This window comes from Dipodomys merriami, unplaced genomic scaffold, assembly GCF_024711535.1.
Source record: "Dipodomys merriami isolate MVZ:Mamm:240054 unplaced genomic scaffold, mDipMer1.0.p SCAF_14, whole genome shotgun sequence".
Lineage (NCBI taxonomy): Eukaryota > Metazoa > Chordata > Mammalia > Rodentia > Heteromyidae > Dipodomys > Dipodomys merriami.
The window spans coordinates 18167310-18238760 of NW_027202715.1; the positions used below are offsets into that span (position 1 = coordinate 18167310).

Sequence of the window (71451 nt, forward strand, 5' to 3'; positions counted from 1 at the left end):
TTCAAAGTTCTCTTTGAATGAAGAGGGCCAAGGCACTAAGAGCTAGCATGGTCCCAGATTTCTCAGCATCCCAGGATCAAGATAGAAGCTCTATAGTGAGGACCTGGGTTCAGTTCCTGTTATTGGATTCTGCCTCAATAAGAGATGCTTAAATGAATCCATATTACTGAGGGGTCCTAGATCAGTTTGGAGAATTTAGGGTCTTCTTGGTATTGGAAGTATTTAGAGGATATTAACCCTTGTGCATGGAGTTTGAAGCTACCAATTCCTTCCCTGCCTACTGGTTAAAGGTGAACAACTATCTCTTAGACTTCTACTTAAGTGCTAGAGAAAATGGTCACCTCAACATTGAGGAAAGTACAGAATCAGCCAAGAGAAGCTCAATTGCAGAACCTGCTAGAGCCACTAGCTTGAGAAAGAGTAAGCTGGCAATAATCATTAAATCTGAAAAGTAGCTAGAAAGCCAATGGCTGTACATTCTAGCGTTTACTCCTGTGAACACTGAGTATTGGAGGGAGCTTATCTCAGGCAATGTGGAGGAGAATGTCATCTTGAACTATGCTTAGCAGCCTCCCTAACAAGGGTCTGTCTTTGAAGATCTCATTGCTAGATCCCTTGTCCTGCATAAAAACAACTAGATGGCTTCAACCTACTCTGGCCCTCTTGTCTTCAGTGATGGGAACAGAAAGGCTAAGATATGCTTCAGGCACTAAAAGCCTGAGATCCAATCATAAGGCTTCACAAGCTTTCTCAGAGAAAGTGAGAATAATAGACTGCTAAATAGAAGCTCCAGGACAATGGTACTGAGAGTTCTTAGGGAAACCCAGAGAAAGGCCACCAGAGCATCTGTCCCTTGCAGCTACCACTGCATGTAACACATTCCTAGCCAAAGGAGCATACATCTTCTCACAAAACTCCAACTCCACAATTCAAACAACATCCATTCTTACTCTAACTGGTGATGTCTAACTTTCTCCAAAAATTGCTAGTGAATGCCAGAAGCAGGATCATTCCAAAGAGAATTACTAAGCATCATAATCAGATGTCAGATCCTCAGAGTCAGACAGAATATAAAAGAGAAGACATATGTGTAAATTTCTAGGACTTAGATATCATGAGAACGAATGGTTGATATAAGGTAAAAGGTGGAATTTTGAAAACAACTCCATGTCTTAATAACAGTGGACCAAAATAATTGAGCTTGAAACTATGTTAATAGACTAGTCCCATAGGAGGACGGCACAGCTGTTCAGGACATCTGACTACAGGATTCAGCATCATAACACTCAGATATAATCATTCCCAGAGTGAAGAAGAGGTGCCTGGACCACCTTGAGGTAGGTTTTCCCTCCCAGAGGCATCCCCAAATTCTGAATGTGGCCAAAAGGCAGAGATCTAGAGCATTCCCATTTTCTACACACCCCTACCTTTTGTGCTGCACTTTTGTTTTCCTGCTGAAACTTTGCCATTCAACTTGGGTCAGAGTTGTCTTTTAGGCTGGCCATTGTTTGATGTCTGATAGGAAAATTAAGAGTTTGGATACCTGGCCAATGAACTGCGCAGAACAATATTTCTTGGCAGTACTGGTGTTTGAACTCAGGGCCTCTTGCTTGCTAGGTGCGTAGTCAGTCAGTTCAGCTATGTTTCTAGCCCCTTCAATAGTAATTTTGGTAGATAAGAAAGTAGTCTCCCACTATCCTCGAGATACTTTCAGATTTCGAGCATGTCCTGGTACCCCCAAGTTCCTGACATCCTGGAGTATTAGCTCTTAGGCAGACATTAGCTATTAGGACATCAGAGCAATTAATATATATGTACATATAATATATTTAATATATTAGCATATTCCAAGAGAATGGCCCCTATACCATTCCCTAGGGAGGCTTCCTCTCTGCAAGGGGAAATAGGAAAGGCTCAGCTGGCTTCTGCAAGGAGAAGCAGGTTCTCAAGTAAACTGGGTATTCTGGGTGGTGGCTGCAGCCCAAGACATCACCTTCATAGTTTGTCAAAGCTCAGTAGGCCTAGGTGGTCAAGAGCCACCAAGAATTCAAGACCCCAGTGTTTGTTCATCCTCCATATGTTGATACACTTCAGTGCCATTAACTACCTCCAAGAAGTAAGCAGCCAGAAAACAGTAGAACATCATCGTCCCTGTGCAAGGAAAGGAAATGCAGCCAGAGTTCTTCTGGATGATGATCTTTACATGTTAAGGTTGCAAAGCTGTGAGACACTAACAGACTCACAGCTACTGAGCTAGAAATGGCGGGTGGGGAGGAAGTGGGGAGGGGAGAGAGGGAAGAGATCAGGAAGGAAGGAATGAAATGATCAAAGCCAGGACACAATGGAGATGCAGAAAATTTGCTCAGGTCCATAAGCAATCCTAAGAGAAAACCTAGGTCAGACCAATCAAGGACTACAGAAGGCTGAACAACTCCATCTTCCATGGCCAGTTACCTCAGTGTTACCCCAGTAACCCTGCTATCCTTCTGCCAGAATGATCTCTAGCCTCACCTGCCCATGCTGGCCCTAGACACACATTATACTACTTTTCACTTCGCATAGTCCACAGCTGGTCTAGTCACTCAAGGAGCCCAAAAACCCATTGCCCAGAATCCTATCTGGTCGACTGCAAGTGGCTTCTATAACCAACAGTCCTCTGTCCTAGTGAGGAGAGCAGAATCTTAGATTCACCTGACATCTGACTTTGTAAGATTTAGAGATTCCAGGTGGAAGACTCAAACAATTAAAAAAAACCTCTAGCTTTTCTTGTTTTGTAAGTGCTGAACTGAAATTTTTCCCGAAGACTACTCACGACTTTTTCTTCTCCACAAGAATGGAAACCAAAGGAAAGTGTGTGCATGCTGTCTGAGCAGGGCTTCTCCCAGCATAACTGGAGTCCCAAAGGAAACTGGAGGAAAGTCATCTGTTATGCTTGGAATGGATTCCAAGACAGGGGCTCTCAGCACTTCTTTTTCTTAATAATGGTAAGCTGTGGGCTGATCTAAGATGTCCTTTTCCAATCTTTGGATGTCTCCTTCCCACAAACCCTTAGGAAATATGCAATCCTGAAGATCTGGTTCCATCTGGACTGGATCCTTTTCTCCTCATTAACATGCTATGTCACCAGACACACATTTCTATGCTGTTCTCCTGATTATTCAAAAAGCATGAAGACAGGCAGACACAGAACCCATGCTGTGTGGTCGCCAAAGCAATGAGAGCCTGGATTTAAACCTTGTGTCCTTTACCTTCAGGACCTCCAAGTATCATATGCGAACTGTCTGTGGCCCCCTTCAGGTGCCTGGCAGCTCCCTGAGCTCAAGGCTGAGCTTCCCTGCTGCCCCTACATCCAGCCATCCACTTTAGCAAGAGGCAAATCGCCTCATCCTCAGAGTGACAGGGGGAAGAGTCAAGGTCAGGAGCAGGCTCTAAGGAGCTTCGTCTAGAATTGAGCAAGGTCTTTTAGGATTACCAACAGCATAGCTCAGCTGAGAGTCCCAGGAAGGAAACAAAACCAAAGTTTAGAAACTTTGATCCTGCCATGAAGGCAAAGGAAACTTTCTTGGGAACACAGCTAGAAGTCAGTACAGAGCAGCTGCAGAGGTTTGTGCACTCCTCAACAGGACTTTTAGTCCACATTACTAAGTATTTGATTTACTTCTATTTACTGGGACTCAACAAAGCAGGGCAAAGTCATTGCTCAGCTAGTCAGTACTTTCCTCACTAAATTCTTCAGTCCAAGATTAGACCTGGTGTCAGCCCTGAAGATTTTTGGCACAGTTGTCAAGCTCCCCCTCCCAGAGTTACAACCAAAGAAACTGGAGGGAAAAAAGGCCTCCAGGTAAGGTACTACTTTGACCTGGTACAAGAGGGTGGCTGTCTCTAGGCCAAGCTGGAGGTAGCTTGGTACAGCAGAGGAGAAAGGACCAAGATGAATTCACCTCCTGCTCCTCCACAAATAGATTAGGCCCTAGCTTGCTTCATACTGGCAGAAACCACTACCTCCAGTGACTTTTCTTCTGTAAGACAATGAAGTCAGAAAGCTCTGTGCCAAGGAAAAACAGGTGAGAAATTCCCACATCTTTGCCTGACAAGGAAGCTCCTTTACCTCCTTCATCATCTCAGTTAACACCCACTCCTAAGGTCAGTAAGTTGGAGTCTTTCAGAAGACAATCTCCTCAGAAAGCCTTGAGCTAAAGTCAAAGACAAGTGAGAAATCCCCACATGAATCCTTAACAAGGAAGCTGCTTTACCCACTTCACCATCCCTGTTCCCACCACTTCCACAACCAGTGAATTCTTATAAACGTCATGCTGGCCTCCTGTGGCCCTCTGCCTGCTAACAATGGGAGATTCTGCACAAGAAGTCATTTGACCTGTTCTCAGGATGCTCTGTCCCAAGACTCATCATTCTCTATTTCTGTTCCCTGGGGATGGAGATTGAATGCTTCAAGGGCTGAGGTCTGGCCCTCCTCATAGATGTCCTTGGACCAGACAAAAGCTCTCCATGAGAAATGAACTCAATCCAAAGTGGAACATTCTCCTTCAGGATAGCTACTAGATCACCTGCCAGAGGTTAAGCATTTAAAATAGGCCAAGGGGCTCAAGGCTATAAGCCAATACTAAATGAGGCCTGAAAAACCATTCAAATATAGTATGTAAAGGCTCTGGAAGCTGATTTGATTCAACTGAAAAACTAGAGAGCTTCATTGAAATCAGGATTGACCAAAAATAAAATCATCTCTGTAGTTGAAATGAGAAGAGGGGAAGAGATGGAGGTATGTCTGAAGGGAATATTCTAAGGTTGAGAGAGATTGTAGAGAGCACAAAGGTGCACAGCTCAGGCTCAGCTAGTTGGCTCTGGTATGTGCTTCACTGAAAAGGAAGATCAGAGCTGGGAAAGCAGGTGACTGACATCAGCAGTTGCTTGGAGAGTGAGATACCAGGCTCTTTGGAGACGGCACCTTTCCAGAGAACTACCAGTTCCTTGCTGTCAGCAACATACAGGAAGTTGCCCCAGCCTGGAGATGCTACTTCCTGAGACCATAGAGAAAAGAGTGGACTAGGACAAGTCCTCTAGCTTCCTGGAGCAGTGCAGCCTAGCCACAAGCCCCAGGGCAGCCCACCTGGACCCTCCACCCCCCACCGAGAGCAGGCACTTTGCAAACACCCGATTTCATTTACCCAGCTGCCTACACTTAGCTTGCTGCTAGCCTTACTCAGCCCTCTTGGGAACGGGGCCTCACACATTCTCCCTGCCCTTGGTTTCTTGGGAGAATCCTCAACTTTGTCACCATTTTCAGTCATCTCCACACCACAGCCTGATAGAAGAGGGAGGCATCAATATCTTCCACCTGAGCTAGGGTTAGGCCCTTCTGGTTCTTCCCCCTCCTTGCTCCAACATCTGAAGCCATTTGTGCCTTCCTTCCCTGAGAACACAGCCATTATTAGGTTTCCCCTCTTCATAAGAGCTAGAAAGCTGTCATGCTACAGTAGAGACCTCAAGGCCAAAGTGGGGCCCTGCCCATGCTTGTATCAAGAGACCTGTCATTGGCTCCAGTTAGCCCACTTCTGAGGTCCAGCTTCGGTGCATTTCCTCCCTCTTGCTCCCTATCCAGGGAACCCTTCAAGTTCTGGGTTCTGACCTTCTTCCTGTCATTGCTGGGCAGTGGCTCACACATGGCAGATAAGATAGGAGTCACAGACAGCTCCGGTTGTCCACACTCAAGCCTTGTGCTCAGAGTACCTCCCTGAGCTACCAAGCAAGTCAGACTCCAGCACCAGAGCTGGATGGCCACAAGGCTTTAGAAGCAAACTAGGTTATTTCCTGGCATCTAACAGCCAGCTTCCTGATGAGTCAAGCACCTGGGTTTTGAGCCAGGCCTTTTAGAAAACAAAAAAAAAACCTGTTGGTTCCAGGCCCAAAGTACCCCAGCATGGGCTAGGAGCGGCCTTTCCCAGGGTCCTGCCTATGACATTGCCTCCGTAACTGGGGTTGCATTCAGCCCTTCTGGGAGCTAGACAGGGTTAAAGGACCACTCTTCAGTAACTGAGACCAACACTGTTTCTCCTATCCAAACTCCAAACCCCTAAAGTTCACCAGGCTGACCAGGAAGCCTCAGAAAGCCCCTTGTCCCATTGCCCGGTGTCAGATCTGAACAGAACCAGTGGTAGCAGCACCTCCCTGGCTCCCTTTCCAGCCAACCCAGTAGCCAACATTACTTTTCCATCAGACCAGAAGCTGCTAGAATTCCAACCTCCTTCTCCCTCCTCTTTTTTCAGCTTTTACCAGTGAGAGCCTACACTCCACCTAACACTCTGGAAATTTCTTGACCCCCACCCACAGTTCTTTCTTCTCAAGCGGCTGCTTAGCTGAGGACTGGCAGGATCAACCCCACCACCACCCGTACCGCCCCACTCTCCCCACCCCCGCTTCAGGCCTGTGCCCAGAACTCCATGCTGAAGCCAGGCTGAGCATTCCCAGTGCAAAAGTGCTCATCTAGCCACTTTTCTTCTCCCTGCCTAGACAAAGTCCATCTTCTGGAGAAGCAGGCCCAGACCCTGTGGAAGAGAAAGTCCCTATTTATCCTCAGCATGCATTTGTTCCTGGCTTCCCTAAAAGCCAGGAATCCCCTCCAGACTCAGCCAAGTCGGTCTACTTCCCAGTCCAATCACTCCTTCTAGTCCATGGACAGAAGCCCAAGAGACCCTCTGCTCTGTCAGACAAAGAGAACTTTAGCTTCCACTAGAGACCTGTTTTGGCCTACAGCATGGCTGGCTAGAGTGACCGGTACAAAGCGGAGCTGAGGGCTTGCTGGGAAGGAGGTTTTTATAGACCCGCTTGGGCTCATTCTTCTAGATCAGCTGTTCTCAACTCTGCAGCCTGCATTAGAATCACTTGGAGAGCTTACTAAAACACACCCTCTGGGCCCCATCCCCAGAGTCCTGGATTCAGTAGGCCTGGGCTAGAATTGGAGAATTTGCCTCCCAACATGCTTGGTTCCCAGGTGGCCCTAATATTACTATTCTACTGCCTCCATATTGAGACCTACTGTTCCCAAGTCTCCAGAGTCGATGGCCAGTGGAGGGCCATCAGCCAGGATATGGGAAATGGCTAAGAATGGTCCACTTGATTTTCTGGGTGTCCTAATGTTTCCTTAGTTGTAGTGGTGGTGGTTGGTGGTGATAGTGTGTGTGTGTGTGTGTGTGTGTGTGTGTGTGTGTGTGTGTGTGTGTGTGTGTGTGTGTGCTGTTCTGGTCTTGTGTTTGAACTCAGGGCTTGGAAATTTCCCTGATTTGGGGTTTGATTGACAACAATGATACCTATTTCTTGGATACAGAAAGCTGATAGATTATACAGATTGCAGACATAGATTTTATTATATATACATTTCATATTCTGATGCTATATATGTATACTAACAAACAAATTTGAGTATTTAGTTTATCTGTTACTTAAGAGAAACCAATGCCTGTTACTTAAGGGAACCAAGGCCTGCACTCAGTTCGTGCTGCTTTTCCTTTTTCAAGCTTGATTTGCAAACCAGTGTCTCCCACTCAAATATAATCGCATCAATGCCACCAGGCAGTCCCTTCATTTTACCAATTGCTAAACAAGCCCTAGGGAGATGGAGTGGTGATGGGGAAGTCAGTCTTGTTTTCCTCTTTTTCACGCATGTGCTCTTTGAGTGTACAGGTCCCAAGCGTGCTACTCAAGCCATGAGCAAAGCAGGAGCACCACACTGGGAGTGACTTCCCTAGGGCCACAATGCTACAGAGCCAGGGACCCCACATCATCAAGGCCCAGCTATGCTTAGGCCCCCAAATCTCCTGAACAGTGGGTGGGCTTTTGCTCTGTTCTACCCTCATGGCTTGGTGGTGAGCTCAGGAGGAAAATCTGAGAATCTCAGCAGATTTCTTCTGATTCCATCCCAGCATTACAGATGAGGCAGATGTCCACCAAAACATGGGGACAAGTCCCACAGCCTGTAGAGCGCCACATGCCAGGGCTTTCTCCAACCCACTTTGGGGGCAGAGCAGTTCACTGAACCATTTGGGATTTGAAGTGCCACATGCTTAGGTTTGAATTATGATTCCCACATGATCAGCTGCATGACTTTAGGCAAGTTGTTTAACCTTTCTGAGTCTTTGTGGCTTTTTTCCTTCTGATTTTGGTTGTGGTGGTTGTTGTTGTTGGTCATGGGGCTTGAACTCTGGGCCTGAGCACTGCTGTCCGTCAGCTCTTTAGCTCAAGGATAGCACTCTACCACTTGACCCACAGAGCCAAATCCGGTTTTCTGGTGGTTTATTGGAGATAAGAATTTCCTGATTTTATTGCCCAGGCTGGCTTTGAACCACAATCCTCAGGTCTGAGCCTCCTCAGTAGCTAGGATTACAGGTGTGAGCCACTGGCACCTGGCTTCCTTCTGTTTTTTTCAACTGAAACTACTAACCTGTAGTTGTTGAGAGGCTTCAAGATGATGCTAAAATCACCAACTCCCCATGTTGGAATCCTGTTGCCACAGCCTTTGCTGTGCATGGAATTCAGCTGTGGAAGTCTGGCTTAGGCCTACCCAGAGGGCCTGCTTAAGGCCAGGGAGACTCTTGGCTCTAAGGGTCTCACTGTGAGAAGGTTTCATAGAATGACCACAGGGCTGTGGTCTTAGATCTGGTGGGGCCCCATCTTTTAGTTCTTGGGGTGGCCTGACTTAGGCTGCCTATTTCTCTTATGTCTCAAGCTGCTGGCCTGTGACCTAGGCTGAGAGCCCACCCCCAGATTTGGGAGTGTTCCCCCACCCTCAACAGGAGCTGACAGGAGGTTCACTGTCCACCTCATCCAGCATTGCAGCTGCCAGGAGGCAGCCTCACTCCACAGCTGGAGTACATGGGCCAGGACCACACCCTCCAGGGTTGACTCCAGGCCTGACTCCAGGCCAAACTACCTGCTGGCTGAAAATGTCCTTTCTTAGAAAACCACTGAAAAAGCCACCTGATTGTCAGTCAAACATGGCTGCGGTCAGGTGACCCCAAGGAGACATACTTGAACTATTTCAATTTCTTTTCTGTTTCTTCTTTCTTTCTTCCCCCTCTCTCTTGCCCTCTCTCTTCCCTTCTCTCTCCCCCTCTCTCTTGCTCCCCTCCTCTCGTCTTCTCTCCCCCTTTCTCCTTCCCCCCCTCTCTTTAAAGCCTGTCCTGGGGCTTGAACCCAGAGGCCTGGCAATGCCCCTGAGCTTCTTTCCGTCAAGGCTAGAATTCCACCAATGGAGCCACAACACTACTTCTGGCCTTTTCTGTGTATGTGGTATTGAGGAATGAAACCCAGGGCTTCATGCATGCTAGGCTAGCACTCTACCACTAAGACATATTCCCAGTCCCTATTTCATCTTTAACCCATGTTTAAATATCAGCATCTTACTGGGCTCTGTTGGCTCATACTGTAATCGTAGCTACTCAGGAGGCTGAGATCCAAGGATCCCAGTTTGAAGCTAGCCTGAGCAGGAAAGGCCCTGAGACTCTTATCTCCAGTTCACTACCATAAAAAGCACACCTGTAATCCTAGCTACTCTGGAGGCTGAGATCTGAAGATTGTGGTTCAAATCCAGCCATTTTTGTTTGTTTGTTTGTCGGACGTGTGGCTTGATCTCTGGGCCTGGGCACTGTCCCTGAGCTCTTCAGTTCAAGGAGAGCCCTCCACCTCTTGATCCACAGTGCCACTTCCAGTCTTTGGGTGTTTAATTGGAGATAGAAGGCGAGGGCTCCTTGACCACCGGGAAGATGCAGGGACAGAGTGGCGCATACCAGGGACTTGCAGGGCTTCTAGAGCACCCCTGAGCTCCCTTGGTTTTGGTAGCTCACCTTCAGATCCTGGGCTAGTGGGTCCAGGGAATGCTTTTGCCAGGAGGCTGCAGCACCTTGGGGAGCGCCAAGAGGGGGCGCATTGGAGCCTGCTTCCTGAGAGATGCAGGGCCGCCCTCAACCAGTTGGCACAGCCAGAGTTAGAGGCTGGGGCCAGGGAGAGAGCACAGGGGAGAGGCTCCTGAGTCTGGCCACAGGAACACATGGACCTGGAGCTGAGCACTGGACATGCTGCTGCTGGAGCTGGGGGAGCTGTTGCTCTGCTGGGGCCCAGGCTGAACCAAGCATTTGGGAAGCAGCCAGGGACCAGATTGGGCAGGGGTGGTGGGTGGAGGGGACCCTGTTTACCCCCGCCTTGACCTTCCCTGAGCCCAGCCCGAAGTAGAGGTGGTTCTTCCCTGAGTTTGCACCCACTGGCAAAGCAGGGAGGGGTGCCCCACGATACCAGGCACAATCCCTGTACCACCAAAGTGGGAGATGGATTGGGCCTGGGGTGATGACCCACCCAGGGGTGGGCACCCAGGAGGGAGAACCAGGCTTACACCTGCAGGGAGAGCTAGTTGTGTAAGATAAATCTACAGGAAGACACCTATGAGGGTGGAAAGCTGCGTCTTAGAAGAGACGGTCAGATATTCTAGCTCTCATGACCCTTCCAGACATGACCACAAAACTGGACACTGAATAGTATAGGCAAGCATATTTTGTCTCACGCCTAGAATGCAAAGGAGATAGATAATAGAGAGTTGAAGGGTACCAAGAGATTTAGGACACACCTGTAGGACTAAAGATCTTAGAAAGATTCAAACCTGACCTCAAGCAAGCCAAATATGCCATTCCTACCACATAGGAGCTATATGTGCTGCCAGAGATGGAGGTAGTAGGCATGAGAGAGATATCAGGTTTTACACCAGCCAAGAACCTTGAAGATCAACTTTCCAGAAGCCCAAGTAATGGGGTATACATACCATAGCAGGTAAAACAGCAACTTGAAAGGCAAGATTATAGTTGAGTTGTCTAGGGAAAGAAAAAAATATTTCATTCCATACTCAATGCACCTTCCCCATGGCCTTTACCCTGGCTAGCAAGGTCTCAGTATGACACATCCCTGCATAGTGGGCTGCTGTGACCACAGAGACCCTGGAATGGGCCCTAGTCTCAAGCCCTCAGCTTCAGACTCATCTCCAGTCTCTGCCACACCAAACCACAAAACAAGATCCCTGCCTCAAACTTCACCAAGTTTCAGGACACATGGGAGACCTGCGGACAGCTTCCAGGCACTCCATCTAGTCAAAGACAGTATTGAGAACACTAAAGGATGGGCTTTACTTAGAACTGGATTAGAAAACAGGTGATGAAAAGAGGTGTTTCTTTTGTCTCTGAAACAGACCATGAGCACTCTTGTGGAGATCAACCACCCTGGCTAGTCAACAGACAGGATCAGATCCAAGTAGGGATCTGATCTGATATGCAAGGCATGCATATCTCTGCTTTGAGCCTTGTTTGAAAGGATTCTCAATGTGAAATGGATGCTCTGGAGGAAGGAAGAGGCCATCCTTTATCTCCTATGGTCTTGTCCAAAACAAGGACAGTTACTGCAATCCTGGAAGTCTAAAGTTCAGAAACAGAATCAAGTATGTTTCCATTTTTGGCATATGAAGGTAACACTCACAGGATAATGCTAATTCTTCAGACTTTATTGTCAACTTCTCAACACTGAGGAAACTGGGAAAACAGGCTAATGTTAAATCACACTTGACACTACCAACACAGGAAGTCTTGCTTTGGGAGATGTCAAGCTGCCTTAATGGATATCTAGTGTCTTGTTTCCCAGTGGGATTAGGTCACAGGAAAGGACTCGGGGATATGGGACGACAACAAACCAGGTCCAATGCGCTGGCCATTCAGGTCGATCCTGAAGGAAGAATTCGGTACGATGCAGTTGCTCGACAAGGTCAGTCAAAAGACAAGGTCATTTACAGCAAATATACTGACCTGCTGCCACAGGAGGGCATGAATGCCGGTGATCCAGACCCACAGAGACCCGGCGAAGAAGCTATTCAAGAGATCACAGCAAAGACAAGGGTAGCCTTAGAGAAGTGTGTGCAGCAGAAGGTTGCCTCAGCCATGCCAGTTCGGGCAGCTGATCAACTGGCTTCTGCTCAGTATCTGCGATACACACCATCTGAGCAAGGAGTGGCATTGAACTCTGGAGCTACACAGAGGCTCATTCGCATGGTAGAGATGCAGATGTGGACAGAAGGGACCCTTACTGCATTGTTGGTGGGAGTGTAGACTTGTTCAACCACTTTGGAAAGCAGAATGGAGGTTCCTCAAAAGACTCCACATAGAGCTCCCCTAGGACTCAGCAATCCCCCTTTGGAGCATTTATGCAAGTGTTTCCCCATCAAGACCATACTAAAGCTCCCAGCACAACTATGTTTATTGCAGCATTATATACCATAGTGAAGATATGGAACCAACCCAGATGCCCCTCAGTAGATGAATGGATCAAGAAAATGTGGTATATATACACTATGGAATTCTATGCCTTCATCAGAAAGAATGACATTGCTCCATTTGTTAGGAAATGGAAAAACTTGGAAAACATTATATTAAGTGAAGTAGGCCAGGTCTAAAGAAACATAGGTCCCATGGTTTCCCTTATTTGCAATATCTAGTATATGTATGAGTCAAGCGGAGAAGGTCAGATAATGTGATAGGAAAATGAACCCTTAGATATATATTTTAATGTTTTTTTTCTTTCATGCATGTGTTTCTAACGCATTTATAAGATTATCTCTTTGTTGCTTTGTATGTCCCTCCCCCACAGTATAACCCCTGCTTTTACTATATTTGATGTCAGTATAACTTCTGGAAGAGATGGGGAAAAACAAGTCGTTTAAGGATATAGGTGGACCTGTTGCAACAATGAGAAGTACAAGTTGCCATGTCGAAAACGAGCTTTAAAACGTCGGTGCGGGGAGTGGGGGGGGAAGGATTGGGTGGGGGTGGGCGGGGGGATACTGGGAAGGGATGTGAAGGGTAAACAAAGGAGGAGGCTGCAGTGCTTGGTAAGAAATGTATGCATTATCCTGCCCATGTAATTGTAACCCCTCTGTACAGTATGTTCACAAATAAAATAAAATAAAATAAAAAGAAATGTACTCCTTATCTTGCCCATGTAATTGTAACCCCTCTCTATGGTATTTTTACAATAAAAGAAGAAAGGAAGAAAATGTGGTACATATACACAATGGAATTCTATGCCTCCATCAGAATGAAGGACATTGCCCCATTTGTTAGGAAATGGAAAGACTTGGAAAAAATTATATTAAGTGAAGTAAGCCAGGCCCAAAGAAACATAGGTCCCATGGTTTCCCTTATTTACAATAACTAGTATATGTCTGAGACAAGTAGAAATGGTCACATAAATTGATGTTCGGTGAAATGAATGCCAAGATGAGTATTCAAATGTTTTTTTTTTTCTTTCTTGCTGTTGTTTCTTACATAGTTATAAGATGGTTTCTTTGTTGCTTTGTGTGTCCCTCCCCCACGGTATAACCCCTGCTTTCACTGTATTTGATGTTGGTATATTTTGTGGAAGGGAAGAAAGACATCATTTAAATAGGGATACAGGTGGAACCATTGCAAGAATGAGATATACAAGTTGTTATGTCGAAAAATGAACTTTACAACTTTGGCTGGGGTGGGGAGGTGGGAGATGGGAAGGGATGGGAAGGGGAAACAAAGGAGGAGGCAACAATGCTTGATAAGAAATGTACTCGTGGAGCTGGGAAGGTGGCTCAGTGGTAGAGTGCTTGCCTTGCATGCCTGAGGCCCTGGGTTTGATTCCTCAGCACCACAAAAGCAAAAAGAAAAAAGTGGAAGTGGTGTTGTGGCTCACCTGAGTGTTAGCCTTGAGCTGAAGGGCTGAGGGACAGGGCCCAGGCCCAGAGTTCAGGCCCCATGCTCGGAACACCCCCCCCCCAAAAAAAAAGAAAAAAAAAAGAAAGAAATGTACTCATTACTTTGCCCACATGATTGTAACCCCTTTGTATGTATTTTCACAATAAAAAAAATAGGAAAAGTTATTTTTAACGTTTCCACGTTTTCCTTTTTTCTATTTTCATTTGTCAACTTGCAGGATAAAATTCCTTCATTGTAGAAGGAACAAAATACAATATAATAAAGTTTTTCCTATCTGAACCATGTGGCACCGGTCTCCTTTCGGCAAACCTTACACAAGGGAGCCCAACAACCTGGCCCAGAGGGTTTGGCTTCTCTCTATATACTGAGTACATTTTAAGTGGGAGGTCAGCAGAGTAATGATTATCAATTTTCCCACCTGAAAGTAAGATTAGTTTGTCAGCTCTAATGAGATCCTGTTCCTACCCCTCCTTAGCCCATATATTGGTCAATCGCCTATTGCCACCATGTAAACCACTATGGATATCAAGCTACCCATGTTAAATTGAAACAGAGCTCTCCTTCTAAACTATACGTTCAACTTTCTTATTCAGACTGTTTCCTAAGTCTTCTTTCCCTAGAAGAATATCCAGGTTCACAATCAAGGAACCATCTCTGCTGCCTTGTCCTGATCAGGATGACATCTCTGCATTCTATTCCAAAGAATGATACCCCTGTGTCAGCAGGAAGTAGCCAGAGAGAAAAGGCTCTCCTTCAAAAGTGCCAAAATGCTGGAATGGTAGGAGTGCCCTGGGAAACAACACTGCCCCCAACACCCCTCCTGCTCTCCTCCTCCTTTCCAGGAGAGGGCAGCATGGTAGCCTTTCCAGAATTCTCCTGCTGGAAAGCAGTAATCTCCTCATTCCATCTCCTGAATGAGAGTCAGCAAAGGGCTCCAGGCTCTGAGGTCACGCCCTCACCCACCCAGCCCTGTCTCCCTAAGCCCAGCCACGCCCTTATCCACCCTGTCACACCCTGATAAGCCCAGTCACTCCCTCATCCGACCAGCCCTGCCTGCTTCCACCAGTGAGAGGCTCCCTAAGCCCTGAGGTCATTTCCGCCTCCGCTGTGGCCACGCCTCCTCCCCGCCTGGCACTATATAAGCCCTCTGGCTGGTGCTAAGCTTTGTCTCTGGGCCAGCCTCCCTCCAGTCAGGTCGGAGCTCAGGTTGGTCTTGCTCCCTCCTGTAACTCAGCTCTTCCCGCGGACTCGCTTCTTTGTTGGGAAGCTTGGTAGTGTCAAGAGCTCTCTGCGATCCCAGTGTGTGCGGACATCTCCAAGGATCTCCTGCAGACATGGCGGTCTCCAACGCAGTCGGGAAACAGCGGATCCCTCAGCTGGCCAAGGTCAAAAACAAAGCTCCAGCTCTAGTCCAGATCACCGCTGAACAACTGCTGAGGGAGGCCAAAGAACGACAGCTTGAGCTTCTTCCACGTCCACCTCAACAGAGGATGGCAGATGAAGAAGAATTCAATGACTACAAGCTGAGGAAAAGGAAGGCCTTTGAAGATAACTTAAGGAAGAACCGGACTGTGATTGGCAACTGGATAAAATACGCACAGTGGGAAGAAAGGCTCCAGGAAATTCAGAGGGCTCGATCCATCTACGAGCGTGCTTTAGACGTGGACTATAGAAATATCACACTCTGGCTGAAATATGCAGAAATGGAAATGAGGAATCGCCAGGCCAACCATGCCCGCAATGTGTGGGACCGTGCCATCACAACACTGCCACGAGTCAGCCAGTTCTGGTACAAGTACACATACATGGAAGAGCTGTTGGGGAACATGGCCGGTGCCCGGCAGGTGTTTGAGCGCTGGATGGAATGGCAGCCCGAGGAGCAAGCCTGGCACTCCTACATTAACTTTGAGCTGAGATACAAAGAGGTGGAGCGGGCTCGGACCATTTACGAATGCTTTGTTCTTGTGCACCCGTGGGTGAAGAACTGGATCAAATATGCCCACTCTGAAGAAAAACATGGTTATGTTGCCCACGCACGGAAAGTGTATGAGAGAGCTGTTGAGTTCTTCGGAGAGGAACATATGGATGAACACCTCTATGTTGCCTTTGCCAAATTTGAGGAAAACCAGAAAGAATTTGAGAGGGCCCAGGTCATCTACAAGTATGCCTTGGACAGAATCCCAACACATGAGGCTCAAGAGCTCTTCAAAAACTATACCATCTTTGAGAAGAAGTTTGGTGACAGGCAGTGTATTGAAGCTATCATTGTGAGTAAACACAGATTCCAGTATGAAGAGGAAGTGAGGGCCAGTCCCCACAATTATGATGCGTGGTTTGATTACTTGCGCTTACTGGAAAGCAGTGCAGAAGCTGACAAAGTGCGAGAGGTTTATGAGAGAGCCATTGCCAATGTCCCACCCATTCAGGAGAAGAGACACTGGAAGCGTTACATCTACCTCTGGATCAACTATGCACTCTATGAAGAATTGCAGGCAAAGGATCCTGAGAGGACAAGGCAGGTATATCAAGCCTCTTTTGAATTAATTCCTCATCAAGAGTTCACATTTGCCAAAATGTGGCTCTATTATGCACAATTTGAAATAAGACAGAGAAATTTATCATCTGCCAGAAGAGCTCTGGGGACTTCCATAGGCAAGTGTCCAAAGAGCAAGTTATTTAAAGGCTACATAGAACTGGAAGTGAAGCTTCGAGAATTTGACAGATGCCGGAAGCTTTATGCAAAGCTGTTGGAATTTGCACTTGAAAATTGTACCTCCTGGATTAAGTTTGCAGAATTAGAGACAATCCTTGGTGATATGGAGAGAGCCAGGGCAATCTATGAGTTAGCCATCAGCCAGCCTCGCTTAGACATGCCAGAGGTGCTTTGGAAATCCTACATTGACTTTGAGATGGAACAGGGAGAAATTGAGAGAACACGAAATCTTTACCGACAGTTGCTCCAACGGACACAGCATGTCAAGGTATGGATCAGTTTGGCTCACTTTGAGTTGTCTGCAGGAGAAGACGGAAATGTGTCTAAATGCAGACAGATTTATGAAGAGGCTAACAAAATCATGCGGAACTGTGAAGAAAAGGAAGCGAGGCTTATGCTGCTGCAATCTTGGAGAAGCTTTGAGGATGAATTTGGAACAGTATCAGATAAGGAGAGAGTAGACAGACTCATGCCAGAGAAAGTGAAGAAGAGAAGAAAGGTTCAGATGGATGACTGGTCTGATGCAGGCTGGGAAGAATACTGTGACTACATCTTTCCAGAAGATGAAGCTGCCAGCCAAGCTAACCTCAAACTTCTGGCTATGGCTAAACTTTGGAAGAAACAACAGCGTCCTGACTCAGGATGCTTTCTCTAAATGTTGCCACATTTTGGTGTTTTATATTTTTATTTGTAATGTTGTAAAATTTTGTAATATTGTAACGTTTGTAAAATGTTTCCTTGTGGAAGGAATAAAATAAAATAAACTCTTACCTATCTGCAGCATGTTGTGGTCTGCATTTATTGAAACTTACATTAGAGAACCCAACAACCTGGCCCAGAGGTTCAGCTTCTCTAAACTTACTGAGGATACTTAAAAAGGAGGTCAGGAGACTAGCGATTATCAACCTTCCCTCGGAAGAGCAGGACAACGTTGTCCTATATATGTATAAATGGTAGTTCTTTGTTTTCATATGGAAGATATTGAAGTACAGTTGTTTATTTGATAGTATTACTTAGTACATGTATAGTTTTTAATCAACTCACTGGGGATGGACATTTGGCTCAGACACTTGAAGCTGTTAGGAACACCCACATTGCAGACTTTGGATGGACATCCACTTTTAGTATACTTGTTTTGATTCCAAGAAAGAGATTGCCAAGTCCTATGGTAGGTATGTATTTATTTAGAAGCTACTATAAAAATGTCACAGTGCAGATCAGAAGGAACAATTCTGCCCAACTAGAGGTACGGAATGTGAAGTACTGTTGCCAATGTTGACCATGTTAATTCCATCACAGGTCTTCATTGTAAGCACTTCTCAGGCTTGTTTCTTGAAATGTCACATCTGACCTTTTCCTGTGCCTGGTTGACTGGATTAAGGAGGTCTGACCAACAAAGCTTCTGCTCACCACTGGCAAGCCATGTGGATGTCCACACCTAGTAACCCTTCAGCCCCTGCAGGCGCCTGACTTCCACCCTACTACAGATCCCAAGGGAGATCAGTCAACTCATGGAAACATGAGGAAGAATGATTTTTGATTTAAGCTCTGATAGTGATTGCTTGTAATCCCAGCACTTGTGAGACTCAGGTAGGAGGATTGGGAGTTTGAAGCAGCCTGGACAACATGGATAGAGCATGTTTAAAAGAATATATTTTTGGTTATTGTTTTCGAAAAATTATGGATATTTGATAGACAACAGGGACAAAGGTTATCACCCCAAAGTAGGATGTGACCATAAAACCAAGTAAGCTGTCAAGTCATTTCCTGTTGATTTGGTGAGGTGTGTTAGTTTCTAAATGGATGGTAGGGGAAGGCAGAAGAAAGGATTTAAAACTTTTTGCTATTATCTGTGTCAGTATTATTTTCTTTTTAGCTTGTGACATATTGTAAATTTCATCTTCTCTGCCTGCAAATGCACTGTCCATACCCTTGGATTGGTTGAAGAGCTGTTGGTCATACTGAACTTCATTTGAGGTGCAAGAATTGGGGACACCCCAATGAGGTCAGTGATTTCAGTTATATCTGCTGTTCATTTTTCTGCAGTTCTGATCCCTTCCCAGCAGCTGCCCAGGAAAGATAATGGTCATGCTGTCTCTCTTTTTGCCTCTCCTGCTGGATCTCATCCCTCCTACGTGCGTGACTCCCTATAGTCTTTCCACGTGGGTTTTGATCCCAGCTCTCCTCCCCCTGGCTTTTGCGCCATCACTCTAAGTTTCCCTATCATTCTGAATCCTTTTTCTCTTCACTTGGGCCCATCTTTCAACAGTGTCCAGAGCCTTCCAGTCATCAATATAGAGAATTTCAGCCAGTTTGGCAAAGTTCTCATTGATGTGTACCATCTGAAGTCCTCTTCCACTAGCGGCCAGTTGCTTGTCTAATGGAATTGGATAACACTTTTCATTTTTCCAGTTGGAAATGCAAGGAGGAATCTGCCACTCTTGTTGCTTCTTGGCAGTCATTTTTTGACTTGGAGAGTGCATGACAGGTGCAGGAGGAGTAGGTGGTCCCCGGGGAATCTTCTTGTTGATCCGGAACCTCGGAGGTTCCATTGGATCTGTCTGCATCTCTACCCTCTGTATTAGTCTCTGTGAAGCTCAAGAGTTAAATGCCACTCCTTGCTGAGATGGTGTGTATCTCATATATTGAGTAGGAGCCAGTTTATCAGCTGCTTGAACTGGCATGGCTGTGGCAACCTTTTCCTGGACATACTTGTCTAAGGCTCCCATGTCTTTGCTATGAGCTCTTGAGAACTTCTTCGCCGGGTCTCTGTGGGTATGGATCATTGGTATTCATACCCTCCTTCGGCTCCTGTCAGTATATTTACTGTAAATGACCTTGTCTTTTGAATGTCTTCGTTGAGCAATTGCATCGTACTGAATTCTTCCTTCAGGATCAACCTGAATGGCCAGTGCATTTGACCTGTTTTTTTTTTTTTTTTTTTGTCATCTCTATCCAGTGGATAATGGGCCACATAGATCTCTGGAAAAGCATCATCAAAGTCCTCTAGCAAGCGAGACAAACAGCCTTTTTGGTATCTGTATGAGGGAAGTTTCTCTACGGGAAGAGGCCAGGGAAATTTGCCATGGACTGTGTGATTCTGCCTTCTCTTCTGCTTCAGGTTGGTTCTGAGATAGCTGAGTAGGTACAGGTAAAAAGCTGGCGAGTGCCATCTTCTTCAGCAAGAGTTGATTTAGTCAAGAGCAGGAGCAAACGGATGTCCTGCCTGAGTTGGATGCATGCACAGTGAGAACACAGGCAGGAGAGAGGAATTATATAGGAAGGGCAAGGAGGAGATGTGTTCACAGCGGATGTGGAAATGACGTCAGAGCTGATGGATCTTCTCTCTGGCAGGAAGAGGCCTGACTGGGGCAGATAAGCACAAGACCTCAGAGGATGAGGAAGTGACCTCAGAGCCCAGGGCCTTGCAAACTCAATCAGGGGATTGACACTTTGATGTGATTGATTACTTGTTTCCCACAGGTGATTTCTGGAATGGCTACTGAGCTTTCCTTTCTAGCAGAGAAGAGGAGGAGAGTGGGCCAATGTCATGGGCATACCTAACATTCTAGCCTTTGGACAACTGAAAAGAGCCACTGATTCTCTCTGGCTACTTCCTGCTGACACGGGGGGGGGGTCATTTTTAGGGGTAGAAGGCTGAGATGACATCCCGACTTGTATAAAGCAGCAGTAACAGTTCCTTGGTTGTGAATGTTTATATTTGTCTATGGAAAGAAGTCTTAGGAGGCAGGGGCTGAACAAGAAGTTGAAAGTATAGCATAGAATGAAAAGTTCTGTTCCACTTTAAAATGGGTGACTTGATGCCCTTAGTGGTTCCCATGGTACCAACAGGGGTTTGACCAAAGATTTGGTCTGGGGAGGGTTAAGGGGGAGGGGTGAGGACCTGACTGGACCACTTTTCACCTCCAGGTGTGAGGAGCTAAAGACCAGTCATTTCCACATCGAAGTGAGAGGGGCAAAGGTGGTCCAGTGATGGAACAGGATAAGGGACAGAGGACAGCAGCACTAACTCCTGGTGGCCCATCTGTAGGTCAAAAGTGAGAGATCATTCAGGTGGACCTGTTGCAACAATGAGAAGTACAAATTGTCATGTCAAAAACGAGCTTTACAATGTCGGTGGGGGGGGGGAAGAGGGAAGGATTGGGCTGGGGGGAGGGGGGAGGCTGGGAAGGGAGGGGAAGGGTAAACAAAGGAGGAGGCTGCAATGCTTGGTAAGAAATGTATGCATTATCCTGCCCATGTAATTGTAACCCGTCTGTACAGCATGTTCACAAATAAAATGAAAAAAATGAGAGAGCCTGGGAGCTGATCCCAGTGACAACTCCTGAGCATAGTCAGGGGTGACAGACCAAGTAAGGGAAGGTATGGCCATGAACACACAAGCACATAAGTGCATACACATGCCCATATGTAGGTATGAAGGTTGACTAGGTAAGCCAGGTTTTACAGAGAGAGTTCAGGGACACACAGGTTTAAGTAGACAGGTGGTGTCCAGTACATGTAGAGAATGAGAGGGTGGGTTAATCAAGGCCAGAGAACATGCTTTCAGAGCGGATTAAATGTTTCACCCCTGGCCCTATTAGAAACAGGCTGCATGTTGTTTAAGAGAAAAGAGTTTAATAGCCTACAGCCCTTCAGAAGGCTTCAGAGCTAGAGAACAAAGCTCACTCAGAAAAGTCAAGTTTGAGCTGGGAAGGTGGCTCAGTGGTAGAGTGCTTGCCTTGCATGCCTGAGGCCCAGGTTCGATTCCTCAGCTCCCTCTGCCTATATAAAGTTGCAGCTACAGAAGACCACAGACAGCCTCTACATCAAGAAGAGAGAAGCATTCTTCCTGGTATAGCTCTGAACCAGCAAAGCTGCAATCACAAAGAAGGGAGTCATTTGTTTGGTGGGTTCTCTGGTGTTGCCATGGGAGATACCATGTTCATTGTCCTCCTGCAGTGTCTGAGCTTGAACAGCCTGGTAGAGGGAAATGCAATTGCCTGATATGAATGCTCAGGACACAGGCTTCACCCAGGGACAGTACCACAGTCTCCCACAGTAGAATGTCCCTTGGTGCCATGATGGAGGCTTTGGAAGCCTTTCCAGTGTTCTACAAAGCCAGCTGCTTCTGGGATGCTCTGCATGCCAGAAGGTTCCATGGGCACCAGCCTGTGGATTCACTGGTACAAAGAAGGCACTTTCTCCATCACAAGCAGAACTGATGTGGAATCAGTGACACCAAGTGTTACATTGAAAGTTCTGAGTGTTATAAAAAATGACTGTGTCTGTCAGACAAAGAAGGGTAAAAATCCAAGCAAGAATCTTTTAAAGGCAAGTGGCTCCATCCTATCACAGCAGTCCAATGCCAGCAATTGGCCTTTGGATGGCTGGCTGTCTCCCAGGTTCAAGAAGTTTATCAGGGTCACTGTTGCAGCAGTATCAGTTCAGCTTTTTAAAGACATTCAAGTCATGGATCCCACCTAGGGATCATTTCCTCTAGAGCACTTCATCTGTGAGTCCTTTCAGTCATCAGTAGAGTAGCTAGGGAAAGACGCAGGTCCATCTGAGGGCAGCCATCTTGTTCAACTACCTGAGTCTCTCATGGCCAGGACTTTGAGTATTCAAGGGTACCATGTTTTCACTCCAAGTGCTCCACCTGTATATTCCCCAGCCCAGCTCAGTCTCATGATAAATCATAGTGTTGCTACTTCTAATTCCATGACTTAGAATGACTTCATTTTAGACCATTTGTCCTACTAGGCAAAGACAACCCAGTGACAACCCAGTGTCCTGCCCTTTAGGAAGACACCTCCTTTCTATGGTCCTTCAAGTCTAGCTTGCATCAGAAATCTCAGAAGCTCCCAGGAGGATAAGAGATGTGATAAGTGTATTCCACCACTTCCACCAGTAAAGAAGAAGAAAGACTCCAAGCCCTCTGGTCTTTGCCCAGAACAACATTAACAGCAAATGCAAGTTATCAAGGCGAAGCAGAGGGTGCTGAAGTAGCTGGGGTTCTGTGCACATGTCAAGCACCCCAGATGATCATTGCTATGTATTTACAAGTCTTAAAATGTGAACGTGATCAAATCCTCATTCAGACTGCCTAGGTAGTCCCTGATGGAATTACATGAACGATAGTTTGTGAGCAATATTTTTGTTCACTTCCAACCAGAGAACATATCGTGCAAGTGCATTTACCTGGCAACTAGGGTGCTCCAGTTTTTACTGCCTACTCATTCTCACAGGTTTCATCTTTTTTGGCACTACAGAATAGGAAGTTCAAGAAATATGCATAAGATGCTTTGGCTGTACACCAGGAAAAAGTCTAATTGAATTTTTAGAAAGGGAAGTATCTAATGCGAAACCATAGTCAGGAATGATTGTACTTTACTATAGTTGTGTATTGTTTATTGCTATAAAAACTGGAGTGTGAATTCTGTAAAAATTTATCTTATTTTTATACAGATATAAGTACAGACATTGTTCTGTTTAAGTGGTTTATTTCCTTAACTGTTGGTGAATACTTTAACACTTCTTTGTCTGCACCTGCAAAGATTTTGACAAGAAAATAATATATAAATCCTGTTCTTCCAAAGAACTAACACACACACACAGGTCATGAGTGCAATAGCCTGGAAATAGGGAATAGCAAAAAATTGCATGGGGCTGAGGGGCAAGGGTTCAGCTCTGTAATCCGGAGGATTGTAGGACGGCAGATTTTTGCCAGCAATCCTCCTCAACCCGTGTTATACTCCTTGGCCCAGGCCTTGGTGGGCATATCTGCTGCTGGGGAAATGTTCCCTGTCACCAACCTGGTGATCAGGATGTACCAGTTGCATGAGCTGAGAATTGAGTGTGAGCAGCCACTGGAGGTGTAAAACAACAGCAGTCTTCAGGGAACCGGCTCTTCTGAATCCACTGATGCAGATTTCTGGCTGGATTTTCCTGGACCTTGGACAGAAAAAAACACTTTTAAAATCAGATGAGGAGGATAAATTATGAGGATAGATTCCTTGCCTTAGAAGATTTTGGGGTATAGCCCAGCTTGGAATAGGAGGCATTCCGATTCTCTGGAACATGATATCTTTCAGCTCATTGGCCAGGATGAAAAAAAGGGAAAAGAAGCATTTGAGTTTAAGAAGCTCATAACACCTGCATCTCATGGTTGCCTGTATGCCCATGGACTAGACGAGGGTAAAGATGACTTCTCACAGAGGCAGAACTCAGCCCCAGCTCGGATGCTTTCTTCACATGAAAGAGATGTGAGCAAGGGAATTTTGTTCCTCTTTTCACACTCCAGTCACCTGTGACAGCCAGTTTGTCTGATGAGGATGATGGCTTCATGGACCTTCTTGATGGAGAGAGTCTGAAGAACGATGTGGAGGCCCCATCGGGCATGGCAAGCCTCTGGACAGCACCCATGGTTATGAGAAGAGCTACAAATATTGGCAGTGGGTGAGGGCTGTTTGCCTCTCCTTCCCAGTGTGACTCCAGCATTTGGTCAGCAATGAAGGGAACAGAACAATCTCAAGAGGAATCTCCACAGGGAAGCACAAAGTGGCAGAAGAGCTTGGCTGGAATTAGTCCTGGAGGGTCACATAATCTAGAGGGTCCCTGAGATTCTATACCAGTCTGTGTCTCTGACAAAGTCCTCCAAAGGTACCATAGAGAAAAAATATCAATGCATAGTCAATAGTATTTTCCTAAAAAACTCCTTTTGGGAAAAAAGATTCATAGAAGCTTTTATGTGTTTCCTCTCAGACTTGAGAAATTTTAAATTTTCAATGTGCTCAAAGCCAGAGGGTAGGGACACAATTTATTATACAGCTTGTACAGATTGCTCTTGGGTGTGTGTGCTGTTATTGGAAAGTGAACATTTCTGATTTTAAAAGTTTTAAATCTTGTTCGAAAACATTTGTTTCACTGCACAATTGTTTATAAAAATTCACTGAAGCTGGGCACAGGTGGCTCACGACTGTAATCCTAGCTACTCAGGAGGCTGAGATCTGAGGATCATGGTTCAAAGCCAGCCGTGGCAGGAAACTCTGTGATATTCTTATCTCCAATAAGTCACTAGAAAACTGAAAGTGGTGCTGTGTCTCAAGCAGTAGAGCCCTCGCCTTGAGCTCAAGAGTGCACAAATAGAGCCCAAACCCAGAGTTCAACCCCAGGATCGAAAAAAAAAATTCACTGAAAATTGTGGATCTGTTTCCTACTAGTCACAGCATTTGTACAATGTTGCTTTCTAGTGTATTAAAAAAAAGGAAAATGCCCACGAGGAGGAATAGAAAGAGTATCTGAGTATCCAAGAAGATGATGGCAATGATGGTAGTGATCCAAGTTCTCCCTGAAAACATCACCAGATAACACACTCAATTGTGGATGGATAAGAAGTGGTCCTAGTATCTCAGTAGTCCCAGGCCATTTCTTTCCTAAGATGGCTAAAGCCCGTTCAGCCAGTTCAATGAATTGGTTACTGATGTATCCTGAAGTAGAAGATCATGTCAGATGTAGGGAAAGAAGTCACAGAAAAACAGCCTATAGAAACACATTAAAAACTCAGGCAAATGAGTACAATATCCTGGAAATAGGGAATATAAAAAAAATTCCATGGAGAAAAAGCACAAAGCAGATCAGGGGACCAAGATTAAGTCTCCATATACAGATACACAGCATGGCTGGGCACTTAGGTAAAAGGAAGACTACACACTGCATGCTATGTCCTGTTTCTGTCTCCACTTGAGGTATAAGACAGATTTTAAGGAAGAGTTCCGGCAGGCCACGGGCACACACTGCTGGAGCTGGACTTGGGTTCTTGTCTGCTTCCTGACACTGTCCCAACACTGGCATCCAAATCTCAAAGTTGTCTTTGTCCAGAATCAACCAGGCCCTTTAGTGATGCTGACACATGTACCCCATCTTCCTGCTCTCCTAGAAGCTGCTGTCCCTTGGGCCACAGGATGAACAACAACCACCGATTTTCAGGCCCCTGCATCTAGCCTGACTCTCCAACAATAGAGTCCCAGACATTGTCCATGGAGCAGGTAGGATCCTGACCCACCTGTGTAGGCTATGGTAACAAAGGCTAGCAAAGCAGGAGTCTAATGACAAGTCAGAAGAGTGATCAACACCTTTGTCTCTGTTAAGGCAAACACAGGCACTAATTCAAGTAGGCATCAACTCTGGTTGACTTTTCTCATCTTCTGGACAGTTCTTGAATAAATGCAAAAGCCTTATAACAATGGCTATCTGGCTAAACCAAGGCTAGAAGCAGCTCTACCGGATCACTGATACTTAATGATGCATGCTTTCTAATGAAGACAATTCTCAATAGCTGAGTAGTCAAGGGTTTCCTTTTAGAATTCTAGACCAAAGAGAGAAGGCACAGACAGTGTCACTGAATGGTAGGACTCCTGTTCACAATCACTGCATGTTACCCATGAAAAGCATTTGGCCTGACCCTTTGGGGAAGAGCCCCCATGGGCCATGCCAAACGGCTAAAGGTAATCTATCATAGTGGTTGCTTTTCCTTTCACCTCAAATGCTACCTTTGGGGCCAGCAATGTTGTATATTGATCAGATGCAAGTTCCTCCTCAGGACACAGGTTTGTCAATAATGTCAGGGTTAAGGCTTTCAGGTTGCTGAGCCTGCCTAATCCAGCAGGAAAATCTATCTCTCTACACCTCCAAGGTACAGGTTCTCTCCCCACCTCAGAGCTTAAAGCTAGTGTCAGGATAGTCTCAGATTCTCCAGGCTGATGTTGTATAGGTTTGTGAAGCTACAAGAAGATCCTGAGATGTTATCTCCCAAGAACTAGGCCTTTAAGTCCCATCTGACCATTAAGTTTGCTAAACTCTCAGCCTCATTCATCTAAAAAGGCCTACCTTTCCATCCCTGCCATGTCCAAGTCTGAAGCCCTGTCAGTGGGGACCTGCTACATAGCAGTCAGATGTGAGCTCTTAGAAATAATCCCTATATAGCCTCCTCTGTTCTTTTTTTTTTGGACAGTCATGGGGCTTGAACTCTGGGCCTGGGTCCTGTCCCTCAGCTCTTCAGCTCAAGGCTAATGCTTTACCACTTGATCCACAGTGCCACAGACTCTGCTGTTCTGTAGGAAAAGTGCTTGCTCCCACAACAGATATGCTTGAAAAGACATGTATTGTCAGGAGAGTTTCCAAAAGGATAGGAGTGGTGGATGAAATGCTCCATAGCCAGACTTGGTTACACCACCTCTCTGACAGGAAGACCACCATGACTAGTAAAAATTTGCACAGGGTCTGCGTGAGGGACTAGAAAACAAAACCTTCTTTCCAAGCTTGGTTGTTTCCACACATTGCAGAAAATGTAACCTTAACTGTACTTTGCCACTTTGAGACAGAATGATTCAATGCAGTGGAAAGTTCTGGATAGGCAAGTCACAGGCCAATTCCAATTATGAAAATGTAAACAAAGCCTTAAAAAGTTAAGCTAATTATGACCACAGTGTGATAGGATAAATGAAGTAATCCAGACCCAAAGAATCACAGGTCCATGGTTTCCCTTATTGGCAATAATTAGAATATGTCTAGGGTAATCTTATCAGATGGGCAGAATAGCTAAAAAGCTATGCACATATGACCATATAAGATGATGCTAAGGGAAATGAACTCCAAGATATGGACACAAGTGTGGTTTCTTTGTTGTTTTTAATGTACTATGTGATTTCTTGTTTGTCTTGTCTGTTCTTCTCCCTATGGTATATCCATCCCCTGTTGTCACTGTATTTGATTTTGGTACCCTGGATTGTATATATATTGATTTGAATTGGAAAGAGAAGTGAACAACAGAGTCATGCGACAAAGGATAAGGGGGGAACCAATGCAACAGTGACATACACAAGACAAGATGCAACTTGAGGGGCGATTGGGGAGATAGGGAGAGTAGGAGAAAAGCGAGGGAAGGGGTAAGAAGTTCAACAAGAAATGTACTTTTTACTTTACTTATGTAACTGTAACCCTTCTATACATCACCTTGACAATATTTTTAAAAAAACAGTGGTGCTGGGAAAGCTGGATCGTAACTTGTAGAAGACTGAAAATAGAGCGGTCTCTTCTCACCCTGACAAGCTATTCAAAATAGATCACATATCTTATGGTAAAGACCTGAAACTGCTAGGGGCAATCTGACACACACACACAGACAATTGTCAGAATCAAGAGACAACACAGAGAATGGGAGGAAAATTTTTGGCTATCAATCTTTTAGCTGATGAATAGCTGGCAGATTATATAAATAGTCCCCAAAACTTACAAACACCCATAATGTCTTAATGGTCATCTATTCCAAAGATTGTGGATATCACCAGAAGATTCTGGGACATGATTGTCCTCAGCAATCACAGGGAGAAAGCCCACATGCCTGGAGAAAGAGAAAGCATGAGAATTTCCTGCCACTTATGCAGATATAACAGGGAAGTGGACTCAGGAGCAATGGGAAGTTAAAGCCAACAGGGCCTTAGAAGAATATGCTAAGCCTAAGAGGCTAAGCCAGGAGAGTGCAAAGAATTCCATTGGATACCACTGGGGAGCTGCTGCTAGGAGGCCCTCTGGAGGCCAGACCAATGACAGTTGTATTGACCTTGCCAACAATGCCACCACATAGAAGCAGCATGTGACTTATCAAGAGACAGTACCAAGACAGAAGCATCTCCAACCCTCTCCAAAACTTAAGAAAACCGGGCAGAAGTAGCCTAACAGGCACAATGCACAGGGCAGCAGGGGCCATGGACAGGAGAAGTGCTTCAGAATGAGGAAAGCCGAGTAGGACACAAGCAGGGTAACAGAGCACCCAGGAGGGAGCACAAGGCTTATACTTGCAGGGAGAGCTAGTTGTGCAAGATAATCCAACAGGGTGCAAAGCTGCATCCCAGAATAGATGGAGATGCTGTAGCCCTCATGGTTCCCCTAGAGATGGCCATACAACTTGCCACCATGAGCAATATAGTATATTTCTTGCCATACCTGGATATTAAAGGAGATAAATAATAGCATAAAACTTGAAGGGTATAGAAGGACAACAACAGGTTTAGGCTATACCTGTAAGAATAAAGATCTAAGAAAGGGTTAGACCCCGACCTCCGACAGTCACATAATGTATATACCACCTGCCACATACAAGGTATATGTGCTGCCCAAGTCCAGGTAAGGAAGCACCGTGTATGAGGGAGAGATCACGTTTTACACCAACCAGGAACCTTGCAGACAACTTTCCAGATGCCCACGCAATGAGATGGCTGACATAGAGATATACCTACCATAGCAGGTAGAAAAGCAACTTGAAGGCCAGGAATATAACTGAGTCATCCACAAGAAAAAAAGGTTTCACTTCATCCTTAGATGCATCTTCTTCATGGGCTTTACCCTGGCTTAGCAAGGTCTCAGCATGACACATCCCTCCATAGTGGGCTGCTGAGACCCTAGAATGGGTGCTGGTCCCAGCCCCCAGCTTCAGACTCATCTCCAGGCTCTGCCACACCAAACCACAAGAAAGATGCCTGCCTCAAAGTTCATCAAATTTCAGGAGTTATCTAGCACCAAGGAGTACCTGTGGAGAGCTTCCAGGCTCTCCATCTAGTCAAAGATAATCTTGAGATCACTGAAGAATAGACCTTGTATAGAAATGGATTAGACAGAGATTATGACATTGGGACAGTGCTGCTCTTGTCTCAGTAGTCTCATGGATAACTTCCACTATGGCTCGTCAACAAACAGGTTCAGATCCAAGTAGGCATCTGATCTGATATGGAAGGCATGTGCGCCTCTGCTTTGAGCCTTGTTTGACAGGATACTCAATGTGAATGGGATGCTCTGGAGGACAGAAGAGGATACAATTTATCTCCTGTGCTCTTTTCTGAAAAGAGCAAAGTTACTGCAATCCTGGAAGAATAAAGTTCAAAAATAGAACCAAGTATGTTTCCATATTTGTCATATGAATGCACCACTCATGTAGACAATAAAGTGAGGTAAATGAGAAAAGTGGCTAAATGTTACATCACAGACTTCCTGTGTTTGTAGTGACAACCGTCTTTGGGAGATGGCAAGCTACCTTAACAGACATCTGGTGTCTTCTTTCCCTTTTAGGCTAGGTCACAAGAAAGGTCTCAGGGAAGATTTCTACTTCCAATATCTGTTTATGTTTAGTGATGGGCATGTACCCCAGAGAGAAAACATAACAACAGCAAACACAGAGAAGAAACTAGGTCCAGAAATATCCCTTGCTTGACGCAAGCCAGATGATGGCTGCCATCTGTAGGGAGCAGAGAACAGAGATCCAGGACTGGTGTACCCAGATCCAGGAAGCTAGCCTGCCGCCCAGCCAGAAGTCTTCAGTCTCAAGTCTTACCTACATGTTGACACCCATAGGTAGTATGCCATCTTTGTTGTAGCTCTGTCTTTGCTCCTGACTGTCTGAACAGGTGAATAACTGAAAAGTTATGTGTCCCAAGCACATTAGGCTCTCAAGCCTAGAGAGTTCTGAAGGAGCCTGCCAGAGTCAGTATTTTGCATGGTAATGCCTTAAACTTCACCTCCTGACCGGCTGCTAAGAGGCCGGACAGGTTCTTGGAGTCCCATTTTTTTGTTTTTAGGTTTTTAAAAAAATGTCATTATTGAGATTAAGTGATTACATAAATTTCACAGTATTGTGAGATTGTGATACTTAGTCACAAACATTGTAACCTTTACAAGGAGAACTGACAGTTTTTTTTTCTTTTTGTCAGTCCTGGGGCTTGAACTCTGGGCTTGGGCACTATCCCTCAGCTCTTACAGCTCAAGGTGAGTGCTCTACTGCTTGAGCCACAGCACCACTTCCAAGAACTGACAATTTCATGGTCTATGAAACTTATGAACACTATAGACTTTGACAATACAACTATTTCTTCCAAATCAGCTTATGTGTATGTTTCTTTCTTTTGCTTAGACTAAGCTCTTCCCTCTTTCTCTTTCCTTCCCTCCCTCCCATCCCTGCCCTTGAGTTGCGTAGCTCACTTTCATCAATATCCAGTACAGCTGATGGGCCCTCTGCTGTATTTTTTTTTATCCTGTTTCCCTTGGAGTCCCATTCTTAGGAGTCAGGAAGCATCCGTCCTCCATGGCTTAGCTTTCTTGGGATCTTTCCAATTCAAGTCCAATCTCCTGAACATAGCCAAGGGGTCTGATTCACCAAGGTCACCACTGAGGTCACCACAAAGTCATCCACTGAGGTCACCAAGGCCTTACTGCCAAACAAGCTCTGCCCAGGGAGGTTTCATGAATATAGTCCCTGTCCAGTTCCTTAGGCTTTATCATCTGACCCATGAAAATCAGGCCACACAAGTTATATAGGATAAATCCCACAGATCCAAGCTACACTCAAGATCAGTTCACTGACCTTTAGTGTGGATATTTGCTAGAATGCAAGAAACTCCATAATCTTGCTATACCTGTGAATGCAGGGCTGAGTTACTTATATTTAGCTCACAGTGGGCTTAAGATGGAAATTGTCATTTCAAGAGTGGAAATCTTCCTCAAAAAACGTTTGAAATCCTAACCAACTGTACCTAAGGAAATGTCTTTAAAGACTGGGTATATGCAGAAGTAATTCAAGTTAAATTGAGGTCATTATGATCACCTATAATCTAATGGAACCAGAGAGGGCCTCACCATGACCAGAGCAATCTTGAGGAAAAAGTATAAAGCTAGAGGTATGTTTGACCTCAGAATATACTACAAAGCTATTGGAACCCAAACAGCATGGGGCTGGCAGAAGAACAGCAGAACAGGACAGACACCAGCAACCAGTATTTATAGGCAACTGATTTTCAGAAGCCCAAAGAACACAACAGAGAGATCTTCATCAATAAATCATGCTGGGAAAATTCGATAGTCATTCTTGGAAATTAGACCTTTAACTCATACACGAAATCAACTCAAAATATAAGACTTCCAAGCAAATTCCAAACATTGGACCCAAAACAATGAGACTCCTACAGGGTGAGTCATCCTTTTCCAAATTCCTTGGGTCAGAAATGTTTTGGATGTCAGATCATGGGGATGTATTGGAAATGACCAAATTTAAAGAGGGAAAGATGAAATTGCTATATTTTGTGTATGTGTACCTTACACACACCTGAACTCACTTGTACAGTTGGTATGCCTTGCTTTTGACTACAACCTGTCACCTATGGCCAGGTAGAATTTTCCATTTCTGGCATTGTGTGAGCATTTAGGAGCATTATGAATTTTCTGAATTAGACCTCAGGGAATATTGCATATCATAGGTCTGAGCAAGGATATTGAAAAGTAGGATCTCCAAAGCAAAAACGAATGCGGCTCCATCAAATTAAAACTTTTATGCATGGCAAAAGAAACAGCATAAAAACATTAGAGGCGGGGAGGATTGCGTGGGGGGGTGGGGGGAAGGCTGGGAAGGGATGTGAAGGATAAACAAAGGAGGAGGTTGCAATGCTTGATAAGAAATGTACTCATTATCTTGCCCATGTAATTGTAACCCCTCTGTACAGTATGTTCACAAAAAATAAAAATAAAAATAAAAAAACCCTAGAGAGTGGAAGAAGACATGTATAAACAAGCTGATGAGGGCATAAGATGCAGAAATTATACATTCATTGTCAGGAGAATATACAATTGCAAGTGGACAAAAGACCTGAATAGATAGTTCAAGAGATCTGCAAATTACCTAGTAGGCCTATGAAAAATATTGCCAATTAGGATTATGTAACTCAAAAAGCCTCAATAGGTATCAGCCCTCCCCAATTAGAAGTGTGCTTAAGTTTAAAGGTTTTGAAAAATATATACTATTGGTATAGTAGTACAACCCTTATGGAAAACTGTATGGAAGCATGCTTAAAATTTATAGACATGAGCTAGGAATGCAGTTTAGTGATAAAGTGTTTGCCTAGTATGTGTGAAACCCTGGGTTCCATTCCTCATTATCACATAAACTGAAAAAGCCAGAAGTGGTACTGCGGTACAAAGGGGTATAGTGCTAGCTTTGAGCAAAAGCAGCTCAGGGAGAGTCCCTAGGACTGCCTGGAGGACTTCCCAAGGTCAGGCAAAAAATAATAAATTCAAAGACATAATTACCATGGGATCCACTACTGGTTATGTAGAAGAGATCAAAGTCCTGTCTGCACTGCTGTGTTACTGCAGCATTACTCAAAGAAATTTGAAGAACTCACAAGATATAGATTCACCCTAGGCATCAATTGATAAATGGATAAATAGAGTTTGCATACACAGTGGAATACTACTCAGCCAAAATCAAATCCTATCACTTATAGCAATATGCATGAAACTGGAATAGTTCAGTGCTGAAGCACAGAACAATAATCTATGGTCTCCATGTTGAAGCATCTCACCTTGGGAGAACAGTAGTCAGAGGCTGGGAAGATAAGATAAGGAAGACTGGCCAAAAAGTACCAGCTCAATAGAATGGATAAATTCTAGTGTTTGATGCCCAGCAGAGAGACTATTATATATTGAATATTTCAAAAATCTAGGAGGATATTTCTAGTGTTCTTACACAAAGAACTGTAAACTATTTGAGATAGTATTCATATATGAAACTATGCATATAAGTATCAAACTCTTCTGCATAGGTATGCAGGTATGTCAGTGAAAAGTTTTGAAGAACGTCTTACAGTCTAAGACCAGAGTAGTAATTGAAGGAAACATCTTAACAGAAATAATATCCAACTAGGGTTCATCATTTTGCATCAATATGCCACTGAGTTCATTTCAAGGAATACTTTAATCCATTCCATTTTAAGCCTCTCTGCTGAGAGGTCTCCATGACAGTATCTGACTCCAGGGACTGCTCCATGAATCTTCCTTTCCCCCATGTGAGGAGAGTTGCCAGCTATCTACAAGGCTGGCATCTAATCCTGGACAACCATCAGAAGTACAAGGATGAAGAATCTGAGTCTAAGGGATTCTGAATTATTCATAGGGTAGGAAGGGGAACCCCCCTATAAAATGGGTTCAGAGACCATGAAGGACCTTCACACTGGATATTCAGCCTCCAGAGGAGCCTAGGCCCCATTATTAGTCAAGAACCTACAACATGCCTGTACATTCCAATAAAAATAGAAATAGACCTATCAACTGGCAACTTGAGAGCCTGGTAGAACCAAAGAATGTGACAAGTCTTACCTGCCACATGAGAACACTGCTTTACCACCCTATAAGGAAATGAGAGCCATCAAACTTGGAGAAGGACCAGAACAGACTGGAGACTGCCAGTTATAACCAGATGCTGCTCACACTTAATCCCAGGGCATTTCATTTCCTTCACTACCTGTCAATTTTGCAGACAGATTTGAGTTTCTCCTATTCCCTTGTCAATTACTCTTTGAAAAAACTGGTACCAGGGTGTCAGGCAGCAAATCCTTGATCAGACTCTCAGCAATCAAAGGTAAGACTAGCACTCACAAAACACGGATTTATTGCTCAGCTTGTAGGTTTGGGAACACAGCTTTTACCAAAAGCTCATTTCCAGTGGTCCAAGGGGCATCAACTTACATGAAGAGGAGATTTGACTGAAAAGGTATTGGGTCGTAGAAATAGCAAGGAGCTTAAAAACTACATGACTCCACTTCTATAATGGTAACTGCCACCAAAACTTTTAAGGGCAATAGCTGGCCAAGGTTGAAGACACTAGTAACAGGCCACACGGCAAGAAACACTCTTGATGTTTTACAGGGAATCAACTCAAGGCCCCAGATCAATGAGACTTACCATAATCATTTATAGCCTCTGGTTATAGTAATACTTAAGAAAAAGTGGGAAAAGTGGTTCCACTAGGTCCCAAGAAGCCCTCCTAAGAAAGCCTGGCAAGTCATCAAATCCAGCTTGATTGGGACCACAGTGAGACTATCTAAGATCCCTAGGTAACCAGAATGGAGGTCCTCGCTTTAAGCACAGGCCCTACATGCTCATCCTGTGTTTCCCAGATGACCACCAACCTCAGAGGGGACACTTCCAGAGCCAACTTCCAACATCACGTAGAATGACTGGGGACTCAGCCAGCTAGCTTTCCAGATCACCTTTGTAATAATGAATAGTAATCAGAGACACCAGAATATTCTTCCAATTCCTATACCAACAAGTCTCTGATGTAACTAGGTATATAAACTGCAGTTTTTGAGAGATTTACCTGGCCAATGGACATAACCAGATCCAGGATTAAGCCTGAATAATGCAAGATGTGAGCAAGATGTGAGCAGCTGTTTACATCATCTTCTCTAACTATTCTGGACCCAGACTGTGGAGACCAAATTGACTAATGAAGCCTACAGCTAGATGGAGGGAATCAGATTATCTCTCACATCTTAAAATAACTGTAGGACACTAAAGGATATAAATGTATTAGTCGATTCCAAGATGTAATTCCAAATCAATCAGGGATTGGAACTACCACCTAGACTGAAAGGGTGGGGCAGAGACCAATGAAGAAAACTCAAGGTAAAGGGTGGGAAGGACTCCACCCTTTGAAATATAGGCTGGAAGAGCACGTGCCCACAGACACCATCACTCATAGAAGAGGGAAACAGGTGGCCTGGAAACCCAAGGCCCATACTCATGGTGATTTCATAGTCAAAGGAAAGTGTGAAGGAAAAGTAGACTAGACACTGAAGCAAGAGAAACTCTAGGCCATAGACACTGTGGAGCAAACATGGTCACTCATGCAGCCAGACCACACTTTGTATACTTGATATATATATTACCAAACACCAGAACCCTGAAGAGTGGGCATGGGTTTGACCAATGACCCAGCACATGCAGGCTCCTCAGGAGTTTTGTCTTGCAGAGGTTACAAAAATATTTTGATTCCAGGGAAAACAATGGCTACCCCCGAGTTGGCAGAAGTGGGTCTTACTCAAAGCTATCCTCGCCTGAGTGAAGGCTAAAGGCCATTTCCTCTTCAAAATGAAGCTAAGCATTGTTAGAAAAGAACAAAGTCCAAGGAGGAGAGAGAAGGACATTACTATCTCATGGTCATGAAGCTTTCAGCAGAAGAACACCTGCCCACAGGGGAAGTATGGGTCCCAAACTAACTCTGAGTGCAGATAGGATAGACGAATCCCATGTTTATGAAAGACCCTAGCCCCCTAGGATACTTTCGTCAACAGGAGGGCACCCCAGAAAACTCAGACTCCAGGCCGGGAGATGCAATAAGCAAGAGGAGTTTATTTGACCTTTGCGCAAACGGACTCTCTGTCCTGAGCAGACAGGGAGCCCCGAGCAGCGGTTACAAGCCCTTTTTAAAGGCAAAAACCACAAGATTAACGCATAACACAAAGCATCCCATGATTGGTCCATTTAAAGGTCACCATATACACCAACAATCACTTTGCCACACGGGAAATTTTGTAACACTCTTTGTAAAATGACTGGCCCATGGTTGGTTTAAGGGGGGGTTTACATGGTTACAGGCCTATGATTGGTTGACATTTGGCTTAGCTTGTGGTCTTGCCAGGTGGTCGTTATCTCAAGGTCCTGTCTGGGGAATTTCTAAATGGGAACTGAGGAACACGTACTGTCTGTTCTTTATCTACTACCACTGACCTTGTCCTGGGGCCGGCATCTGGTCCCTGAAACTTCTTAACTCATTTTTGGGAAGGGAAGGGTCAGTGCCAGCGTAAGCAAGTTTACAGAAGCAGAATCAGCAGTTAGCAAGTTAGTAATGGTAATGGTCAATTTTTAATCTTTCATTTTCCCCACTTCTTCTCTGGACTAATTTTAATCTTAAAATTTAGGGTGTCTCTATATTATTTCGTGGGGTGTCAGTTGTTCTCAGTGCTTGGTATTGAGACCTCAGAACTAATAGACGGACTGCACTGATTTTTTTTTTTTTGCAAAAGACATCAGTCTGTGGTGTATACAAGGTCCGATTGTAACAAAAGTAACAGTACCAGAGCCCCTTACATTTTTTTTTTACCAGTCCTGCCTCCGAGTATCACAGTTAACTTAATTTTATACCAGCTGTACTTGTAAGCTCCAATTTTAAGACATACTCATACCATTTGCAACATACTCATACCATTTGCGACATACTCATACCATTTGTGACATACTTAAACTTTCTGAGGTTTGTCTTTTTTCCCTTTTTTCAAACAATTAAAGACAATCCTTACTTTTTAAATCCTTTCTTATCTAAAGGGGATACCAATTTTTCCCCAATTCCCTTTCCAGGGCTTTCTTTATTATCCCCCTCTCCTTTACAATTCCTTTCCCAAGGCTTTCTTTACTACCTCCCTCTCCTTTACAATTTTTATTGATAACATACTCAGGTCATTACCATACCAGAGCCAAACTAGGCTGTGACCATAGAGTGGATTTTCAGTCACTATGCACTGAAGTGCCTAAGACAAGCAAGCCAGTGATATCTTTGTCCTCAATATCCACTGTGGGAAGAGAGGGTTTCTGGATATCACCCAAAAGAATGTCCCACAAGATCTTAGATTTAGCAGCAGTCAACCAGGAATCAGACTCAGGTGATGGAATCAGGCAGGAGTTTCTCCAGGTGGCTGTCAGGCCATTTTTGAACTTTACCCATTAGGGTATGCCACAGCAGCAGCAGCAGCAGCAGGATCTCTCAGTGGCTCCAAGGGACTGTCACACCTCATGCTGGGCTGTAAATTCCTACACAGACTGGTTAAAAATACATTGCATAGGCTTGGCAGGCTTTGATCCTGCTGGTTTTTAAGATCTTTAAACAATAGTCCAGGACAATTTACCAAAATCACAACTTTTTACTAACCAGATATTTTTGTAAATAGACACAGAAGGCTCAGAAGGCTTAGTCTTGTAGCCATCTCTGACAGATGCAGTCTCCACACCTTGCACACCAACAACTGTTAACACTATTTTTTATGCCTTTTTAAAAAAAATTATTTCATCTATTTTGTCTTATTTCTCCAAAACTGACTCTGGACCCTTGATCTTAAAAAAAGAGGTAGAAGGGCGAAGGTCCATCTTCTGTAATTTCTTCAAGCTGACTTCAGGGGCATTGATCTTACCTAGCCAGGAACCTTAGCCTATTTTACAAAGAGGCCATCAGGGTTAGATGTCATTAAGAACAATATTTAACTTTTGACAACTGCACAGACCTTTTTTCCGGCTACAGCACTGTAGCTTGTTTAGCACTCTGGTTTGCAAAAGCATCTTTCTAGATGGCTTAGGAATGTGATCTCTAAAGATCCCAACAATGCCTAAATTACCTTTGCAGGCCTTTAGACAGATATCAATAGAAACACACTCTCGGGTTTATAAATTTCTTTCTGAGCAGATGAACTTCATGTAGCTGATGTCAGCTCAATAGTTACTGTCAATTAAAGCACATAAAGGGGTTGAGATTTAAACTATCCCCCACATTTTATAACATTAGCTTTTTATTATCACAGAGGACTGGCAAGTTCCTGACCCTTACAAGGTAGATAGTCATGGACATTTGGCATGCTTACAAACTCTTTTTATGACCTCCCGGCTCTGACCAGTTTTGAAGGGCCATGCACAAATGACTCTAGGATCTAACATTTCTGCCATTTAAGCAGTGGCTTACTGCCTCTTGATGTTCCTCCATCGCTTTTGTCCCAGGAGTGTCTTCTCCACTTTGGGATAAATGCCTCATCGGCATTTCCCTTTAGCTGGTCGCTGGACTTGAACTCGGGGCCTGAGCACTGTCCCTCAGCTCTACAGCTCAAGGCTAGCACTCTGCCACTTTGAGTCCCAGACTCGGGGCTTGAATGCTGTCCCCTAACTCTTCAGTCCAGGGCTAGTACTCTGCCACTGTGAGTCTCGAGCTTGGGGCTTGAGTACTGTCCCCTGACTCTTCAGTCCAGGGCTAGTACTCTGCTGGCTGAATAGAGGTGACAGTCTCACAGGAACCTTTTTGTGCCCGGGCTGGCTTTGAACCAGTTTGCAGATCAATGAGTCTTATAAAAGGCCATTTTACTCCAATTAAAAGCAACAAGGTGGTCAACATAGAAGTAGCTTTTAAGCATGCTCTTACCTGAAACTTATTAAGAGTCAAAGTTACATCTGACAAACTTTTAAGAATCCTCTGTGCTTTGCTCTGGGCTTGCTGGAAACTTAAAAAAACCTATAAGAGCAAACTGGAACAGCAATCATTTTCATAATCCTAATTTTTTTCTTTGTGTACATTGAGGCCAATGTTAAGAACAATTTTATATTTAAACTTTATACCCAAAAATCCATTTCCTATTTTTTTAAAAAACCTCCTATTAATCACCTTTAATATTTTATACTTTAGTTTTCATTTGCATTCTGAAAAGATCCCTTGAAATCTTGAGGCCAAGTGTCACTCATTGCCTCTTGGTTGCTTGTTTTAAAACAGATACACATTAAAAATTTTAAACTCAAATGACAATTTTTCCTTAATGCAAGAATTACAGTCACCATCACTATACCACAAAGCTAGACTTAACACCTTTATAACTTTTAAAAACATCCTAATTGTAGGACATAATTGAAAGTAAGCCACATTATATAAATAACTTTAACCCTCTTTTTAAGTCCTTCCTAATTTTAATGTTAACACATCCAAGGGGAAGTTTTAGCAATACGAATCAGATCATCACATCACTCAATTTTAACCATCATGTTTTCAGTGTCTGTCTGCAGGGAAAAGAGAGAACAAAGATGGGCCACTCAGCCCTTTCTATGGAATGGGCATACACCCAATCTGACTCTTTAGGGTTAGATGAACTGTGTTTGTGCCAGCTTGCCCTCTTTCACCATGTGTGGACTCTTCCCAGGACCTGTCCCACCATGCATGGCCAGCTGAACTGCACTTTTGCTTGTTTATCTCTTACCCCTAAAGACAGGTCTTCTGTTGGCTTCTAGTTTTCCCTTTTCTTATCTCTTGGTTCTCAAATGAAATACACAGTTTTTAGACAGACAGAACAAGTAACATCTTTGACAGTGTTAAACTAACCTTTACACTTAACTTTCTAATATTTATCCCAAATTTTAGCCAAGGGAACTAAATCCCAAACTGCCAATGCATTTTTGTTAAGCCAGATAACTTGATTACAGTATAAACAGTCTTATGCATTTTAAAATACTAGTTTTTAAAATTCCAGATTTTCTAATTTGCAAGTTAAAAAAAATCTTTAAAAAGCCATTTAAAACAATGTGAAGATTTTTTTTTTTAGAATTTTTGGTAATGTCCAAACCTCATAACCTTTTGAATTTTAAATTTAAACTCACCCAATTGTTACAGCATGCTGACAATTTTTATCTTTGAACACATTTACAGACACACACACACAAAACACTCACACTGATCTTAAAGCGCACAAAAATCAAAATCAGTCATACGTACACCTTTTAAAGTTTTTAACAAGTGGCCACAAAGACAAAATCAGGTCTCAGTGAATGGGGCGACACCTCACCAACATTCACTTACCAGGGGACTCAACACCCCTACTCACCTCCGGAGGAATTTTCTCTTAGATTCCTGCAGACTTTGACCCAGGGGCTTTCCAAGGCGGAGGAGAATTGCCAGTCATCTTGGGGCAAGGGACAAAAGTCCCTAGCGGCCGTCCCCTCAGACTGACAGGTTCTCCCCTATGCTCAGACCCCCCTGAGCCAAGGCCCGAGGCTGAGATCTAACTGAGGCCACTCGCAGGTGGTCAGTGGCAGCTTCATAATTGACAAACAAGCAAGTTACAAAAGCAAAACCAGCGGTTTTTGTTTTTAAACGAACTAGGACAAGGTCTCGGGTGTCCTAGGAGTGGACTCACTTGTTGACCCATCTCTATAGAGAATACAAAACACACATTAAAGATGAGTAACACTAAACAGAGACAGACAGAACCAGACGCCGCGCGGCAACCGAGTATAGATGAGGAAGGAATTACAGATGGGAGTGTCCGGCCTCGCCTTAACTCCCCAGAATGGAGAGACACTCAGATCTCCTCCTTCCTCCAGACCACCCTGGAGCAGGACTCCAGGGCGGGACTAGGGAACTGGGCACATCTGCTTTTCCCTCTAGTCCAAATACAGATTTGGATCCCAGAACATAAAACGAAAATGACAAACATGAAAGACAAGAGCTCTATTTTACCTCCTGCCGGTCCTGGAATCTGGGGTTTGGGGGAGCGTGGTTCCCGGCCAATGCACCAAATGAAAGACCGTAGTCCCCTAGGATACTTTCGTCAACAGGAGGGCACCCCAGAAAACTCAGACTCCAGGCCGGGAGATGCAATAAGCAAGAGGAGTTTATTTGACCTTTGCGCAAACGGACTCTCTATCCTGAGCAGACAGGGAGCCCCGAGCAGCGGTTACAAGCCCTTTTTAAAGGCAAAAACCACAAGATTAACGCATAACACAAAGCATCCCATGATTGGTCCATTTAAAGGTCACCATATACACCAACAATCACTTTGCCACACGGGAAATTTTGTAACACTCTTTGTAAAATGACTGGCCCATGGTTGGTTTAAGGGGGGGTTTACATGGTTACAGGCCTATGATTGGTTGACATTTGGCTTAGCTTGTGGTCTTGCCAGGTGGTCGTTATCTCAAGGTCCTGTCTGGGGAATTTCTAAATGGGAACTGAGGAACACGTACTGTCTGTTCTTTATCTACTACCACTGACCTTGTCCTGGGGCCGGCATCTGGTCCCTGAAACTTCTTAACTCATTTTTGGGAAGGGAAGGGTCAGTGCCAGCGTAAGCAAGTTTACAGAAGCAGAATCAGCAGTTAGCAAGTTAGTAATGGTAATGGTCAATTTTTAATCTTTCATTATCTATGCAAACAGTAGACAGAGACCACTCCAGAGACAGAGCTCAAACTGTCCTAGCCAGGCAAAAACCCTCCCTGGAAGGAGATGGATGCTGAGACCAACAGCTGACAGCCCCACCCCAGGCCATTCCATGCCAATACCAAGGACAATAGCAATTTCATGATAAGAGAGGGGTCCTAGAAGAACAAACTCCAGCAACCAAGACCCAGCAAGGAGCAAGGGCCTAAGCTGCATGACCAACCATAAGAGAACGTTACCTGCCTTTTCATTAAGAACAAGAATCAGAGAAAGATGCTGCATGAGCTACCCCTCACCACTGAGGCCAGAATTAAAACAAAGGGGGAGGGGTCTTGAGAATCACCTCATACCTGCTCTTGTTCAAGCTTCTGGAAGACTCTACCCCATTCTGGCCATTACCTACCAGGAATATGTACCACACCTGCCTGGGAAGCCTCCAGCAAAGAATCCGAAGAAATTTATGATCTACACAAAATAGTCAAGACGTATTTGGAAAATAATTCTTGAATCTTCTGCCCACAGGAAACTAAGAATTTTTCTGTCCTCATGAACAACACCTGCCATAGCAGAACCCGAAGGGAACAGTGGACTTTCAGCCAATCATATACATCAACATCACAAGCAGCTCAGCTTCTCAGCAGATCAGGTAGACCCATGAGATCAATGAAGGCTTAAAGTACTTGAGGCAGTGACCACTAGTTGCTTGTTTAAACTAAACTTAAGATCAGCAAATTCTGTCTAGCAGAGCAATACCTAGTGGTATTCCAAACACCTGGTTGGTTGTGTGACTTCATAAGATCTGCAAATCTTTAGTTTGGGGCTCTCCTCCTAAGCTCTGCTGTGTCAGAGTATATGACAAGGCCCAATCTGCAGCCCGACTAAATAAAATATTAAAACAGCTGTAAGTCTGACTCTCAGTGGTCTTCTTGGTGGGGGTGCTGTGACTTGGGCACAACAATCAATGCACATCCTCAGGACAGGCTGGATAGTTCAGAGGCCATCCATTGTACAGACACCAATGCCTATGCTGTTTGTTCTAGCAAGACGTAGACAGAGCCTTTGCAGGGGTTCAAGCTGAACATCCAGGTGTTAAAGGTAGATATCTAAGCAACAACGAATGCAACTTCGTAATGGCCAAGCCATTCCTACCTAGACCAAGACACCATAGTGAGAGGAAAAGAAATTCAAGAGTTTATCTCTGCACCTTATATTCATATACTGTTTTGTAGAATGGAAACTTCTTTCTACAACTACCTAAAAATTAATAATAATAATATTGTAAAAAAAGATTATGTGTCTGAAAAATTCTCAATTATCATCTGAGACAGCTAGGCTCACAAAGAAACTAGTGCAGCTTTGATATCTGCTTCACTCCAAAATGCTATTGCCCACATGGGCAGGAATTGGGACATACAAAGACAAGGGCCCTCTTGTTTGTTCTGCTTCCGCTAAGCACCACTGGCTGGGGTACCAGTCTTCAATGGCAAACAAAGAAATATGACCTACCTAGTTTCAGTTAGTGGTCTGAAACATGCATTCCCCACATGCCAGGTTTCCAGTTTATGTGTGGGTCCTGTCCATACCAGCAATACTAATGCACACTTGTGCATTAGTTAATGCACACTTGTGGCTGCCTGAGACTCCCAGGGAGTCACTAGAAAGGGAACATGTGCTCAGTTTTAACCCCGTCACTATTGCAAAAGAAGTTCCTTTAACACATGTTTCAAGAGCTTGAAAGTTATAGGCACAAGACAGCATGGAAAAAACAACCTTCAAGAAACCTCCTACTGGTGACTTGTTTATCTGCTGCCATGGCGCACAGGTGAGCAGCAGATGGCATGGTCTCTGGGACTCAGATTTCAAGGGTCTCAAGAGGGAGCACTGCTTTGTGAGCTGCAATGTAGGAGTGGTTCAATAGAGAACTCTCAAACTGCACTCACCCCTTCTGTCCCATGGACTAATTAAAATAGCTACACCTTAACTGCTCCTCTGAAACGGGAACCAAGACCAGGTTCCTCAATAGACGCTCGTCATCATCCATGCTTTAGTAGAATAAGTTTCCTTTCATTTCCATCCTTGGAAAATTCCCTTCCATTGTCTGTTCAGGGGATAGATTCCAGTTTAAAATTAGAAATAAGGCAAGTATATGTATTCATCTCTCAGTGCTTGGTACTCAGTATTAACAGTCACATACTGGCTAGATCTAGGATGGAGACAGGGATTGTCTCCCAGGTCATGCATGCCCTATTAGTGTGACTTGCAATTCAACTTTAAAGTCAAATCAACCCTCTTGAAATTTCAAAATTACACATTTACATTTGATAATATTTAAGATTTGAGTAACTGGCTTAGAAGACAAACTCCAAGGAGGATAAGCATTGTGTGTTTGACATCATTCTTGCTAATATATCCTATTGTTATCAACACTAGCAATTTGAGAGAACCAACCTCAGTGGCTGAGAGGTTACTCTCACCTCACAGAATACAATCATTCCCTTCTATGGTTCAGAGATCAGACACCTTCCTTCCACATTGGGGCTTTGACTTCTTGGTCCTCCAGTTTTGTTATAGATCCAAAAGAAGACAGGTAAGCATTTCATGTCCTGGTCTACTGCTTAGAACACAGTATACCCCCATAGTCTAGCCTGTGACCAAAGAGAGAAGACTTGCAAGTGTTGGGAGGACCAGTGTCTTCCTGAGGATGAGAAGAACCACTTCTCTGCATCCCTTTCCCTAGGAATGTCATCTTACTGGCACAGCAGAAGTTATATTTTTGACTTTTTAAAATGTCTGACAGTATTCTTTGGGAACTGGCTTCAGTGTTGCAAGTACTCTTATTAACGGCTCCTAATGACACTCCCAGATGACCCAGACAAGGTAAGACTAACTCACTCTGCAGGTTCTTGTATTAGCACTCAAGTATTCCTTGCAGTCACTTAAGCATTCACAGGTATGATCATTGTTACAGAATTGCTGTCTCCAAGACATCTGGTATATGCATAGGTGACCAAGGTGAATACAGTGTTTCATAGGCTGTATCATCATGTAAAATCTAGTCACTGAAACTAAACCATATGTGAAAAAACTATAAACCTAAATATTTCTGCCAGTTATCATGGCTTATAAAAACATTAAGTGAGATATATTGCATGATTTTCAATTTGTAGAAGTAATCTTTAAAATACATATACATACATATGTACATGTACACACACATTACACATAAAGCTAGACATTTATGCATGAAATATTTCCAAAACTTAGAACTAATCCTCTCTCATTGAACATGATAGCCACTGAAATATCCTCTCAATACTACTGTGACATCCTCTCAGGTCCTTTTCTAAGGTCCCTTATGAAAGATCAAAGAAGAATCCAGAAGATCATAACCTCCCCGATCATCAGAAAGCCACACAACCCTCAGGTCAAGGTCAAGCAAATACAAGTTGGGCTTAAATCAGGGTTAGCTCAATGGTGAACTCTGTCAAGTCTACCTCCAATAATAAGATCCAGGGTTTTCTTTCTGGTAACCAAACAAGAACTGTTCAGGAACAGGAAATGCTCAGGAAGAGCAAGTCAACACATGGGCCCACAGCTTCAAGAAGATGGAACACAGGGCTTCATGGATCCAGCAGCATTAGAATTGGATTCATCTTCATTTTCTGCCTTCCTTAGCACCCACTTGGTATTTATAGCCAACAGACAGCAGGGGAAGGCAAGCAGGGGAGAACTTCTCATGTCTCCATATGCTCATTTTCAGAGATCCCCAATTTTTCTAAGGCAGCTGTAGAACTTCCATCACTATGCCTATACACAAAACAATGTTGAGGAAACAGAAAAGCCAATTATCCACTTGTCATGGATCTTTTACTAAAAGGTGGTGCATTCCTTCAATATCAGGAGCTCATGAGCCTTAGAAAGAAGGGTCACAAGTTCAAAACATGGGCAGGAATGTAGTTCAACTGGCATTTTCCATTCCCAACCCAAGGGGGGAAAAAGATCCTAAAGGAAGATCATATCCTACCTTTATGATAGCTGTGCTGGCTCATCTATCACCTGTGCCTGTCAGTTCAAGTGCTCCTGCCTTGAGAAAACACATCCTTCCATTTTCCTCACAGTATTAACAAGCCATCTATTCTCCATTCCCATGTCTTCACATCACAGTATCTTCATACTTCATACATTTCTATTTCTGTTTCCAAAAATACTCAACTGTAAATGAAATGTAGAACATTCTTGATTGGTTTCAATTGAGAAGAGCTTCTGAAGGTATGGAGATCTCAGGTATACAGTTTCCTGATGATTCCCACTAGCTACACAAGGTTTGGAATCAGAGAAGCCTGACCTAGAGACCAGAGGGAAGGATCAGCTCTCCTGGTCATAGATAACTCAAACTTTTTTCTCAAAATGGATTATCTTCCCGTCCTAATTCTTCTTAGACATATGCTATGCCAACAAGCTGACAAATGCCTCCCCCAGACTCATCAAGGCCTTTTCCTTTCTCCCAGTTTTTTTCTGGGGATCAAGTCTTTCTCAAAACCTTTAATGCATCTGATTTACATGTTAGCTGGACAGGGTCTCACGAGGTCCTGCTGACCATCCCACCCCAGTGTAGCTCAGTGGACAGCCACAGTGCTTTCATCTGTGGAAAAAGGCTTATGCTCCGGTTCCTCCTAGACTTACACTGACTACAAGGTTCACCTGCTTCTCTCAGGCCTACTAAGGTAAAGCTGTCTTCATCCCTAAAGATAAGATTAACACCAAGCTGACTGCCCTCTTCTGTAATCCTTTCCATTTCTTTTGTCATCTCCAAGTCATTTTATTCACTTCTACTGGGAATGGATGGTTACCATTATGTGTGACCTTTGTGTGCCCTCTAATAACTTCTCTAATGGCTTTGTTCTTAATGTTCAGACCAGGCCTCCCAAGACCTCTTTCCATAGACGCATAAGTCTAGTCACAACCAAGGAACTATTACTGATCTCGACCTTGAGAAATCAGCACAATTAGGGAGCATGGGTGCCCTTCAGAACTGTAACAAGGTAGGAATGATAGATCTGCCCAGGAGAACAGCCCCCACCCTCTCCTTAGCTTCTCTTCCTCAGAAGGACCACACCACAGTCTGACCCAAAATCAACTCTGTAGCCCACCCAAGCCCTCTCATCTGCTGGCCCCACACTCAAGCCTCCTAAGCTGGCCCTGATCCTCCCAGCCACACCCTCATTCGCCCATTCACACCCTCAACCCTCCTTGTCTGACCTGGTCAGCGGCACAGCCACACCCTCATGTGCTCAGTCTTGCCTCCTGCCAACAGTGAGAGGCTCCCTAGGCTCTGTGGTCATTTCTGCATTGTGTTGGCCACACCTCCTCCTTGCCCTTCCATATATAATTCCTCTCCCCAGTCCTAAACCTTCATTCTCTGCCCATCTCCATCTCCCACAGGCCAGGAAGCTGGCCTTTCTCCTGAGTAACCTCTTTCAGAAAAAGTCCAGCACAGGTTGTTTTAATTCAAATGGGTGGTGGACAGGACTCATGGAGAGTGAAAACTTTAGAAGAAATTCTACAAGAAAAGAGAAGGAGAAAACAGGAGGAGAAATTGGAGATGGAATGCTTAAAATATTCTGATGACAGGGATTCCAAGCAGGACACTGCTGAACAAGGGGAGCAGAGAGATCCCCCAATGGATATCACAATCAGGAACTCGCGCTACAGAAGAGAGGACTCGATGGAAGACAGGGGAGAGGAAGAGGAGTCTCTGGCCATCCATCCCTCACAGCAGATGTCTCGGCGAGCAAAGGCCCATCGCAGCAAAGAGAAGAGAAAAGAGAAGCACAGACATGGCAGCCACTCAGCGGAAGGGGGGAAGCATGCTCGAGTGAAAGGAGAAAGCAAGCACAGACATCGGAAGAGATACCGAGAAGAGCAGGAGCAAGACCAACGTGAATGGGAAAGACAGAAAAGGAGGAAACTGGTAAGAGAATGTCCCGGGAGGGAGGGGGACCGCCTAGAGCAGGTCAAAGGGAAGCCAGGATGGGAGCGCAGGAGGAGCAAGCACCAGAAGGAGACAAGGGACCAGAAGGGACAGGGATGGCGCCAGGAGCCTGAGGCCCGCAGGGAGGGCTTGGCACACCACTGGAGGACCAGGGAGGCCTACAGCGACAAGGGCAGGGCCACTCCCTGGAGTCGCAGCCTGGTGTGGCCGTCCAGGGAGAGCTTTGCACTGGGAGCCAGACCCAAGCCAGTCAAAGGAGAGAAAACCGAGGCAAGAGATCTGCTGTCTAACCTACAGGACAGTGTCAGTGACAGGGAGAGGAAAAGCAGCTCTGCCAGGTCCTCAGTGGAATCATGCTCGGGCTCAGAAGATCCACGGAGCCACTGGGAGGAGGCCTCAGAGAAGTCTGCAGACCTAGGAAATGAGGAGGAAATGAGTGAGGGTGAAGAGCCAGGCCACGAAGACCACATCTTTGCTGTTCCACAGTCGCGATCTGACGGAGATTCCGGGGACAGTGAAGAGGAGGAGGAAGAAGTGGGCGAGGGGACCTCGCAGAGCAGCATGTCTACAGCAGGGGACCACCCTCCTGACTCCCCAGCCCTGTGGCCCACCGAGCCCAAGCAGGAGCTGCCCAAATACCTGCCGGCACTGCAGGGCTGCCGCAGCGTGGAGGAGTTCCAGTTCCTTAACAGGATTCAGGAAGGAACCTACGGGGTCGTGTACAGAGCCAGGGAAAAGAAGACAGACGCCATTGTGGCTCTGAAACGGTGGAAAATGGAGGGGAGAGAAGGGTTCCCAATCACATCCCTGAGAGAAATCAACACCCTCCTCAAGACCCAGCACCCCAACATTGTCACCATCCGGGAGGTCGTGGTGGGCAGCCACATGGACCAGATCTACATAGTGATGAACTACATGGAGCATGACCTCAAGAGCCTCATGCAGACCATGCAGCAGCCCTGTCTGCCAGGGGAAGTGAAGACGCTGATGCTTCAGCTGCTGCAGGGGGTGAATCACCTGCATGACAACTGGATTCTGCACCGGGACCTCAAGACCTCCAACCTGCTGCTGAGCCATGAAGGCATCCTCAAGATCGCTGACTTTGGGCTGGCTCGAGAGTACGGGATGCCCCTGAAGGCCTACACCCCCGTGGTGGTGACCCTCTGGTACCGAGCCCCCGAGTTGCTGCTTGGCGCCAAGGAGTACTCCACACCCGTGGACATGTGGTCGGTGGGCTGCATCTTCGCAGAGCTGCTGACACATAAGCCCCTGTTTCCCGGGAAGTCGGAGATGGATCAGATCCACAAGATATTCAAGGATCTGGGGACTCCAAGTGAGAAAATCTGGCCTGGCTACAATGAGCTCCCAGCAGTCAAGAAGATGACCTTCAGCCAACAACCCTACAACCACCTCCGGAAGCGCATCGGGACTCTGCTCTCAGACCAAGGCTTTGATCTCATGAACAGGTTCCTGACCTATTTCCCTGGGAGGCGGATGACCGCAGAAGATGGCCTCCAGCACGAGTATTTCCGTGAGAACCCCCTCCCTGTCCACCCTTCCATGTTCCCCACCTGGCCTGCCAAGAGTGAGCAGCAGCAGCAGCAGAGGGTGAAGTGTGGCACCAGCCCCCAGCCCCCCAGGTGTGGTCTAGGCTTCAACCAGCTGGGTGAGAAGGAGGAGGTGATGGAGACAGGCTTCCACCTCACCACCACCAACCAGGGTGCCTCAGCCGTGGGGCCAGGCTTCAGCCTCAAGTTCTGAAGTTGGAGCCACCCCGCCTCACCCAGTGCTGCTCTTCCATCCAGAGCCTCCCTCAGCCAGGTCACCTGACTGGAAACACTGCCGCTAAACTTCTCCACTTGTTTTGTATTTTGATTTGTAAATTTGTATAATTAAATGACTATTTCCTTTTGGCAGGAACAAAAATGAACTCTTTCCTGCCTGAAACCAGTAGTGAGTGGTCTCCTGTTTGAGAATCTTACACAAGGGAACCCAACTACCTGGTGTGATAATCCCCACTAAAAATTCAAGGTATCTGAGTTACTATTCAGTGGCAGAAAATTCCGTCTATTCTCTGGCCTCAGTCCCTCCTGCTGCAGGAAATTTTCTGTCTCCCCTGAGACAGCAAAGAAAGGATATCCATGAGAACAAAATGTGAGATCAAAACAGAACAAAATTATTGATCAAGAGGTAAACCTCTTGGTAAAGAAAAACCCCAGGCTAAGGCTGACCAGCTGTCAGGGATAGCCCTTTTACCTCCTTGCTAAAAAGTAAAAGAACATCTGTCTTTCTTTCAAGCTTCCTAGGCTGGCAGCTTTGCAGTTGACTACAAACTCTGCTGAAGGTCAATGACAACCTTGAGGCTGGTCATCGGCTGTACTGACTTGCTGTATTAGTCTGGAGCTTATAATAAAAATCATTTCTGTTCCATAGACTATCCCCACCTGAGATTGTATTTTGATTTTGTAATCCAAGGATATTGTTTGTTTTTTGTAATCAAGTGTCAATAAATTGATAGTATGGATCATGCAGACCAAGTGAAGATTATGTGTTGCCTATGTTCTTGTGACTCAAAGGCTATGCTTTACTTCTTTAATCTTGCTTGCTTGATGCTTTGCAAACATGACCTAGGTGAAACCCCTTCCTATAGAAATCCCATGAAAAGCAAATGGGGCTGTTCTCTGAAACTCAGAGCTGGAGACCGTTGCCATGTGGCTGGTGAGTGCTGGTGACGCTTTGCAGATTGGGGGTTTGAGTCCCACCGGTCCCATGAAGCTGGAATATTTCATTGGGCCCAGAGGTTTAGGTTTCTCTCTATATAGTGAGGAAATTTAGGAGAAGGTTGGGAGACTAGTAATTATCCACCTTCCCACATAAAAGCAGGATTATATTGGCAGATTTAATCCCTTCCACCCCTTCCTCAGCCCATTCCTTTAACCAAGCTCCTTTTGCCACATTGGAACCGATGAAGGCAACAAGTTTCCCATTTTATTTTTATTTTTATATTTTCCAAGTTAACTTTCTTTTTTGTTTTTTTTTCTTTTATTTTTTTTATGTAAAGATACTATACAGAGGGTTACAGTTTACATGAGTGAGGTAATGAGTACACTTCCTCTTGAACATTGTTACCCCCTCCATTGTTTTCCCCCTATCATCCCTTCCCTCCCTACCTTCCCTGAGGTTCTTTTTTTTTTTTTTTTGGATTGTGATTAAGTGATTACATAATTTCCAGAATTTCACAGTATTGTGGAATACTGATGCTCTTTTAAAGTCACAAGTTCATTCTAACTTTCCTGGACAAATTGTCTATCACAGTCTATAACATATAACGGTGTTCACATGTTATACACCATACATGTGATCAGCAGCATGGGGATATTTAGTAGTGGTTCGACCAGATGAGTCGGAGTTCTTTGTTTCTTAAGTCCTGTTAGTTTTGTCATATCACCTAACATTTTGGATTTAGCATCCACTTATCAGGGAGACCATGTACCGTTTGTCTCTTCGCTCTTGGCTTACCTTGCTCAACATGATTACTTCTAGCTCCATCCATTTCCCTGCAAATGCCATTATTTTGTCATTTCTAATGGCTGCATAATATTCCATTGTGTATAGATACCACAATTTTTGGATCCATTCATCTGTAGTGGGGCATCTGGGTTGTTTGCATATCCTAGCTATTGTGAACAGTGCTGCAATAAACATGGAGGTGCACGTGTCCTTGTATATTGGTTCCTGTTGTTCAGGGTAGATGTCTAGAAGTGGTATGACTAGGTTGTAAGGGAGGTCAATCTTTAGCTTTCTAAGGACCTTCCAGACTGTTTTCCAAAGTGGTTGTATAAGTGTACATTCCCACCAGCAGTGTAATAGGGTTCCTCTTTCTCCACATCCCCTCCAGCATTTGTCGTTGGCTGATTTGTGGATGTGGGACATTCTGACTGGGGTAAGGTGGTATCTCAGGGTTGTCTTTATTTGCATTTCCTTCACCACCAGGGATGATGAACATTTCCTCATGTGTTTCTTTGCCATTTTTATTTCTTCATTTGAGAAATCCCTCTTTAATTCCCTTGCCCATTTAGTAATTGGTTTGTTAGGTTTGGGAGGGATTAGTTTCTTGAGTTCCCTGTATATACAGGATGTTAACCCCTTGTCTGATATATTGCTGGTAAATTTTTTTCCCAATTAGTTGGTTATCTTTCTAGCTTGGTTGCAATAGATTTAGCTGTGCAGAAGCTTTTTAAGTTAGTTCCATTTGTCGAGTCTCTCTCCAACTTGTTGTGACCCTGGGACTCTGTTCAGGAAGTTCCTTCCTGTGCCTATTAGTTCAAGTGTCTCTCCTACTCAGTCCTGCAGTAGTTTCAGAGATTCAGGTTTAATGTTAAGGTCTTTAATCCATTTTGAGTTGATGTTGGTGCATGGTGATAGGCTGGGGTCCACATTTAGTTTTCTGCATGTGGCCGCCCAGTTTTCCCAGCACCAGCGGTTGAAGAGGGTGTGTTTCTTCCATTGTATGTCTTTGGCTCCTTTGTCGAATATCAGCTGGCTGAAGGCCTGTGGATTTATTTCTGGATCTTCTATTCTGTTCCATTGGTTTTCGGTTCTGTTTTTGTGCCAGTACCATATGTTGGCATTGTCTCAGGTTGCTTAGGTAATCATCCTCCCTAACTGTTAGATTTTTTTGTGGGGGATATTGGGCCTGAACTCGGGGTCTGGATGCTGTCCCTCTGCTCTTCCTCTGCTCTTCAGCTTAACCCTCAAGAAACCTCCCAATAGCTCTTTGTTTCCCTGCTGACATGGGCACACTGGTGGGCAGCAGATGCATGAGGTCTGGGCTCAAGACTTTCAGGGCCTCAATAGGGAGCACTGCTTTGTGAGCTGGAATATAGCAGGGGTTAAAATAGACAACTCTAACTGCACTTATTCAGTCCCATCGACTAGTTATCATAACTACTTCTTAACAATTCCTCTGAAAGGTGAACCAAGACCAGGTTCAAGAGGGGACCTATAGCTAGTCACCCCCCATGATTTCCTACTAGAAGCTTCCTTTCCATTTCCATCTTTGGAAAATTTCCTTCTAGGAACTGCTCACGAAGTCTCTCACTTAAAATGAGAAATAGGGCAAGCATGTTTTCATAAATCAGTCCTCGTTACTCAAACCAGTATGAACATAGTCACATAGCTAGCTCCACTACAGACAGGAGCATCTCCCAGGGGGTGCCTATCCTACTAATGTGGTTTACAACTCCACTTCAAAGGCAAATCAACTAGCTGGAAGTTTCAAGATAGCTATTTATGTCTGATAATATTTAAGACTAGAATAGTTGGCAAACCATTTAAGATATTGGCAAATTATTTAAGATGTGAGTAGAAGACAAACTCCAAGGAGAGTAAGTATTGTGAGTGTGTCTGGCATTATTCTTGCTAACCTATTGTCATCAACACCAGCAATTTGAAAGAGCCAACCTCAGTGGCTGAGAAGGTACTCTCACTCAGAATGCAAACATTCCCTTCTATGGTTCAGAGACTCAACCATCTCGCTTCCACATTGGGGCTTTGCTTGGTCCTCCAGTTTTATTGTAAATGCAAAAGATAACATGTAAGCACTTTATGTCCTGGTCTACTGCTTAGCATGTGGCATACCACCATGAGAGAAGAGCTAGAATTCAGTTTAGCTTATGACCAAAGTGAGAATACTTGAGGATCCAGGACCAGCATCCTTCTGGGGATCCAAAGAACCATTTATGTACATCTCTTCCCCTAGGATCGTCATCTTACTGGCATTGCAGAAGCTATTGTTTTACTTTTTTTCTTTAATGTCTGACATCATTTTTTGTGAACAGTTCTCAGAGTTGCAACCAGTCTTATTAAAGACTACTAAATACACTCCGATGACCATGACCAAGACAAGCTAAGACTGACTCACTGTATAAGTTTCTCTGTTAGCATTCAAGTGTCCCTTGACAGTCAAGTCACTTAAGCAGCTGCAGGTATGGTCATTGTTGCAGAATTGCTACCCCCAAGACATCTGCTGTGTGCTTAGCTGACCAAGGTGAACACAGTGTTCCATAGGCTGCATCATTACATAAAAACTACTCACTTTGTACCTGAATCATGGGTCGAGAAAATATGAGCCTCAAATTTGTTTTTGCCATTTGTATTGGCTTTTAAATTGGTTGTATTCCGTATGATTTTGCATGCTTACAAATTTGCAGAATCTAAACCTAAAAATACTTACATATGTATATATATATATACACACACACATTATAGAAAGAGACAAATACCTACATATGTGCATATGTAAATATACACATAGATAGGACATTTCTGAAAATGAGAATTAAGTCTTCTGTCTGCTCATTGAATAATAGGACATGATAGCAAATGAAATATGCTCACAAGTCCTTTCCTGAGGTCCCTTATGAAAGATCTAAGAAGAATCCAGATCATATCCCCCGCTGATCATTAGAAGGCCAAGACCACTCTCAGGTCTTTCACAAAACCTTTAATGCATCTGGTTTACATTCTAATTAGACAGGCCCCTTGCCAGGTCCTGCTGAGCATTCTCACTGCAGTTAAGCTCAATGGACAGTCACAATGCTTTCATCTGTCAACAGTAAAAAAGCCTTATGCTCCTGCTCCTTCTATACCAACAATGATTCCAAGGTACACATGCTCCTCTCACAGAAACGTCAACATTAGGTAGGATTTCGTCAGGATTAGCTCAATGGAGTACTCTTACTGTCAAGTCTACCTCCAATAATAAGATTCAGGGTTTTATCTCCTGTGAGCCAAACAAGAACTGCTCAGGAACAGGAAGTGCTCAGGGACATCAAGTCAACTCACAGGCCCAGGCTTTCAGGAAGATGCCACAGAGGGCCTCCTGAATCAAGTAGCATTTGAATCTAGTACATCTTCATTTTCTCCCATCCTTAGCACCCACTGAGTATTATAGCCACAGACAACATGGGAAGGCAAGGAGGTGAGAACCCCTCATGTCTACATGCCCTTGAGGATGAGGAAGAAGGGCCACAAGTTCAAGGTACCCCATTGCCAAAACCAAGGGCAAGAAATGTAGTTCATCTAGCATTTTCCAGCCCCAGCACGAAAGGTGAAAAAATAAAGGAACATCATTTCATACCTCTGTAATAGTTCTACTGGCTCATCTACCATCCTGTGACCTGCCAGTTCAAATGCTCCTGCCTTGACAAAATACACCTTTCCATTCTATTGACAGTGTTCACAAGCCATGGAATTCCATTTCCATGTCTTCTAAACTTCAAAGAGTCTTTCTACTTAATAAACTTATATGTTAGATTGAAAAAGTACTCAAGAATAGTTGGGTATGTGGCTCCAGCCAAGTACATATAACTGCTGAGCAACTCTTGCAGAGAAGGTAATGAACAAGAGTTGGATCTTCTTCTCCTTCCACCTCAACAGATCACAGATGAAGAAATTAAGGAAAAGGATGGCTATTGAACACAACATAAAAAAAAACAGGATCATCTCTCTTCCTCTACCCATTCGCTTTCACACGCATTACTCAAGAACACTTCCTAAAAAGCCATAAAATAAGCCCAATAACAATAGAACCTCTGATTTCTCCACTTCCAAAGAAGGAAAATAAGTCATTTTATGAGTCCAGATTGGAATCAATGTGCAGTGGGCCATCTGATGGCAGATCTGGGGCTGAAAGGCCTGGGCATTCAAAGGAAGAAAGTGGTTCCTGGCATAAAGATGATATTGTAGGTTATATCTTCAGAGGGGAATGTGCATTTTGAACTTGGTTTAACTTGAGGGACAGACAGTGATGAATCACCAGTTAGGTAACCCTAACTGGAAATAAGGATCTCAAAGGAACACATCCCACTGAAGGAGCTGATAGTGTCCTTAGGTGATTCATCCCCACTCTCAGATGCCAGCCATCATGCCTCCATTGGAGTCTAGTCTTCTCCCTTCCTGCCCTGGAGTTGGGGAACGAATCAGGGATACTGGAAATGGTTAGTTCGCTGTGTTATGGGTTTGATTTGCATTTATTTGGCTTCTAAAATAATCGTGAAAAATCTATGTGGGAATCAGGCATGGGAATAAATCTCTGTCCACATTTATCAGGATACCATGGTATTTTGTACCATCTGAGCATTGTTTAGCTGACAGTTGAACATTCTACAAGTAAGTCATTAACCCCCCCCCTCCAAAAACAAGATTAGAATCTAGCCATGGTGTCCTCAGCCCCACAGAGCAGATCAAACCGAGCCACAGACATCACTGGGGCAGCAGTGTTCTTACTGCCCAATCCCTCCCTCCCCTGACATCAGAAAGGCAAAGAATCCCTGGCGGTCCCAAATGTCAACGATACCCCGGTCCTGAAGCCTGCTGCTGGGGTAACCTATAGCTGCTAGGGTAGCTCATAGCCAATAAAGTCTCTTCTAAGAACCCCTTCATTGCCTTCCAGTTTATTTTCCTCCAGGCTCAGCCCAATTCCACAGAGCTAAGACCCAGCTTCCTAGGACACATGCTGTCCAAATCAGCCATTCGGTATTTGAGGTTTCATACTGGTTGCACATGCCTGAAGCTCTGTAAGAGTTTAATATATAGTAGTAGGGGGGCTGGTATGGTGGCACAGTGTTAGAGTGCCTGCCTCCTATGCATGAGGCCCTGAGTTTGATAACTCAGCAGGACATATGCAGAAAAAAATCACAAGTGGAACCTGGCTCAAGGGGTGGAGCATTAGTTTTGAGCTAAAAGAGCAGAGGGACAGTGCCAAGGCCCAGAGATCAGGCCCCACCACCGACAAACACACAGGAATATATATATATATATATATATATATATATATATATATATATATATATATATATATATGTTAGATCCTTTCTGATGAAATAGCCAAATTCACCTAGCAATAACAATTAGAGATCCTTGAATCAAGAAGTCCAAACTAAATCCATGCAACAACTTGCATGGCCTTAGACCTAGTGATTAATGCACCTGCTTTTTAGATCCATGTTGTCTAGTGACTGGAGCTTAACTCCCTTCACTTGTTCCTTCACCTAGTGCTCAGAGAGGCTGATGTAAGGGAAACCTCAGTCTCTGAAGAAATGAAGCCAGGGAAGACAATTCAGAACAGGTTCTTCCCCTCCTTTACCTGAGAAGTCTACAATCTACATCATAAATAAAAATTGAAAACCCATTCAAAGTTCCCTTTGAATGAAGAGGGCCAAGCCACTAAGAGCTAGCATGGTCCCAGATTTCTCAGCATCCCAGGATCAAGATAGAAGCTCTATTGTGAGGAGCTGGGTTCAGTTCCTCTTATTGGATTCTGCCTCAATAAGAGATGCTTAAATGAATCCACATTACTGAGGGGTCCTAGATCAGTTTGGAGAGTTTAGGGTCTTCTTGCTATTGGAGGTATTTAGAGGATATTAACCCTTGTGCATGGAGTTTGAAGCTACCAATTGCTTCCCTGCCTACTGGTTAAAGGTGAACAACTATCTCTTAGACTTCTACTTAAGTGCTAGAGAAAGTGGTCACCTCAACATTGAGGAAAGTACAGAATCAGCCAAGAGAAGCTCAATTGCAGAACCTGCTAGAGCCACTAGCTTGAGAAAGAGTAAGCTGGCAATAATCATTAAATCTGAAAAGTAGCTAGAAAGCCAATGGCTGTACATTCTAGCGTTTACTCCTGTGAACACTGAGTATTGGAGGGAGCTTATCTCAGGCAATGTGGAGGAGAATGTCATCTTGAACTATGCTTAGCAGCCTCCCTAACAAGGGTCTGTCTTTGAAGATCTCATTGCTAGATCCCTTGTCCTGCATAAGAACAACTAGCTGGCTTCAACCTACTCTGGCCCTCCTGTCTTCAGTGATGGGACCAGAAAGGCTAAGATATGCTTCAGGCACTAAAAGCCTGAGATCCAATCATAAAGCTTCACAAGCTTTCCCAGAGAAAGTGGGAATAATAGATTGCTAAATAGAAGCTCCAGGACAATGGTACTGAGAGTTCTTAGGGAAACCCAGAGAAAGGCCATCAGAGCATCTGTCCCTTGGAGCTACCACTGCATGTAACACATTCCTAGCCAAAGGAGCATACATCTTTTCACAAAACTCCAACTCCACAATTCAAACAACATCCATTCTTACTCTAACTGGTGATGTCTAGCTTTCTCCAAAAATTGCTAGTGAATGCCAGAAGCAGGATCATTCCAAAGAGAATTACTAAGCATCATAATCAGATGCCAGATCCTCAGAGTCAGACAGAATATAAAAGAGAAGACATATGTGTAAATCTCTAGGACTTAGATACCATGAGAACGAATGGTTGATATAAGCGAAAAGGTGGAGTTTTGAAAACAACTCCATGTCTTAATAACAGTGGACCAAAATAATTGAGCTTGAAACTATGTTAATAGACTCGTCCCACAGGCGGACTGCACAGCTGTTCAGGACATCTGACTACAGGATTCAGTGTCGCTACCGCCTCGACCAGCAAGGAAGACGTGACACCGGACTCTTCTCTCTGCAGTTTATTCAGGACCTTTTAGTAATCTTGTGACCCCAACCCCGGGGAGAATTCCCCACAGCCTTATGTACCCGCTGGGTAGCCAACCCTGATACGCCACGTGGGAACCACCAATAGGTTCAGGTGCGTGGAAGCAAGCCAGATTCTTTGCCTTAGCCATATCAGGAGTTGTTTACCACGAGAGCACTCGCCATGGGGAAGGCGGAGGGCGGAAACCGGCACTATCTTCCAGGTGCGGCCTCTCGCAGCTCTCTACAGTTCCCCCTTTTTTGTTTAAAGAACACAGATGAGAACAGAGGTCTGATCCCTGTTGTGCAATTGCAAGGACTGCATACAAGCCTTATCCCAGAGGGCGCCTTCTCTAGGGATGACTCAGCCTGTCCATTGATTCGTTTTTCACAAGGACGGGAAAAGGCGAATCGAACCCGTGTGCAATCAAACATGCTCTCCTCGAGGGCAAAACTCATGCCTCTCGACTGCAGTACTTTGGCTTTGCAATCTGTGTTCATTGTTTTAGGGTGGCAAGCCACGCTTAGGGGGACTGACCTGCTCCAATGACTGTAAAGGCTTGGATAATCATGGCTGCACTGCGACGCTGAGAACCTCTAATTTGGCAAATGCACCACAGACATACCAAGGAGGCTAACGCCAGGAGGCCTATCAGGGCTCCCAAACCCGCCCCCTCCTTGAGATGAATCATAGCAGCGGAGATCCATGAAGATAACCCCTCCGCCAATCCGGCATCCACTTGGGTCGAGTTCACCATGACGATGGCAACCCTGAGCTGTTCCAGCAGGCTGTCGAACTCCCCAGTTCAATTACCTAAAAGATAACTAGACAACTGTTTAGACAAATTTGCAGCGTTTTTTGAATAAGTTTTTTCCTGGGCCTGAACTCTGGGCCTGGGCGCTGTCCCTCAGCTCTTCAGCTCAAGGCCAGCACTCTACCACTTGAGTCACAGTGTCACGTCCGGCTTTTTTCATTTCTTTTTGCTTATGTGGTGCTGAGGAATTGAACCCAGGGCCTCAGGCATGCAAGGCAAGTGCTCTACCACTGAGCCACCTTCCCAGCCCCCATTCTTCTGGGTTAATTGCACCACAGCAGCAGCTAATCCAGCATTAGTTAGTGGTCCGCCCAGCTCTCTGCAAACTTTCATCCATGCTTCTAGTCCCCTATTCTTATATGGGGTTATGGCGGCTCTGCATTCCTTAGTGCACTGCTCGTAAACAAGCTGTTTAATTAATGGCATGGCTGTGTCTGGATCACCAAAAATTCTGCCAGCGGCCTCGACCATACGAGCAACAAAGTCCGAAAACGGCTCCATAGAGCCCTGCAGGATTTTGGTGAGATTGCCACTCACCTCGCCTTTATTTGGTAAGGCCTTCCATGCCTTTATGCCAATTTTATTGATTTGTTCATAAACTTGGACCGGGTAGCCTATCTGCTGATTGGCGAATCTCCCCTGTCCAAGCAGCATATCTCTGTCCCAAGCTGGGTTTCCCCCAGCCTGATTGGCCGCAGCCTCTTCACTAGCAAATTCAATCAAAAAAGCCTTCCAATCTAAATACTGACCTGGGCTCAAACAAGCTCGTGCGAGCCCACTCCAATCACCGGGTGTCATGCAGCGTCTGTTTAGGGCCTCCACCTGGGCTACAGTAAAGGAGGCCGTGATTCCGTATGTCCGCACAGACTCAGCTAAAGATTTTATCACCTTAAAATCTAAGGGTTCATGATACTGCTGTCCCTGTGGATCCTGAAATATTGGACAGGCTAGATGTAACTCGGTTCTGACCGCTTTCCACACGCCTGGGCTGAAAGAACAGCCGGGGCTGCCACTTCCGGGGTCCTCCGCATAGAGCGGAGGGGCCGAAGGTGTGGGGCGGGGCATGGAGGTCATGCATTCGTCTTTATCTGGGTCCTCTCTCTCCTTCCCTTTCCTCCTCTTTCTTATCTTTGTTTTTTCTATTTGTTCTATAAGTGATTGTAGTTCCTCTGAGTCTGTAGACTCAGAGGTCTCTAGTTCGGCAAAATCAGGGTGTGACCCCCCCCCCTGCTCTCCTCCTTTTCGCTGTCTGCCCTTTCCGATCTTTCTTCCTGCAGCATTTCTAAGGCGGCCTGACCATTCTCTACCGCCTCACTGCAACGCTGGTCCTCGAGACAGCCTCTTATCAGTTTCCATATTGGTCTCACTCCGCTCTTAAGCGTTCCTTGTTCAGAGGCAAAATCTAGGTCCCTCCCTAGTTTCTCCCAAGAGGCCACCGTGAGGCTTCCAGAGACAGCGAACCATGGGGCAAGGGTGTCACATTCATTCAAAAATCTCTCTAAAGTACTCTTTTTTATTTTTAACTTTTTTGAGTGCAGTAGCTCATTGAGAGCCAAAAAAATTGGGTGCCAAGAAGAAGCGCCCATGTTTTAAACATTTAAAGCTGATAAACAAACTTTTACTTTCACTTTTGGCTACTCTATTGACTAGCCCCGGGTTCTCACTCTCTCTTTATCTACAGAGAAGAGCAAAAATCCCCCCGCTCTTGTGGCAGATTCCCCTTTTACCTGGGAACTTACTCCCCGCTCTTGTGGCGGATTCCCCTTTTACCTGGGAACTTATTCCCCGCTCTTGTGGCGGATTCCCCTTTTACCTGGGGACTTACCCCCGCTTTTGTCGCGGATTCCCCTTTTACCTGGGGACTTACCGGTGCACCACCCTGACCGCAGAGAGTTCTGAGTCCTCGTTGGGGTTATGGCTGAGTCCCCGTACGGGCCACCACGTGTCGCTACCCGCCTCGACCAGCAAGGAAGACGCGACACCGGACTCTTCTCTCTGCAGTTTATTCAGGACCTTTTAGTAATCTTGTGACCCCAACCCCGGGGAGAATTCCCCACAGCCTTAAGTACCCGCTGGGTAGCCAACCCTGATACACCACGTGGGAACCACCAATAGGTTCAGGTGCGCGGAAGCAAGCCAGATTCTTTGCCTTAGCCATATCAGGAGTTGTTTACCATGAGAGCACTCGCCATGGGGAAGGCGGAGGGCGGAAACCGGCACTATCTTCCAGGTGTGGCCTCTCGCAGCTCTCTACAATTCAGCATCATAACACTCAGATATAATCATTCCCAGAGTGAAGAAGAGGTACCTGGACCACCTTGAGGTAGGTTTTCCCTCCCAGAGGCATCCCCAAATTCTGAGTGTGGCCAAAAGGCAGAGCTCTAGAGCATTCCCATTTTCTACACACCCCTATTTTTGTGCTGCACTTGTGTTTTCCTGCTGAAACTTTGTCATTCAACTTGGGTCAGAGTTGTCTTTTCGGCTGGCCTTTGTTTGATGTCTGGTAGGAAAATTAAGAGTTTGGATACTTGGCCAATGCACTGCGCAGAACAATATTTCTTGGCAGTACTGGTGTTTGAACTCAGGGCCTCTTGCTTGCTAGGTGCGTAGTCAGTCAGTTCAGCTATGTTTCTAGTGCCTTCAATAGTAATTTTGGTAGATAAGAAAGTAGTCTCCCAGAATCCTCGAGATACTTTCAGATTTCTAGCATGTCCTGGTACCCCCAAGTTCCTGACATCCTGGAGTATTAGCTCTTAGGCAGACATTAGCTATTAGGACATCAGAGCAATTAATATATATGTACATATAATATATTTAATATATTAGCATATTCCAAGAGAATGGCCCCTATACCATTCCCTAGGGAGGCTTCCTCTCTGCAAGGGGAAATAGGAAAGGCTCAGCTGGCTTCTCCAAGGAGAAGCAGGTTCTCAAGTAAACTAGGTATTCTGGGTGGTGGCTTCAGCCCAAGACACCACCTTCATAGTTTGTCAAAGCTCAGTAGGCCTAGGTGGTCAAGAGCCACCAAGAATTCAAGACCCCAGTGTTTGTTCATCCTCCATATGTTGATACACTTCAGTGTCATTAACTACCTCCAAGAAGTAAGCAGCCAGAAGACAGTAGAACATCATCGTCCCTGTGCAAGGAAAGGAAATGAAGCCAGAGTTCTTCTGGATGATGATCTTTACATGTTAAGGTTGTAAAGCTGTGAGACACCAACAGACTCACAGCTACTGAGCTAGAAATGGCGGGTGGGGAGGAAGTGGGGAGGGGAGAGAGGGAAGAGAGCAGGAAGGAAGGAATGAAATGATCAAAGCCAGGACACAATGGAGATGCAGAAAAATTTGCTCAGGTCCAAAAGCAAGCCTAAGAGAAAACCTAGGTCAGACCAACCAAGGACTGCAGAAGGCTGAACAACTCCATCTTCCATGGCCAGTTACCTCAGTGTTACCCCAGTAACCCTGCTATCCTTCTGCCAGAATGATCTCTAGCCTCACCTGCCCATGCTGGCCCTAGACACACATTATACTTTTCACTTCCCATAGTCCACAGCTGGTCTAGTCAGTCAAGGAGCCCAAAAACCCATTGCCAAGAATCTCATCTGGTGGACTGCAAACCTGGCTTCTATAACCAAGGAGCCATCATCTGTCCTAGTGAGGAGAGCAGAATCTTAGATTCACCTGACATCTGACTTTGTAAGATTTAGAGATTCTAGGTGGAAGACTCAAACAATTTTAAAAAACCTCTAGCTTTTCTTGTTTTGTAAGTGCTGAACTGAAATTTTTCCCGAAGACTACTCACTACTTTTTCTTCTCCACAAGAATGGAAACCAAAGGAAAGTGTGTGCATGCTGTCTGAGCAGGGCTTCACCCAGCATAACTGGAGTCCCAAAGGAAACTGGAGGAAAGTCATCTGTTATGCTTGGAATGGATTCCAAGACAGGGGCTCTCAGCACTTCCTTTTTCTTAATAATGGTAAGCTGTGGGCTGATCTAAGATGTCCTTTTCCAAGCTATGGATGTCTCCTTCCCACAAACCCTTAGGAAATATGCAATCCTGAAGATCTGGTTCCATCTGGACTGGATCCTTTTCTCCTCATTAACATGCTATGTCACCAGACACACATTTCTATGCTGTTCTCCTGATTATTCAAAAAGCATGAAGACAGGCAAAACACAGAACCCATGCTGTGTGGTCACCAAAGCAATGAGAGCCTGGATTTAAACCTTGTGTCCTTTACCTTCAGGACCTCCAAGTAGAATACGCGAACTGTCTGTGGCCCCCTTCAGGTAACTGGCAGCTCCCTGAGCTCAAGGCTGAGCTTCCCTTCTGCCCCTACATCCAGCCATCAACCTCACCAAGAGGCAAATCGCCTCATCCTCAGAGTGACAGGGGGAAGAGTCAAGGTCAGGAGCAGGCTCCAAAGGGCTTCGTCCGGAATTGAGCAAGGACTTTTAGGATTACCAACATCATAGCTCAGATGAGAGTTCCAGCAAGGAAACAAAACCAAAGTTTGGAAACTTTGACCCTGCCATGAAGGCAAAGGAAACTTTCTTGGGAACACAGCTACAAGTCAGTACAGAGCAGCTACAGAGGTTTGTACACTTCTCAACAGGACTTTTCATCCACATTACTAAGTATTTGATTTGCTTCTATTTACTGGGACTCAACAAAGCAGGGCAAAGTCATTCCTCAGTAAGTCAGTACTTTCCTCATTAAATTCTTCATTCCAAGATTAGACCTGGTTCCAGCCCTGAAGATTTTTGGCACAGTTGCCAAGCTCCCACTCCCAGAGATACAACTAAAGAAACTGAAGGGAAAAGAAAAAGCCGCCAGGGAAGGCACTACTTTGACCTGGTACAAGAGGGTGGCTGTCTCTAGCCCAAGCTGGAGGTAGCTTGGTACAGCAGAGGAGAAAAGACCAAGACGAATTCACCTCCTGCTCCTCCACAAATAGATTAGGCCCTAGCTTGCTTCAAACTGGCAGAAACCACTATCTCCAGTGACTTTTTTCCTTTAAGATATAGAAGTCAGAAATCTCTGAGCCAAGGAAAAACAGGTGAGAAATCCCCACATCCATCCTTGACAAGGAAGCTCCTTTACCCACTTCACCATCCCTGTTCCCACCACATCCAAAACCAGTGAGTTCTTATAAATGTCATGCTGGTCTCCTGTGACCCTCTGCCTGCTAACAATGGAGATTCTGCACAAGAAGACATTTGACCTGTTTTCAGGATGCTCTGTCCCAAGACTCATCCTTCTCTATTTCTGTTCCCTGGGGATGGAGATTGAATGCTTCAAGGGCTGAGGTCTGGCCCTCCTCATAGATGTCCTTGGACCAGACAAAAGCTCTCCATGAGAAATGAACTCAATCCAAAGTGAAACAGACTCCTTCACAATAGCTACTAGATCACCTGTCAGAGGTTAAGCATTTAAGATAGGCCAAGGGGCTCAAGGCTATAAGCCAATACTAAATGAGGCCTGAAAAACCATTCAAATATGGTATGTAAAGGCTCTGCAAGCAGAATTGTTTCAACTGAAAAACAAGTGAGCCTCACTGAAATCTGGTTTGATCAAAAATAAAATCATCTCCAGATACTTGAAATGAGAGAAGGGGAAGAGACGGAGGTATGTTGGAAGGGAATACTCTAAGTTTGAGAGTGTAGAGAGCACAAGGGAGCCGAGCTCAGGCCCAGCTAGTTGGCTCTGGCATGTACTTTACAGAAAAGGAAGATCAGAGCTGGAAAGCAGGTGACTGACATCAGCAGGCGCTTGGAGAGTGGGATACCAGGCTCTTTGGAGATGGCACCTTTCCAGAGAACCACTAGTTCCTTGCTGTCAGCAACATACAGGAAGTTGCCCCAATCTGGGAATGTTACTTCCTGAGACCATAGAGAAAAGAGTGGACTAGGACAAGTCCCCTAGCTCCCTGGAGCAGTGCAGCCTAGCCACAAGCCCCAGGGCAGCCCACCTGGACTCTCCACCCCCCACCGAGAGCAGGCACTTGCAAACACCTGATTTCATTTACCCAGCTGCCTACACTTAGCTTGCTGCTAGCCTTACTCAGCCCTCTTGGGATAGGGGCCTCACCCATTCTCCCTCCCCTTGGTTTCTTGTTTGAGAGAAGCTTCAACTTTGTCACCATTTTCAGTCATCTCCACACCATGGCCTGACTGAAGAGGGAGGCATCAACATCTTCCACCTGAGCTAGGGTTAGGCCCTTCTGGTTCTTCCCCCTCCTTTCTCCAACATCTGAAGCCATTTGTGCCTTCCTTCCCTGAGATCACAGCCAATATAAGGTCTCCCCTAAGAGTTAGAAAGCTGTCATGCTACAGTAGAGACCTCAAGCCAAAGTGGGGCCCTGCCCATGCTTGTATCAAGAGACCTGTCATTGGCTCCAGTTAGCCCACTTCTGAGGTCCAGCTTGGGTGCATTCTCCCCCCTCTTGCTCCCTATCCAGGGAACCCTTCAAGTTGTGGGTTCTGGCCTTCTTCCTGTCATTGCTGGACAGTGGCTCACACATGGCAGATAAGATAGGAGTCACAGACAGCTCGGGTTGTCCATACTCAAGCCTTGTGCTCAGAGTACCTCCCTGAGCTACCAAGCAAGTCGGACTCCAGCATCAGAGCTGGATGGCCACAAGGCTTTAGAAGCAAACAAGGTTATTCCTGGCATCTAACAGCCAGCTTTCTGACGAGTCAAGCCTCTGGTTTTGAGCCCAGCCCTTTTAGAAAACAAACAAGAAACCCTCTTGGTTAGAGGCCCAAAGTACCCCACCATGGGCTAGGAGCGGCCTTTCCCGGGGTCCTGCCTATGACATTGCCTCCGTAACTGGGGTTGCATTCAGCCCTTCTGGGAGCTACACAGGGTTAAAGGACCACTCTTCAGTAACTGAGACCAACACTGTTTCTCCCATCCAAACTCACAACCCCCAAAGTTCACCAGGCTGACCAGACAGCCTCAGAAAGCCCCTTGTCCCATTGCCCGGTGTCAGATCTGAACAGAACCAGTGGTAGCAGCACCTCCCTGGCTCCCTTTCCAGCCAACCCAGTAGCCAACATTACTTTTCTTAAGACCAGAAGCTGCTAGAATTCCAACTTCCTTCTCCCTCCTCTTCTTTCACCTTTTACCAGTGGGAGCCTACACTCCACCTCACACTCTGGAAATTTCTTGACCCCCACCCACAGTTCTTTCTTCTCAAGCTGCTGCTTAACTGAGGACTGGCAGGATCAACCGTCCCCCCCCCCACGCCCTCCTGCTTCAGGCCTGTGCCCAGAACTCCATGCTGAAGCCAGGCTGAACATTCCCAGTGCAAAAGTGCTCATCTAGCCACTTGTCTTCTCCCTGCTTAGACAAAGTCCATCTTCTGGAGAAGCAGGCCCAGACCCTATGGAAGAGAAAGTCCCTATTTATCCTCAGCATGCATTTGTTCCTGGCTTCCCTAAAAGCCAGGAATCCCCTCCAGACTCAGCCAGGTCGGCCCGCTTCCCAGTCCAATCACTCCTTCTAGTTCACGGACAGAAGCCCAAGAGACCCTCTGCTCTGTCAGACAAAGAGAACTTTAGCTTCCACTAGAGACCTGTTTTAGCCTACAGCATGGCTGGCTAGAGCGACCGGTACAAAGCGGAGCTGAGGGCTTGCTGGGAAGGAGGTTTTTATAGACCCGCTTGGGCTCATTCTTCTAGATCAGCTGTTCTCAACTTTGCAGCCTGCATTAGAATCACTTGGAGAGCTTATTAAAACACACCCTCTGGGCCCCATCCCCAGAGTCCTGGATTCAGTAGGCCTGGGCTAGAATTGGAGAATTTGCCTCCCAACATGCTTGGTTCCCAGGTGGCACTAATATTACTAATCTACTGCCTCCATATTGAGACCTACTGTTCCCAAGTCTCCAGAGCCGATGGCCAGTGGAGGGACATCAGCCAGGATTGTCTGTACACAATAGCTGCAGGATATGGGGAATGGCTAAGAATGGTCCACTTGATTTTCTGGATGTCCTAATGTTTCCTTAGTTGTGGTGGTGGGGGTGGCTGTTGCTGGTGGTATTGGGGGTGATTGTGTGTGTGTGTGTGTGTGTGTGTGTGTGTGTGTGTGTGTGTGTGTGTGTGTGTGCTGGTGTGGTCTTGTGCTTGAACTCAGGGCTTGGAAATGTCCCTGAGCTTTTTTGTTGAAGGCTAAAACTCTACTTCCTGCTTTCTGGTGGTCAATGAAAGAGAGGAGTCTCACAGATTTCCCTGCTTGGGCTGGCTTCAAATTGTGATCCTCACATCTTAGCCTCCTGAGTAACTGGATTACAGGTGTAAGCCACAAGTGCCCAGCTTGATTTTGGGTTTGATTGATAACAATGATGCCTATTTCTTGGATGCAGAAAGCTGTTTTATTCATTACACAGTTGTACACATAGATTTTACAATATATACATTTCATATTCTGATGGTATGTATGTACAGTAACAAAGAAATTTGAATAGTTAGCTTACCTGTTAGTTAAGAGAAACCAAGGCCTGCACTCAGTTCGTGCTGCTTTTCCTTTTTCAAGCTTGCTTTGCAAACCAGTGTCTCCCACTCAAATATAATCGCATCAATGCCACCAGGCAGTCCCTTCATTTTCACAATTGCTAACCAAGCCCGAGACAGATGGAGTGGTGATGGGGAAGTCAGTGGTGTTTTCCTCTTTTTCACGCATGTGCTCTTTGAGTGTACAGCTGCCAGGCGTGCTACACAAGCCATGAGCAAAGCAGGAGCACCACACTGGGAGTGACTTCCCTAGGGCCACAATGCTGCAGAGCCAGGGACCCCACATCATCAAGGCCCAGCTATGCTTAGGCCCCCAAATCTCCTGAACAGTGGGTGGGCTTTTGCTCTGTTCTACCCTCATGGCTTGGTGGTGAGCTCAGGAGGGAAATCTGAGAATCTCAGCAGATTTCTTCCGATTCCATCCCAGCATTACAGATGAGACAGATGTCCCCCATAACATGGGGACAAGTCCCACAGCCTGTAGAGCGCCACATGCCAGGGCTTTCTCCAACCCACTTTGGGGGCAGAGCAGTTCACTGAAGCATTTGGGATTTGAAGTGCCACATGCTTAGGTTTGAATTATGATTCCCACATGATCAGCTGCATGACTTTAGGCTTAACCTTTCTGAATCTTTGTGGGTTTTTGCCTTCTGTTTTATTTTATTTTTGTTTTTGTTGTTGTTGTTTTGGGTCCAGTCGTGGGGCCTGAACTCTGGGCCTTGGCGCTGTCCCTCAGCTCTTCAGCTCAAGGCTTGAGCCACAGTGCCACTTTTGGCTTTTTTTTCTGCTTATGTGGTGCTGAGGAATCGAACCCAGGGGCTCATGCATGCAAGACAAGCGCCCTACGACTTCACCTTCTCAGCTCTGCATTCTAGTTTTTTTTTTTTTGGGGGGTTGTTGTTGTTGTTGTTGGTCATGGGGCTTGAACTCTGAGGGTTTTTTTTGTTTTTGGTGGTTGTTGTTGGTCATGGGGCTTGAACTCTGAGTTCTGTTTTTTTTTTTTTTTGGTGGTGGTTGTTGTTGTTGGTCCTAGGGCTTGAATTCTGAGTGCTGTCCCTCAGCTCTTCACTCAAAGCTAGTACTCTACCACTTGACCCACAGAGCCAAATCTGGTTTTCTGGTGGTTTATTGGAGATAAGAGTTTCCTGAATTTCTTGCCCAGGTTGGCTTTGAACCACAATCCTCAGGTCTCAGCCTCCTCAGTAGCTAGGATTACAATCGTGAGCCACTGGCACCTGGCTTCTTTCTGTTTTTTTCAACTGAAACTACTAACCTGGAGTTGTTGAGAGGCTTCAAGATGATGCTAAAATCACCAACTGCCCATGTTGGAATCCTGTTGCCACTGTCCTTGCTGTGCATGGAATTCAGCTGTGGAAGTCTGGCTTAGGCCTACCCAGAGGGCCTGCTTAAGGCCAGGGAGACTCTTGGCTCCAAGGGTCTCCCTGTGAGAAGGTTTCATAGAATGACCACAGGGCTGTGGTCTTAGATCTGGTGTGGCCCCATCTTTTAGTTCTTGGGGTGGCCTGACTTAGGCTGCCTATTTCTCTTATGTCTCAAGTTGCTGGCCTGTGACCTAGGCTGAGAGCCAATCCCCAGATTTGGGAGTGTTCCCCCACCCTCAACAGGAGCTGACAGGAGGTTCACTGTCCACCTCATCCAGCATTGCAGCTGCCAGGAGGCAGCCTCACTCCACAGCTGGAGTACATGGGCCAGGACCACACCCTCCAGGGGTGACTCCAGGCCTGACTCCAGGCCAAACTACCTGCTGGCTGAAATGTCCTTTCTTAGAAAACCACTGAAAAAGCCACCTGATTGTCAGTCAAACATGGCTGTGGTCAGGTGACCCCAAGGAGACATACTTGAACTATTTCAATTTCTGTTTCTTCTTTCTTTCCTCCCCCTCTCTCTCCCCCTCTCTCTTCCCTTCTCTCTCCCCCTCTCCCTCCCCTCCTCTCATCTTCTCTCTCCCCCTATTTCCTTCCCCCCTCTCTCTCTTTAAAGCTAGTCCTGGGGCTTGAACCCAGAGGCCTGGAACTGCCCCTGAGCTTCTTTCCGTCAAGGCTAGCATTCCACCAATGGAGCCACAACACCACTTCTGGCCTTTTCTGTGTATGTGGTATTGAGGAATGAAACCCAGGGCTTCATGCATGCTAGGCTAGCACTCTACCACTAAGACATATTCCCAGCCCCTATTTCATTTTTAACCCATGTTTAAATATCAGCATCTTACTGGGCTCTGTTGACTCATACTATAATCCTAGCTACTCAGGAGGCTGAGATCCAAGGATCCCAGTTTGAAGCTAGCCTGCTTAGGAAAGGCCCTGAGACTCTTATCTCCAGTTCACTACCATAAAATGCATACCTGTAATCCTAGCTACTCAGGAGGCTGAGATCTGAGGATTGTGGTACAAATCCAGCCATTTTTGTTTGTTTGTTTGTTTGTCGGCCATGTGGCTTGATCTCTGGGCCTGGCACTGTCCCTGAGCTCTTCAGTTCAAGGAGAGCCCTCCACCTCTTGATCCACAGTGCCACTTCCAGTCTTTGGGTGTTTAATTGGAGATACAGGGCGAGGGTTCCTTGACCACCGAGAAGCAGCAGGGACAGAGAGGTGCATACCAGGGACTTGCAGGGCTTCTAGAGCACCCCTGAGCTCCCTGGGTTTTGGTAGCTCAACTTCAGATCCTGGGCTAGTGGGTCCAGGGAATGCTTTTGCCAGGAGGCTGCAGCACCTTGGGGAGGGCCAAGAGGGGGCGCACTGGAGCCTGGCTCCTGAGAGGTGCAAGGCAGCCCTCAAACAGCTTGGCTGCAGCTGCTTTCACCAGCTGGCACAGCCAGAGGCAGAGGCTGGGGCCAGGGAGAGAGCACAGGGGAGAGGTTCCTGAGCCCAACCACAGGAACACATGGACCAGGATCAGGGCACTGGGCATGCTGCTACTGGAGCTGCTGCTCTGCTGGGGCTCAGTCTGAAACAAGCATATGGGAAGCAGCCAGGGACCAGATTGGGCAGGGGTGGTGGGTGGAGGGGACCATGTTTACACCTCCCCCCTTGACCTTCCCTGAGCCCAGCCCGAAGTAGAGGTGGTTCTTCCCTGAGTTTGCACCCACTGGCAAAGCAGGCAGGGGCGCCCCACGATACTAGGCAGATTCCCTGTACCACCAAAGTGGGCAATGGAGTGGGCCTGGGGTGATAACCCACCCAGGGGTGGGCACCCAGGAGGGAGAACCAGGCTTACACCTGCAGGGAGAGCTAGTTGTGTAAGATAAATCTACAGGAAGACACCTATGAGGGTGGAAAGCTGGGTCCTAGAAGAGAAGGTCAGATATTCTAGCTCTCATGACCCTTCCAGAGGTGACCACAAAACTGGACACTGAGTAGTATAGGCAAGCATATTTTGTCTCACACCTAGAAAGCAAAGGAGATAGATAATAGAGAGTTGAAGGGTACCACGAGATTTAGGACACACCTGTAGGACTAAAGATCTTAGAAAGATTCAAACCTGACCTCAAGCAAGTCAAATATGCCATTCCTACCACATAGGAGCTGTATGTGCTGCCAGAGATGGAGGTAGTAGGCACGAGAGAGATATCAGCTTTTACTCCAGCCAAGAACCTTGAAGAGCAACTTTCCAGGAGCCCAAGCAATGAGGTATACATACCATAGCAGGTAAAACAGCAACTTGAAAAGCAAGATTATAGTTGAGTCGTCCAGGGAAAGAAAAAATGTTTCATTCCATACTCAATGCACCTTCCCCATTGCCTCTACCCTGGCTAGACACATCCCTGCATAGTGGGCTGCTGTGACCACAGAGACCCTGTAATGGGCCCTAGTCTCAAGCCCTCAGCTTCAGACTCATCTCCAGGCTCTGCCACACCAAACCACAAAACAAGATGCCTGCCTCAAACTTCACCAAGTTTCAGGAGCTGTCTAGCACATGGGAGACATGCGGACAGCTTCCAGACACTCCATCTAGTCAAAGACAGTATGGAGAAGACTAAAGAATGGGCTTTACTTAGAACTGGATTAGAAAAGGTGATGACAGGTGATGAAAAGAGGTGTTTCTCTTGTCTCTCAAACAGACCATGAGTACTCTTGTGGAGAACAACCACCCTGGCTAGTCAACAGAGAGGATCAGATCCAAGTAGGGATCTGATCTGATAAGCAAGGCATGCATATCTCTGCTTTGAGCCTTGTTTGAAAGGATTCTCAATGTGAAATGGATGCTCTGGAGGAAGGAAGAGGCCATCCTTTATCTCCTATGGTCTTGTCAAAAAC

At 45.4% G+C, this 71451-nt stretch overlaps 1 protein-coding gene and 3 pseudogenes across 1 annotated transcript; 3 read left to right on the forward strand and 1 right to left on the reverse strand.

Moving 5' to 3' along the window:
- The first annotated feature begins 15115 nt into the window (after nucleotides 1-15115).
- Nucleotides 15116-17149, forward strand: LOC138825838 (crooked neck-like protein 1). The gene has a single exon (XM_070020491.1). It carries the CDS (start codon nucleotides 15116-15118, stop codon nucleotides 17147-17149), a length of 2034 nt encoding a protein of 677 aa, XP_069876592.1.
- Nucleotides 17150-18704: 1555 nt separating this feature from the next.
- On the reverse strand, nucleotides 18705-21443 carry LOC138825839 (SNW domain-containing protein 1 pseudogene; annotated as a pseudogene).
- Nucleotides 21444-21578: 135 nt separating this feature from the next.
- On the forward strand, nucleotides 21579-34547 carry LOC138825840 (M-phase inducer phosphatase 1-like; annotated as a pseudogene).
- A 12291-nt stretch (nucleotides 34548-46838) lies between these two features.
- LOC138825744 (cyclin-dependent kinase 11B pseudogene) lies at nucleotides 46839-49079 on the forward strand (annotated as a pseudogene).
- Nucleotides 49080-71451: the final 22372 nt, after the last annotated feature.

Excerpts from the sequence above, each read along its gene's own strand:
- LOC138825838 (XM_070020491.1), top strand. The coding sequence starts at position 15,116 with ATGGCGGTCTCCAACGCAGTCGGGAAACAGCGGATCCCTCAGCTGGCC.